General features: G+C 43.2%; 3 protein-coding genes and 3 pseudogenes across 3 annotated transcripts; 1 reads left to right on the top strand and 5 right to left on the bottom strand.

Moving 5' to 3' along the window:
• Window positions 1–20,043: 20,043 nt before the first annotated feature.
• On the bottom strand, window positions 20,044–20,901 carry LOC117020234 (coenzyme Q-binding protein COQ10 homolog B, mitochondrial-like). The gene has a single exon (XM_033102575.1). The coding sequence runs from the start codon at window positions 20,899–20,901 to the stop codon at window positions 20,044–20,046; it is 858 nt and encodes a 285-aa protein (XP_032958466.1).
• Window positions 20,902–27,264: 6,363 nt separating this feature from the next.
• Window positions 27,265–28,255, bottom strand: LOC117020227 (RNA transcription, translation and transport factor protein-like; annotated as a pseudogene).
• A 372-nt stretch (window positions 28,256–28,627) lies between these two features.
• LOC117029949 (ubiquitin-conjugating enzyme E2 C-like) lies at window positions 28,628–29,149 on the bottom strand (annotated as a pseudogene).
• Window positions 29,150–29,397: 248 nt separating this feature from the next.
• On the top strand, window positions 29,398–31,106 carry LOC117020222 (doublesex- and mab-3-related transcription factor A2-like; annotated as a pseudogene).
• Window positions 31,107–37,353: 6,247 nt separating this feature from the next.
• LOC117031841 (RNA polymerase II subunit A C-terminal domain phosphatase SSU72-like) lies at window positions 37,354–37,938 on the bottom strand. The gene has a single exon (XM_033122685.1). The coding sequence runs from the start codon at window positions 37,936–37,938 to the stop codon at window positions 37,354–37,356; it is 585 nt and encodes a 194-aa protein (XP_032978576.1).
• A 6,671-nt stretch (window positions 37,939–44,609) lies between these two features.
• SUPT20HL2 (SUPT20H like 2) lies at window positions 44,610–48,861 on the bottom strand. Its single transcript, XM_033102539.1, is given in 4 exon segments — window positions 44,610–44,663; window positions 46,288–46,503; window positions 46,661–48,072; window positions 48,075–48,861. Coding segments are annotated over 4 exon segments (2,469 nt in total).
• Between the last annotated feature and the right edge of the window lie 23,002 nt (window positions 48,862–71,863).

Genomic DNA, 71,863 nt, shown 5'->3' with positions numbered 1-71,863 from the left:
GACTTAAAGTTTTTAACTGCCCTGTGGAAGTTTTGGTCTCTTGATTGAATCTTATTCACTGTTAGGCATGATGACGGAGGCCATACTGAGATTATGAGAGAAAGATCATGCGAACTGCAAAGACCTCAGCTCTGAAAACTTCGAGCCCCTTAGTCAAGGCCAAAACTGCCCACCTCTGCGCATCTTGGTGAGTGAGAAAAACTGATCCCCTGGTCTGCTGAAGCTACTATTCAGTCAGGGATTCTGTTGTTCGCAGTCCAGGGCAATCCCTAACTGATACAATCCATTATTTCAAGTAAACCTCATCCATCCCTTCAGAGGCAAGTGCTATTACTATTCCTATTTTATGATAACAAAATAAGTGTTTTGTTGTTGAAGATCACACAGCTAGTAAAGAGGCAAAAACCAGGGTTTGAATCATTAGGCCACAAAACCAGAATATTAACCGATATACATTATGGCCTTTAAGGAAACCTTTTTCCTAAATATGTTTATTCTATCTTGCATGGCATTGTTCCAAAAGAACTTAAAATCCTACACCCAAATTGAATCCGTTATTTTTAATTCAAATGTATCAATAGATCTGTTTCTATAGATTCAAGCATCAATATTGGAAGGTAATGCTTCATAAAAAGTGAGCATAAGGATGGAGAAACAGGCTGCTTTATCAGTGCAACATTTAATCAGAAATACATCATCATTTGAACTTGTCATATTAGCAAGAAAGCAAGATTGATCATATAACAAAAGAATCTCTTGGTGGCTGAGTCATTTGGTTTGAAAAAAATGATTCAAAGGCAACAACTTAAAATAATCCATCAAGCTTTCATGTTTCATATGTGCTATTCTTTTCTTAATCCAATTCTCCTCTTAGAAATAATTTGTCATGCTTTGATGCTTAAAATATACTTATTGTTTCCTTGATTTAATTCTTTAATTCTCCTCTTTCTGTGACATAGAAGTACTTCTCTTCTCTTCTTCCTCTCCCGTATGGTGCTGGTTCAATGCCTGGAAGCCTCCAGGAATTAAAAAAATCAGCCCAAAGCCGGGATCCTCCAGAGGTGAACTAGTTGGGAAGAGCAAGTAGAAAAGATAGCCAGGAGGGGGTGTGGATGAGTGTGTCCCACTAGATAATTTGAATTCTCTAGCAGATATATTTTGAGGTGTCTACCTAGCCAAAAAGCCAGTGATTCCCCTTGTCACCAGGAATTGTCCCACTAAACTCCCTCGTCCTTGCCCCCATTTTTCATGGTGACACCCTGTGTGTGGGGGGAGTGTTTGTACAGGAATTCCTGTCTCACTGGCTACAGGTAATTGTCTGGGGTTCAACACCTACTCAAGTTCAGGCAATTAGAATCTCTTTCTCAGGAAATTTGGAGGTTCAATTCTGTGAGGCTCAAACTCCATCTGGGGTCTAGGACAGCAGATGTGTAAAAGGTCAGAAACTGAGTGGCAGGTATGAAGAAAGCTGATCAGCAGAGAAAGAAGAAGGAAAAGCTGTGCAGAGAAAAGCAGGAGAGAGAGGAAGAGAAGGAGAGAGAGAGAGAGAGAGAGAGAGAAAGAGAGAGAGAGAGAGAGAGAGAGAGAGAGAGATTCCCCAGCTTCCCAACAATTTGAGATTGCTGAGTTTAGTCCCTTTCTGAGTCTCTACTGCTTGGGTTCCATAAGGCAGGCCAGAAGCTTTATAATGGATTCTTGTTTTGGTTAAGTTAGCTTAAGTTGGTTTCTGTACTTGTCACCAGAACCCTAATTGATGCACATTACGAGAATGACTTGATTGATAAATGTGTAAATAATAGCTAATGGCCATAGTGCACCCATTAAGTTAAAGCTGCCATTCCTTTTCTCCAAAGCTGCAGTCAGCCCCTAATCATGCAGAGATGCATTGCCTCAGCTATGTATTATCTAGTTCATTCCTCCTTCTGTTCCCAGTCATTCATTAAATGATGCCACAAATATTTGGTGTGTTCCCACTATGTGCCTGTTACGCTATTAGGGGCTGGGGGCACAACTGTGAATGAGGGCAAGTCCTTTTCCTCATGGAGCTTCAGTTCTAGTCGGGAGAGAGAGAAGACAAACAAACAGGTAAATTAAATAATTATCAGAAAGGAAATAAATAAGATGCTATGACAGATAAAATCAGAGAAGTCCTTTTGGAAGAAAGACACTTAAATGGAGACTGGCAGGATAAGGGAGCCAGCCAGGCAAGGCAGCAGAGAAAGTTCCTTAGGGCAGAAACTGTCATGCTCCAGTAACGAGTAGAAACCAGTGTGACTGGACCCTGGCAAGGGAGGGGACAAAGGCAGGGGTCATGGCTGACATACAGCGGCAGCCAGATCCTGTAGGCCATGGTGGAATCTGGATTTTACTCCACTTGAAATGAGCAGCTACTGAAAGTCTTTCAGCAGGAAAGTGGTTTATAAACCACCACATTAAAAGATTACTCTGGCTGCTGGGTGCAGAATGGCCTGAATGGGGCCAAAGCAGGAGAGGGAGCCTAACTCAGTTGGGAGGCAATTGCAGTATCAAGGTGGGAGGTGACGATAGCTTGAAGCAGATTTTGGAGGTTGAAATTACTGAATGTGAGGAAGAGTGCAAGGGACTAGATGTGAGGGATGAGGGAAAAAGAATCAAGGTGGAATCTAAGTTAGTGGCTTAGTAAGAGGGTAGATTTAGCAGCCATTTCCTGAAATGGAGGATATTGGACAAAGACGAGTTTGGCAAATTGGGATATTAAGAGTTTCCTTGTAGGGCTCACATTTTGGTGACATCCTCCTGCGGGAAGATGAGCAGGGAAAGAGAAAACCATAGTTTGCTCAAACGGGATGATGTGTGTATTCTAGAAGCCAGTTTTCTGTCTCTAAAAGATGATGTAGGCTGAAAGTTAGGTTTGCATTTTCCTGAGGGGTGAGAGGGAGGAAGAGAGGGAGGGAGGGAGGGAGGGAGAGAGGGAGGGAGGGAGAGAGGGAGGGAGGGAGGGAAGGAGAGAGAGAGAGAGAGAGAGAGAGAGAGAGAGAGAGAGAGAGAGAGAACACAGGAGTGAGTGTGAGGGTTGCCAAAGATTATTTGTCATGGGCTGAGTTATCTCTCATAGAAGAAGAACAAATTCTACTTAAAAGAGGCAAATATAAAACATAAAACGAGCTGACTTATTGCAATGTGCACAATCACAATGTGTGTACCCATATGCAACGTACAGGTTTTCAAAGGTTGCTTGCAGCTGTGATTTTCAGAAAGCAGTGGCTCTAATCCTAGCTGCACATTAGCATCTCCTGGAGAGCACTTTCAAAAGACCAATGTCCAGATTTCACTCGAGACCAATCAGTCTAAATCTTCGGGGTAGGGTCCAGTTAACAGTATTTTTTTCCCCCCCAAAGCTCTCCTCAGGTTATTCCAATGTACTAAACCTTTAGTAAAAAGCAATTTAAACATGGCTCATAACATTTAAAAATGGCCACTTTGGTAAGCTGTTAGCTTTCAAGCAATGATTCTAAACTAAGCAATATCTTGTACCTAGATGAGGCACAATTGGTTTTGATTTTCCTGAGTGCTTTTTCATATCACAAGGTATTGTGTTCATCATTCAACAGCAGTTTTTCAGAAGGAAGTCATCCTAAAGTAAAAACCTACTAGTCAATTCATGTCCAAACTACCAGTTGACCGACGACTTAATGTACTAATTTTCAGCTGATTGATTTTACTAGAGATGAAACCATCACTAACCACGAAACATTTACAAGCTTTCCTCACCACTGTGTAAAATGGAAGCTTCTGGTCGGCCTCAGTTTGGAACACTCAGAGGCTTGCAGAGCAAGCTGTTTTCATGGTCAATTGTTTCACACAGCTTGGCTTAGGTCAGATCCACGTTCATGGGAACCCTGCCACTGCTGAACTATGAAATTTCCTGATTAAGGAAAAGAGAGGAAATAAGTCATTAACTAGCACCTACGCACAGCAAACCATCTTGGGGAGTTCTTTTTTTCTTTCTTCAGGAGAATTAAAAACAGAAGATGCTGCTGTTACAATTGCCTGAAATAAGATGACAAAACCAAGGATGAACATTTAACAGCTGTTTTGGAACCGGTTCTGGAAATAAACAAAAAGCTGCCTATGGTTTCGCCACAGTTAAAAAGCACAGATTCTCTGTGATTCATACGTGGTGTATAGCATGCAAGCTGAGCCAAAGAAATGATGCCAAGAAAAGACAATGACAAAGGGAGAGGCTTAATCATCACGACAGTTGCAATTATAATTAAATGTAAACTTGAGAAGAGGATTGCTTCATTCTGGTAAGAAGGCCAAGGTTTGGGGTTCGTCTACAGCAAGTGGACCAAAGGCTGTTGTTAAATTTCTCTCCCTGCTTAAAGAACTTCCAACTTTAACTTAATATTTATAAAGTACAAGAAAAGAAAATATTATTTTAACTGGTGTAAGAATTCCTCTTAGAAAGTCCCAGTTCCTTATAAGTTTCCTGCCATGGTTTCTTTTTTCTTCCTTCCATCTTTCTGTCCTTCCTTTCTCTCTCTACCCCCCTCTCCCTCTCCCCCCTCCCCTTCTCCCTCTCTCCTCCGCTCCCCCTCTCCCCGTCTCCCTTGTCCCCCCCTTCCCCCTCTCCTCCCCCCTCTCCCGCCCCCCCCAATCTCTCCCTGTTCTGCCTGCCTGCCTTAAAAATTTTAAAAGAAGCCTGTTTAGAAGCTGAGATATCAAGCGGCAGAAGTGTGAGCAGAACTGCCTGGCATGAGACAGGAAAGGAATTTATGTTTTGAACCAGAGAGGGGCGGGGGAAAAGAAAAATAATACAAGGAGAAAGCGGAGTGGGCAAGGTGGCTGAAGACTGAGGGATGTACTGTGTAACCCCCAAATCTTTAGTAACGTTCTAAACTTACAAAATGCTTGTGGTGGGAGGTGGTTGGAGATCTCGCACAGCATCTGGTAAAGGGTCTGACCTTTGGCAAGGAAAGGAATCAAGAACACACACAAGAGCAACAAATTAGAACCATGAAGTAGACAGCTGAAAATCTGCAGAAACTGTGGGGAGGGCTGTGGACTCTCATCGTGAAACTTGGGGTTTCAGCCAAGTTTACCTTAATCTCCCAAGGCCAGACAGGCTTCATCTGGGATGTATTTGCAAGAACTGCGAGAAGGTTTTCATTTAAGCTACGTGGCTGTGAAGCCCTGAGTGATTTTTTCATTGAGTTCTGTGCACTGTATTTTTCAAGTCATACCTGGAATGATTATCAGGTCTCTATGGGGTCTGTGAATCCCTACTGCACACTTCCCAGTTCTGACTGCAGCAGGTGTTAATCCAACAGGGTAGCCAATGTTCACTATCCGGCCAACCATCAGTCCTTCCACCTATTAACTCAATATGCATATTGAGCACTCTATGTTTAAGGCACTGTACTAGGTACTTGAGGATAAACAAACGTGAACATGACATAGATCCTGATCTGAAGGAACTTAGTCCAGCAATGACAACTGTAGTGGATTGAATTGTGTCCCCCATTCCATTAGGGTGTGCCTTAAATTCAATGACAGTGTCCTTATAAGAGACAAAAAAGGGGATGACATGGAGAAAAGACAGCCTTGTGAAGACAGAGGTACAGAGAGATTAGACTCGTGATGCTACAAGCCAAGGAATGCCAAGGGTTGTCAGCAGCCACCAGAGGTTAGGAGAGAGGCATGGAATGGATTCTTCCTTAGAGTCTTTAGAGGGAACCAGCCCTCCTGACACCTTGATTTTGGACCTCTGGCCTCCAGAACTATAGACGAATAAATTTCTGTTGTTTTAAGCCACTCAGTTTGTGGTTATTTGTTACAGCAGCCTTAGGAAACTAATACAGCAACTTGTACTGAAATAGTTAGGTACCATCATCAAAAGACCAGAAAATAACAAGTGTTGGCGATGATGCAGAGAAGTTGGAAACTCTTGCACCATTGGTGGGATTGTAAAATGGTGTAGCCATTATGGAAGACAGTATGGAGAGTCCTCAAAAAATTAAAAATAGGACTACCATGTGATCCAGCAATCCCACTTCTAGGTGCATAACCAAAAGAATTCAAAGCAGGGTCTTGAAGAGATTTGCACATCCATGTTCATCACAGCATTATTTACAATAGCAAAGAGGTGGAAGTAATCCACCCAAATGTCCATTGACAGATGAATGGATAAAGAAAATGTAGTAAATACACATAATGGAATATTATGCATCCGTAAAAAGGAAAGGCTGACTTATGCTACAACATGGGTGAACCTCAAGGACATCGTACTACGTGAAAAAAGCCAGTCATAAGAAGACAAATACTGTACGATTGCACTTGTATGAAGTATCTAGAGTAGTCAAAATCGTAGAAACAATGTTTCTGGAGGAATTGGTGTTTAATGATGTAAAGTTTGTCTTTCAAGATGAAAAAGTCCTGGAGCTCTGTTGCACAATATTGTCAATATATTTAACACTGTGGAACTGTACACTTAAACTTAAAATGGTTATGACAGTACATTTAGTATTACGTGTGTTTTATTATTATTTTTTTACCACATACAGACAAATAGCTGAGTGCCAGGCAGAAAGGGGTAAATGCCACAATAAAAGTGTAGTAAGGTGCTTTGAAAATTTGGATGGAGAAGAGCTAACTTAAAGTTGGTAGGAGTGCAGGAGAGGAAGCAGTTCAAAGAAGGTTTTGTAGCAGTGGCAACATGTGTGATGGATCTTCAGGAAAACAAATAGGATTTTGACATTCAGGGATGGTGATAGACGTGGAATAGGGAAAAGCACCTGCATGCAAATGACCAAGCTGAGTACCTGAAACAAGCACAGTGCCAGGACCGCTGCTAGCCGCTATGGTGCTTTGCATAGAGTGGAAAACCATGCTGCTTTCTCCTGAGTGCGTGACTTGGTGAGCAGAGTGTGACTGGGTGTCGGCTGGGGATCCTTTTGCAGTTCACATCTACAGAATAGGCTGTGCTAGATCTACACACTAAGATAAGAAACTCAGTTTGGGAGGGAAGATAATGAGCTCAGTTTGGGGCATAGTGAGTTCCCTGTGACAGCAGAACATCTGGACAGAAATAGGAAACAGAAGACTGAAAATGTGGGACCAGTGTTTGGAGGCAAGTTTAGGATTGGAAGTTTAGGATTAGATTAACACCACGTTCATGGTGTTAAAACTTTCCTATAATAAATTGGTCACAAGATACCACTTAACTCCACATGTACTTCTTATGGAACACTGGCGTCGTGACCAAGGAGGCAGACAGCACCCTCTGGTGGAAATATGAAAACACTCCTTATCTATACCACTTACCCTCACTACATAATTTTGAGCAAATGCAATTCAAGAGCATTCTGTTAGAACAGGTATCATCTGATCCTTGCTTCCTGGAGTGCTGCAGGGATCTGTTTAGCCCTGGCTGTGCCAGACATTAGGGCTCCACTCTCCTCCCTGAAACTGTTCCTGTTGAGTATCTGGGTCATGTACAAGAAATCACGTACACTGTTCACACTTTATTCTACACTGAGGTGCTGAGGGTGGCTGGACCACGCAGAAATCCTAAGAAAGCCCGTTACTCTGCCCCTTGTAGCCTAGAGAACAGCCAAGCTTGGGGGGCAGTGTCCTCACTCCTTTTCCCCTGGGTCTCACGCGGTCCCCCCAAGGAAGAGAGCCCCTCCCAAGAAGCAGCTTCACGTCTGCCCATCCTGCGGGAAGAGGAGGACAAAATCCACTTAGGGGAGGAGGAGGAAGAGAGGAACTTTGATCCTTCCATTCCCTCACCAAATGCTCTTCCACATTCTGTTCCTCACTGCCTTGGGCTAATGGGTGAGTGAGGGCGCCCATTGTGTCAATTTGCCCTGAATCCTGCCAGAGACAGCTCCCCGGACCTGAGGGCAGCTAATAACAGCAGAGGGCTTGAAGACTGTAGGGTGAAAACTGCTTTACATTTAATGTCTAACTTGATCCCCATAAACCATTCTACGACTTAAGTATTACTTCTCCCCACTTTATAGCTGAGGAAGCTGAAGTTTAAAGAAGTTATATACTTTTCAAAAGTCACACCACTAGTAAGAAATGGACCTAAACAGAACTTTTTTTGTAATTCAGATATAATTCACACCCCATAAAATTCAGTGGTTTTTACTATGTTTACAAAGTTGTGCAACCATCATCATTATCTAATTCCAAAACATTTATCACCCTACAATGGAATTCTGTACTCATTAGCTGTCACTCCCCATTTCACCCTTTGCCCAGATCCTGGCAACCACCAATCTTTCTGTCTTTGCCTATTCTGGACATTTTATGCAAATAGAATCATACAATAGGTGGTCCTTTCACTTAGCATAGTATTTTCTGGGGTCATCCATGTTGTAGCATGAATGAATACCTTGTCCTTTTTATGACAGAATAATATTCCATTTTGTGGCTGGACCACATTTTGTTTACCCATTCATCAGTTGATAGATATTTGAGTTGTTTTCTCTTTTGGCTATTATGAATAGTGCTGTTATGAACATTCACATATGAATTTTTGTGTGAACATAGGTTTTCAATTCTCTTGGGTATAAACCTAGAAGTGGGATTGCTGGGTCCTACAGGAACTCTGTTTAACTTTTGAGGGCCTGCCAGGCTGTTTTCCAAAGTGGGTGCACCATTTTATATTCCCACCAGCAATGTGTGAATGGGCCAACTTCTCCACATTCTCACAAGCAAAACTGATTTTCAAACTCATTTTCTTCCTCCTTCCCTTTCCCCCTTACATATATATTTATTGTTTACTGTGTACCAGGAATCAGCACTGGGGATTCAAAGATAAATATGCCACTGCTTCCATATTCTAGGAGTCCTCAGCCCAGGTGAGACACACCATATTTAACATTTATCTTTGCACAGATGTCCCTGCCTTGTGCACTTTGCATGGATGTCACAGCCTCAGTTGTCTCTTCTTACAAAATATAAAGATGAACTGTAAAATTCATGCTAATAATTAAAAAATTTTCTTTACTTAGAATGACATCAAATAGCAAATAAAAAATGCCATGACAAGTTGAGAGAGAGAGAGAGAGAGAGAGAGACTGGAAGAAAGGAAAAAGCTGTGTATTTTAGTAGCTGACATGGCTTTCACTTGCTGCATTTTGAGCAAGGGGTCCTTCATTTTCATTTTGCACTGGGCCCCGCAAATCCAGGCTCTGCATTTGGCTGAGTACTACAGCAGAGGGCACTACAAAATTACGTGGCAAAGGGTGTGAATATGTGGAGAGGTGAAGAATTGGGCCTTCTGTTTGATTTACCACACCATGCATCCGATAGCCTAGGAAACGTTTTATTGTGTGAGGACAGGAGAAAGAGGAGACTCTTGAAATGCTCAGATCTTTAAAGTTTCTTCTCGAGTGATAAAGGATGACATTGGATTCAGTAGGAATCATTGAATATATGTAGATTCTGTTTTAAATTTATAAATGAGATATAATTTGCAGCCGATTGCTACTGTGTTTCCCCGAAAATAAGACCTAGCTGGACAATCAGTTCTAACATGTCTTTTGGAGCAAAAATTAATATAAGACCCAGTGTTATATTATATTATATTATATTATATTATATTATATTATATTATACCTGGTCTTATATAATAAGACCGGGTCTTATATTGATTTTTGCTCCAAAAGACACATTAGAGCTGATTGTCCAGCTAGGTCTTATTTTCAGGGAAACACGGCTAGTCGATCTCTCAACTTCAAACAGAGGAAAGTCTTAGCTGGTCTTGCTCACTGCGGACGTCCTTGAGAGGGTAGTTTTGCTAAGGAGACCATCAATTACCCTGATTAGATAGTCCCTGGAGGGGAGGCTAGATAGAAGCGAGGGTAAACAAAAGCAGCCCGAGAATATGTGACTTCTTTCCTGTCCGACCACATTGATATTCTCTTCTTTACATAAAATTTCTTTGCTATTCTTTGTGTTTCTTTTTTTTTTTAATTTATTGGGGTGACAATTGTTAGTAAAATTACATAGATTTCAGGTGTACAATTCTGTATTACATCATCTATAAATCACATTGTGTGTTCACCACCCAGAGTCAGTTCTCCTTCCATCACCACATGTTTGATCCCCTTTACCCTCATCTCCCACCCCCCCACCCCCTTACCCTCTGGTAACCACTAAACTATTGTCTGTGTCTATGAGTTTTTGTTTCTCATTTGTTTGTCTTGTTCTCTTGTTTTTGGTTTATATACCACATATCAGTGAAATCATATGGTTCTCTGCTTTTTCTGTCTGACTTATTTCGCTTAGCATCATACTCTCAAGATCCATCCATGTTGTCACAAATGTTCCTATATCATCTTTTCTTACCGCCGAATAGTATTCCACTGTGCATATATAGCAGAACTTCTTTATCCATTCATCTATTGAAGGACATTTTGGTTGTTTCCATGTCTTGGCCACCGTAAATAAAGCTGCAATGAACATTGGAGCACACGTGTCTTTATGGATAAATGTTTTCAGATTTTTTGGGTAGATACCCAGGAGAGGGATTGCTGGGTCATATGGTAATTCTATTCGTAATTTTTTGAGGAACCTCCACACTGCCTTCCATAGCGGCTGCACCAGTCTGCATTCCCACCAACAGTGTATGAGGGTTCCTTTTTCTCCACAGCCTCTCCAACACTTGTTCCTATTTGTCTTGTTGATGATAGCCATTCTGACTGGGGTGAGGTGATATCTCATTGTGGTTTTTATTTGCATTTCTCTGATGATTAGTGATGTTGAGCATTTTTTTGTATATCTATTTGCCATTTGTATGTCCTCTTTGGAGAAATGTCTCTTCAGGTCCTCTGCCCATTTTTCAATTGGGTTGTTTGTTTTTTTGTTGTTGAGTTTCATGAGTTCCTTGTATATTTTGGATATTAGCCCCTTATCGGAGGCACTGTTTGCAAAAATCTTCTCCCATTCAGTTGGTTGCCTCTTTATTTTGTTGATGGTTTCTTTTGCTGTGCAGAAGCTTTTAAGTTTCACATAGTCCCATTCGTTTATTTTAGCTTTTACTTCCATTGCCTTTGGAGTAAAATTCATAAAATGCTCTTTGAACCCAAGGTCCATAAGTTTAGTACCTATGTTTTCTTCTATGCAGTTTATTGTGTCAGGTCTTATGCTTAAGTTTTTGATCCATTTTGAATTAATTTTGGTACATGGTGACAGATAGCAGTCCAGTTTCATTCTTTGGCATGTGGCTGTCCAATTCTCCCAGCGCCATTTATTGAAGAGGCTGTCTTTCCTCCACTGTATGTTTTTAGCTTGTCAAAAATTATCTGTCCATATTTATGTGGTTTTATTTCTGGGTTCTCAATTCTATTCCATTGGTCTATGTGTCTGTTTTTCTGCCAATACCATGCTGTTTTGATTATTGTAGCCCTGTAGTACAAGCTAAAGTCAGGGAGTGTGATACCTCCAGTATCGTTCTTTTTTCTTAAGATTGCTTTGGCTATTTGGGGTCTTTTGTGGTTCCAAACAAATCTGATGATTTTTTTGTTCTATTTCTTTAAAAAATGCCATTGAGATTTTGATGGGGATTGCATTAAATTTGTATACTGCTTTGGGTAATACGGCCATTTTAACTATGTTGATTCTTCCAATCCATGAGCACGGAATGTCTTTCCATTTCTTTGTGTCTTCTTCAATTTCTTTCAAAAATGTCTTATAGTTTTCAGCATGTAGGTCCTTCACATCCTGGTTAAGTTTATTCCTAGGTATTTTATTCTTTTTGCTGCAATTGCAAAAGGAATTGTTTTTTGTATTTCTTTTTCTGAGATTTCATTGTTAGTATATAGGAATGCAATGGACTTTTGTACGTTGATTTTGTAGCCAGCAACTTTACTGTATTCGTTGATTGTTTCTCGTAGCTTTTTGGTGGAGTCTTTAGGGTTTTCTATATATAGCATCATGTCATCTGCAAAGAGTGATAATTTAACTTCTTCATTCCCAATGTGGATGCCTTTTATTTCTTTCTCTTGCCTGATTGCTCTGGCAAGGACTTCCAACTCTATGTTGAAAAGCAGAGGTGATAGAGGACAGCCCTGTCGTGTTCCTGAACGTAGAGCAAAGGGCTTCAGTTTTTCACCATTAATTAATTATGAAATTAGCTGAGGGCTTGTCATATATGGCCTTTATTATGTTAAGGTATTTTCCTTCTATACCTATTTTATTAAGTGTTTTAATCATAAATGGATGTCGTATCTTGTCAAATGCTTTTTCTGCATCAATTGATATATGATTTTTGTCCTTTATTTTGTTTATGTGATGTATCACATTGATGGATTTGCGGATGTTGAACCATCCTTGTGCCCTGGGCCCACTTGAGATAGGCCCACTTGATCGTGATGTATAATCTTTTTAATGCATTGTTGTATTCGAGTTGCTAGAATTTTGTTTAGGATTTTTGCATCTGTATTCATCAGAGATACTGGTCTGTAGTTTTCTTTTTTTGTGTTGTCCTTACCAGGTTTTGTATCAGGGTAATGTTGGCCTCATAAAATGAGTTAGGAGTACTGTCTCTTCTTCAATTTTTTGGAAGAGTTTGAGCAGGATTCGTATTAGATCCTCTTTGAAGGTTTGGTAGAATTCACTAGTGAAGCCATCTGGTCCTGGACTTTTGCTTTTGGGAAGGTTTTAGATGACTGATTCAATTTCGTTACTGGTGATCGGTCTGTTTAGATTTTCCACTTCTTCATGGTTCAGCCTTGGAAGGCTATATGTTTCTAAGAACTTGTCCATTTCTTCTAGGTTATTGAATTTGGTGGCATATAGTCCTTCATAGTATTCTTGGATGATCCTTTGTATTTCTGTGGTGTCCGTGATAACTTCCCCTTTTTCATTTCTGATTTTGTTAATTAGTATCTTCTCTCTTTTTATCTTAGTGAGTCTAGCCAAGGGTTTGTCAATTTTGTTAATCTTTTCAAAGAACCAGCTCTTTGTCACATTAATTTTTTCTATTGTGTTTTTGTTCTCTATTTCATTTAGTTCTGCTCTGATTTTTGTTATTTCCTTTCTTCTACTGACCTTGGGTTTCACTTGTTCTTCTTTTTCTAGTTCTTTAAGGTGTCACATGAGGTTATTTATTTGGGATTTTTCTTGTTTCTTGAGATAGGCCTGTAATGATATAAATTTCCCTCCTAAAACTGCTTTCGCTGCATCCCAAAAATTTTGGTAGGATGTATTTTCATTGTCATTTATTTCTATGTATCTTTTGATCTCTCTTCTAATTTCTTCTTTGACCCAGTCATTCTTTAAAAGTATGTTGTTTAATTTCCATGTATTTGTGTTTTTTCCTGCTTTCTTTTTGCAGTTGATATCCAATTTCAAAGCCTTGTGATCAGAGAATATGCTTGGTATGATTTCATTCTCCTTAAATTTGGTGAGGCTGATTTTATGTCCCAATATATGGTCTATCCTTGAGAATGTTCCATGTACACTAGAAAAGAATGTATAGTCTGATGTTTTAGGATGAAGTGCTCTATAAATGTCAATTATGTCCATTTCATCTAATGTGTCATTTAGGGCTGCTATTTCGTTATTTATTTTCTGTTTGGATGATCTATCCCATAGCTGTCAATGATGTATTTAAGTCCCCTAGTATAATTGTGTTTTGGTCAATTTCTCCCTTTACTTCTGTTAGTAGTTGCTTGGTATATTTCGGTGCTCCCTGATTGGGGGCATAAATGTTGATGACTGTTATGTCTTGTTGTATAGTCCCCTTTACCATTATGAAATGTCCATCTTTGTCTCTTGTTATCTTTTTCACCCTGAAGTCTGTTTCATCTGATATCATTATGGCTACACCTGATATTCTCTGGGTACCATTTGCTTGGAGTGTCAATTTCCACCCTTTCACTTTGAGTCTATGCTTGTCCTTGTAGCTGAGATGTGTCTCTTGGAGACAGCATATGGTTGGGTTTAGTTTTTTGATCCAATCTGCTTCTCTGTGTCTTTTTATTGGTGAGTTCAGTCCATTTACATTTACGGTGATTATTGATATGTGAGGATTTCCTGTCATTCTATCTTTAGTTTTCTGGTAAGGCTGTGTCTCCATTGTTTCTTTGCCTTTTTGTTGTTGTCTATTATTTCTGTGTGGTGGTATTCTATGATGTTCCCCTCTGTTTCTTCTTTCATTACAGTATATATTTCAGTTCTGGATTTTTTTTGAGTGGTTACCCTTAAGTTTATGTAAAAGAAAGTTTGATATTTAGAGTATTCCATTTTCTTCAGCATACTTACTTTCTCCATTCCTATATTCCGGTTCAGGCCTTTACTCTCCTCCTTTTTATGTTTTGCTTGCCACAAATTGTCCCTGTTGATGGTGGTCGAATAGCCTCCTTTAGTATTTCTTGTAGTGCAGGTCATGTATTAGAAAATTCCCTCAGTTTCTGTATGTCTGGAAAGGTCTTTATTCCTCCTTCATATCTAAAGGATATCTTTGCTGGATATATTATTCTTGGCTCATAATTTCTCTCTTTCAATAGTTTGAATATTTGATTCCGCTCCCTCCTGGCTTGTAGAGTTCCTGCTGAAAAATCTGATGATAATCTAATGGGCTTTCCTTTGTAGGTTACCGTCTTCTTTTCCCTGGCTGCCTTGAGGATTCTTTCTTTGTCCTTGATTTTAGACAGCTTCAATACAATGTGCCTTGGAGAAGGCCTGCTGGGATTGAGGTAATTAGGTGTTCTCTTTGCTTCTTGGATTCGAGGATCCAGTTTTGTCCACAAGTTTGGGAAGTTCTCATCAACAATTTGTTTGAATATATTCTCTGTTCCCTTCTCTCTTTCTTCTCCTTCTGGTATGCCCATTATTCTTATATTGTTCTCTCTGATGGAGTCAGAAAGTTCTTGTAGAGTTCTTTCATTTCTTTTAAGTCTCAATTCTCTTTCTTTTTCCATCTGTATAATTTCCAGGTTTCTATATTCGATGTCACTGATTCTTTCCTCCATTTGGTCAACTCTACTATCTAAGCTGGTTATTTCATTCTTAATTTCTTCTATTGAGTTCTTAATCTCCAGAAATTCTATTTGGTTCTTTTTTAAAATTTCAATCTCTTTTGTTAAATGCTCATGTTGTTCTTTGATTGTGTTTCTGAGTTCATTAAACTGCCTTTCTGTGTTTTCTTGCATCTCGTTGAGTTTTTTCAGAACTGCAATCTTGAATTCTCTGTCATTTAAGTCACATATTTCCATATCTTTAAGTTCCTTTTCTGGAGACTTTTCACTCTTTCTGAGCTGTCTTGTTGCCTTGGTTATTCATGGCAATTACTGAGTTATTATTTTCTTCCTAGACATCTACAGGAGTGGCTTCTGAAGAGGTCTTTCTTTTGTTTTCCAGTATTTGTTGGTAGAATGTTTTATTTTCTCTCCGACTGCAGCCTTCTTTTCTCTCTCACATGGTAGTGCTATGTTTTCTCTGCACTATTCCAGCTTCTCACACAATGGGGGGATTCCCTGGGAGACGGACTTCTCCTCTGTTAATAGTTCACCTGGGTCGCAGGGCGCAGTGTCCGTGTGGATATGTGGAGAGCTTTTGAAGTTCCAAAGCTCTTCCTGCACCAGATTCAGAGCCTGTATGTTTCAGCAGTTCTGTTTACTCCTCCAGGGATCTGCCCAGATAGGTGGGGCCGGGGCGGGGTGAGTTGTGAGAGATGGCCCAGAGCAATGGTGGCGACCACCACCACAGCCAGTCCTGCTTCCACAGCTCCCTCCCCTCTGCCAGAACTAGTTGGGCTGCGAATCTGTGTCTGCGGTCCACAGTTCTCAGAACAGCAAATATTCTGTTCTTTTGATCTGACACTGCTACTGTTCCGCTTCCAGCACCAGGCAGGTGGGGGCGGGGCGAGCTCTGGGAGGGTGGGAGGGGGCGGCCAGTCTTGGTGCCTAAGGCTTCTGTTCTCTGCTCGGCAGGGAGGGCTTAAACCACCGTTTTCAGCCTTCTTCCCTCAGTCTTTTCTCGGAGGTCTCTGCCGTGAGCGTTGGGTTCAGCCGTGTTACATGCTGCCCCCTCAGCCCTGTGGGCCATAAGCGGAGCCCTAGCAGTCCGAGTGCTTCCCTGTCCCGCAGCTGCGGTAGCTCCGGGATGCAGCGAGCTCGGAGCACTGAGCCAGGTCTGCGTCCTGCGCCCGCCCGCGGCTCCGTCTCCGCACTTCTCCCTTCCCTCCTCCCCTGCTCGCGGGATTCACCCACCTTTCGGTGAATTCAGTAGTGGGCCTCTTCATCTTGCCTGTCTGCTGTGCAGGGAGGCCTTTGTGGAGTTATTGTTGTTCGATTAGTTGTAAATTCCAGGGGAGCTTTACAGAGGCTCACCTCACGCCGCCGTTTTGATGATGTCAATCTTCTTTGTGTTTCTTGATCTGATTTCTATCATTTTTGTTATAAATGGACTCATAAGTTTGGTGGGAGTTGTAGACACGTGCCCAAGGTCACTTAACTAGTAACCAGGAGACCCAAGGCTAGAATGCAGATCTCTATGGCTTTCCTTTTATTTGGAAAGAGAGTTGTGCTCTATTTTTATAGACTATTAAGGCATTTTTGTAAATACAATTTTGGGGCAACATATTTTTATTATTTGGTCTTTTTTTTTACTTTAATTACTGAGATATAAACCTCTATCTGGCCCCCAAAACTTTAGTTTGCAGAAAAACATTATCATGGATCACTTTTAAGACTTTGAAAAAGTTTTTCAAGTTGGCAATTCTATTAACCATTAGATAAGAAATTAGAGCAACAAACCCACTGTCTGCTTAATTCAGCTCTTCAGAAGAATTTCACTTAGGAATATGTGTTTCCATCCCAGAAATGATTAGTGGAGGGTTAAATTACAAGAAGAGGGAGAATTAACATTTTAAATGAAATGGTATGTAATAAGAGAGTTTCAAGTGGAAGAAAATTGCCTACAAATAGAATAGGATTTTGAACAAGAGACAAACTGGTTCGGCTATTTATGTACATTACCATGTTTCCCCGAAAATAAGACCTAATCAGAAAATAAGCCCTAACATGATTTTTCAGGATGACATCCCCTGAACATAAGCCCTAATGCGTCTTTTAGAGCAAAATTAATATAAGACCCGGTCTTATTTTCGGGGAAACACGGTACTAGTTTCAGTCATTCTGGGCTCCTTTTCAGTTCTGGCAAGTCTTTCTTAACTTGCTACATGCTTAAACTTGACTATTCAGAGTTTTACTGCGGGAATTGTATCCCTAAAAGTAGAAGTACATTGTCGAGTTGGAGCTCCCTGAGAAGGTGTGCAGCCAATTCGATGGCATAGGAGCAGGATACAGCTAGTCTATTTTCCTTCTTGTTACTCCTCTTCTTGTTACTGAGCCCAAAGTGGGTCTGGTCATTGGGGGAAGGCACTTGCTGAGGACCTTCACCCACAAGGACAGAAAGAACCCTCCCTCTGTGGCCAGGGAGAGCCAGATAGAACTCTGGTTGATTACTTATAGAAGCTCTACCAGACCTGGGATATCTAGATAAAGCCAGATCAGGTGTAAGGTTTTCCAACTTCTTTGGGACTTGATTCTACTAACATGGTGGTCACAGAAATCATTGGAAACTCTCAGGGTTCAAACATTTTTTTCGTTTACCCATTCATTTCTCACATATTGAGGACATGTTTAACATCTGCCAGGCAGGGGACACCTATGGGGGCTGATCAGTCATTCTGGCAAATCCACATGAGAATGGCTGATGGGTCTCATTTGGACCATTCTGAGGTGGATCTTCTGCAGGGCTTCAGGTGGGCCCCTGAGCCACCCTGGTTAAAAGGGCAAACTTTCTACAGTGAATTACCTGTGCACAAGCTGTGGCCTTGGGATCTGCATCTGAAAGGAAGTGAAGCTAAGACCCCACATTTACATCTGTTCAGAGAAACGGGATGAGAACATAATGAAATACAGGTGCTATCAACCAACGCTGGCAGACACAAAGCAGAAACAGCCCACCCCAAACCTATGGCAATAGGCTCCCAGGACCTCCTGGTGCATCTGTGAACAACCAAAATTATTCTCTTGATGACTGATCCAGTGGTTCAAGGGCAGAATGCCCTGACTGCTGTGCACCAGGACCCCACAGATTAACATCCTGCGGGCTGACCTTGTCAGGAGGGACTGAGGAAGTGAAAAACAGCCCTGCTGGCAGCTAGGTCATGATGTTCCCAGCTGAAGATAAATAGCACTCATGGAAAATAAATAATGTCCAGAGAAGGCCAGTCTGTGACCATGTTTGGAACTAGACAGAAGCAAGGCCACTTCTCAACAAGGAAAATGATTAACAGTCCCCCACCTTTGACTAACAAGACTCACTGCTGCTCCTTTACCAATCACAATTCTAGTCTCTTCTTAATCTTCCCATCTCTCTCTCTCTCTCAAAAAAAAAAGCCCAATTATTGTATTGCTGCTGCCTCTTGACAACATCGAATTCAGAACATGTCCCTGCCTCCTAAAACTCTCCTTAGAATCCCTCAACACCTGTCTAAACCTTGTAATTACCCCCATCTCTGGTCCCTCTTACTGAAGTGCCCCAGGTTCCCCTGGAGTGAATTCTTGCTAGCTGCAGCCAGTGAAAAGAAGCTAATTTGGTTTGACTACAGGTGTGTCCCTGGTGGTCTTTCATTGGTTGGCATCAGCAGTGGCCTCTTTGCTTGCTACCAGCTGTTTAGCATCAGAAAAGACACTAAGGGGGACAGCCAGTTGGCTCAGTTGGTTAGATGGCAGTACTCATAGCACCAATGTCGCCGGTTTGATTCCCACATGGGCCAGTGAGCTGTGCCCTCCACAACTAGATTGAAGACAACAACTGGACTTGGAGTTGATGGGTCCTGGAAAAACACACGGTTCCCCTATATTCCCCAATAAAATTTATATATAAAAAAGAAAAGACACTAAGGAAAAGAAAACAAATGTCACCATTTTCAAATGTCTGCCATTTCTTCTTCTCTCCTCTTCCTCCCACGTAAATCCTGTCTTTGCCTTTGTTAGATGGAATTGATCTGTTAGTGGCTTCTTCGGTACACATGTGAAATAGCACGCTAATAGCTGCCTATATATGTCTCTGAGTCAGTCTGCACTGTGGTAGATGGTTGCTGAAGATGTGTAAGTAACAGTCGGGGTCCCCACTGTGGCTCCGCATAGTTGATACCTTAAGTTCAGTATCAGACATCTCTCTCTTTAAAATGTCTCTCCACTATGTCTTCCAACTTGGGTTCCAGCTTTCCAACAAGTTACTTAATTTTTTTTTTTGGTGCAAAAAATAAACAAATTAACTTTATTAAGTTACCACTTCTGTCCTTACATTGATTTGTTTACAAAAATATCAGTTTGAAATACATTATTGAAAGTGAGTACACACAATAAATAGAAAATAGGGATGCGTGGTGCTGGAGGCATATTAACCAACTTAACTTCATCTGTTGCCCATTGTTGTAGACACAATTTGACGCACAATCAGCATTATTGAAAGAACAAAGTACCTAGGAGAAGGTTGCAAACTATGAGAACAGTAGCTTACAGCTCTGGACCACTCACCAAAAAAATGAACAAGTATTCACTGTTTACCAGGCAGCTAAGTTCACTATAGCATTGAATTACCTACCACTTCCCATAAGAACAATTTGAAAATTAGAAAAGTGCCAGGGAACTTTCATTATAGTATTTTTAAGTCAAAGTTTTTACTGTAAGTATCTGATGATTACTCAAATATCCTAACCCATGAGGCCGGCCTATGACAATAAGTTATAAATAGTCTGAATTTAATAACTTAAACGTGATATGGTTAACATAATATATACTGGGTGAGTATCTCAACTAACCTCTTTCAGGTAATGAAACTAAAAGGTTTATATTTACAGTTTCAGTTTTTGCTCAGAAGAGTGATGTCGGTATTCTAACAATAGTGATGACGTCCATTATTGTAAATATGCTACTGTACACATTAGTTTGAATTATACTTGATTGAATTCTATGTACACGTAGTTCCATATTCCCAGTGCAAATTTTCAATGGTGTAGGTTAATCATCAAAGCTGGGTTGAACAAGTGCTTTCTGACTTCTGAAAACAAATGATAAAACCATGTTCTAAAAGTGAATAAACTAAAATTACAAGTAGGTGACCAGTTCCAGTTATTTTTTCTCTGTACGTATGATGAACTTCATGAAGCATTAATTCCCGAGGTATACTTGTTTCTGGACAATACAGCTTACATGCTCTTCTTTCAAAGGCAGCTACCATCTGCTTTACAACTTCATCGAAAAATAATGTGGCAAGCTGAGAGTGCAGAAGTGAGCGAAATTCAAAAGAAATTGCAAAATCCAAGATACAAGTTCTCGGGTAGCCAGGAAGACCTGGGCTAAAACGCCAAACAGTCTCCAAATGATTGAAAAGCTTCTCATCGGTATAGGATGCCTTTACCAAGTGTGGTTTCACCAAGGTTACTACTGATGTATAGCGCTCCAACACAGGTGGAAACCCAATTTCTAATCGTGTTTTGTAGCATCCAGATCTCTTTGATATTATATCTGATTTTTTGCACCACGGAACAAAATGCTTGTAATCCTCCATTCCTGATACGACATCATACATTTCCTGCATAGAGTATCCTATAATTCTCCTCTCTGAATATTCTTTTATTTTGTTTATTAATGGTGCAGCTACTTTGAAGAAAGTTCTTGCATCTATCTCCTTAGGCAACACTGAAGTATTTGGTGGAAGAGTTCTGCTCATCAGTATACCACAGGAAGCTAAATATCTGACGTTCCGCACAGGCCCCTGTGCCGGATTGGGGGCTTCAGCTGCTGTCATCGACTTTGGACGACAACCCGAGATTGAGACCACCTTTCTCAGGGCCCTCTGACCAGTCCGAGCTGCCATGATCATCTCACTGAAGCCAGTCACCAACTCCAGGACCAAGCCCACAGCACCGTCCTACTTAATTCTTTCTCTTCTCTGCAGCCCACCAGAAAACAAACAAAAAAATCCCCAAACACCCAAACTCCAAAATGACATAAAAAAAGCCTCCCACTTTATTAGGCAGAGCAATTTATCTCACTTAGGCCTCTACCTCCTGAACACTGAGCAACTTTGCAGACCTAAAAACTCATTAATGAATGAGAAATGGAAACTAACCTGAATATCCAATAATAGAATAGTTACTCGTAAGTATAGTGTATCAGCCAAGTGAACTCTCTTGTAGCTGTTAAAAGATGCAATTAAGGCACCTAGAAACAAGGAAAATTGTTTATGAAAACTAAACATAATTTAAAAAATGGTGAATAGCATGATTACAACAAGGTAGCAATCCTATGTGTAGCTCAGGGCCTAACCTGGGTACTGGGAGGGATTTACTAGGTATGACTTGATGTCATGAGCAGTAGGACCATTAAAGTTCTATTTGAATGACGGACAAAGGAACCTGATGGAAAGAACCGGGGTTTGGGAATAGGGTGAGGTGAATGAGGCACTTGCACCAAGTTGAGTGCCAAACAAACAAAAAGACTTCAGTAAGCAAGATAAAAATATTTTAATATGATAGTTTTAAAAATAAGAATTAAGGCCAAAAAAATAATCCATGATGAACACGGTATCTAAATTTTAAGGGAAGGTTCGACCCTGCACTTTCACAACTCTGAGAGCGAGCACCTCACTTGCCTCACCCTAATCCTGGCTCTAATAAGGACAGTGGTTAGCCATGTAGGGCCACTAGACTGAGCCCCATTGAGAATAATGGCTACCCTTACTAACACCCAAAAGAGGGAAAGTCCAAATGCACACACTTAGGGAATGGTTGATTAGGGGGGTTCCTGTGTATATACAGCAATCCCCCCTTATCTGTGGTTTTGCTTTCCAAGATTTCAGTTAACCACAGTCAACCACAGTCTGAAAAATTAAATGGAAAATTCCAAAAATAATTTAATGTTTTAAATTGTGCACTAATCTGAGTAGCATGATGAAAACTCATGCTGTCCAGCCCAGGACATGAATCATCCCTTTTGCCCCCATCTCCACAATGCAGATGCTACCACCCATCAGTCACATACCGTGTTTCCCCAAAAATAAGACCTAGCCGGACAATGAGCTCTAATGCGCTTTTGGAGCAAAAATTAATATAATATAAAATAATATAGTAAAATAAGACTGGGTCTTATATTAATTTCTGCTCCAAAAGACGCATTAGAGCTGATTGTCCGGTTAGGTCTTATTTTCGGGAAAACACAGTAATATATAGGGGGTTTAGTACTATCAGCGGTTTTAGGCATCCACTGAGGGTGGTGGACAGTATTACTGTAGTCCAATGTCAAGTACATCTTTCCAGGGCTCTTGCTGGAACAAGGAGCTATAGCAAAAAGGGCTCTACCGTGAAGAGCCACTCTATGAATGTAACCTAGTTGAGTGACTGTTGGAGATTCTTAAGTGTGAAATGGAGGCATGGCTATGAGTCAGAAGAAGCAAAGGACACCACTGTAGTAACCTGGGTCCCTGGGGCACCACTGTCCTTGTAGGAGCAAAAGCTGAAGGAGGTGCGATATCTTTGCATAACAATATATGTGGGACAAGCCAGAATCTCCCAAGCATCTAGAAAGCAGGCATTTGGAGATGATATTTCTGTATATTCTGTAGGTTGGGGGTGGGGGGACTGATGAAGAGAGATCCAGTTTTATAGTTGTAAACCTATTGAACAACCAGGCTGGGGGTGGCCTGTGAAAACTCCAATTCTCTATGCAAGGACTAGAGGGTAAAGACCCTGAACAAAAATGACTGTACCAGGGAAATAACATAATAGTTGTGTAAAATCTTTTAAAGTTTTTCTTACTGTTCCAATGTCATCTTTTCAACTAATGAAAGGAAAAATGAAGCAAGTGTTGCATTGACAAAGTTACCTATGTAGAACCTGGCCCCATAGCCTGGAGTTCAGCAAACTTCAATGACAACATCTCACATGATTATCTGAGCATGAAATGTGTGAGGTTTTATTGAGATCAAAATCTTCATTTGCCTAGTGTTTTTCTTACTAGAAAACGCTAGGTCAAGTTTCTATGAAGATAAAATGCCTGTAGGATGAGGCCTAAAATCAGCAGTGTGTATTAAAATTGAAAACAAATTAACAAAAAAACTATGGCCAATGATTCTAATATGTAGCCAAGATTGAGAATGAACCAGTCCGCTGCTGTCCAACAGAACTTTCTGCAATGATGGAAATGTTATACCTGCGTCGTCCAACAGACTGGCCACTAGCCACATGTGGCTCTCATTTGAGCCCTGAAATGTGGCTAGCATGACTGAATTTTTAATCTTGTTCAATTATTTTTTTAATTTTTGTTGGGGAATGTTGGGGAACAGTGCGTTTCTCCAGGGCCCATCAGCTCCAAGTCATTGTTCTTCAATCTAGTTGTGGAGGGCGCAGCTCAGCTCCAAGTCCAGTTGCCATTTTCAATCTTTAGTTGCAGGGGACGCAGCCCACCATCCCATGTGGGAATTGAACCGGCAACCTTGTTGTTGAGAGCTTACGCTCTAACCAACTGAGCCATCCGGCCGCCCCACAATCTTGTTCAATTTTAAGTAATTTAAGTTTAAATGTAAATAGCCATATGTGGCTAATGGCTACTGTATTGAACAGCACAGCTCTCGTGCAGTGGTGCTCAAATTTTGGCTGGCATCAGAGTCACCTGAGGAACTTGTTAAAAATACAGAGGTCAAGCTTGCCTGAGCAAGCCTGGGACTCTGCTCTTTGTTAGTTCTCCAGGTTTTCCATAGCGGCACTTCACAAACTTACTGGGGGCCTTGGCAAAATGCAGATTCTGACTTAGCAGGTCTGGGATGAAGTCTGAGAGTCTGCATTTCTAACAGGAGCCCTTGGCCTGCCAATGCTGCTGGTTAGGAAACCACGCTTTGGGTAGCAGGGCTGTAGATTTTGATTATATTTGTTTCAAGGTAAATTCCAAGTGGATGCTATTAGCCATTTTCAAATGTTCTCAGTGAAAGTTTTTTTAAAACTTTGTTTTAAAAATTGAGATAAAATTGACATAATGTGTAAGTTTAAGATGTATGTGTTTATTTGATGCATTTATATATTGCAATATGATTGCCACAGTAGCTTTGGCTAATACCTCCATCACATCACATAATTATCATTTATTTTTTGTGGTGAAAACATTTAAGATCTAGTCTCTTAGCAATTTTGAAGTCTACAATACAGGGCTATTGACTATAATCATGATGCTGTGTATGAGATCTCCAGAACTTCTTCATCTTCTAGTTGTAAGTTTGTAACCTTTCATAACATCTCCCCAGTGCTCCCAAACAGGGCAAGAGGTGTTTGGGACATCAACTGCCCTTTCACTTCCTGCCTCCTGTTCAAACCTGGTCAGCTACATTTTATCCTCCTGCCCCAATTCCCTAACATATTGGAAATGCCAGCAACAGCTTGAAGACTAGGAAGAGGTAGAAATCCAAGGTAAATGGTATCTTGATCAGATCTGTAGTGTGTGCAGTGCATTATTTTTCTTTCATAATTTACTGCCTGTTCCAGAAAAAAGAGCCTCTCTCTCTCTCTCCTCTCTCTCTCTCTCTCTCCTCTCTCTCTCTCTCTCTCTCTCTCTCTCTGTGTGTGTGTGTGTGTGTGTGTGTGTGTGTGTGTGAAGAGGGGCGGAATGAGAGTGTTGTTTAGAGAATTTACTAGTTGCCACAGATCACTGTAACTGAAAAATGCAAGTTCTGCACAGCTTATGGCACAGAAATGGGATTTAACCTGTATTTGCCAATATCAAACAGTTATATTTCCTATAGATATTAGAAAAACATTCCCTAAAATTATTGCTAAAATTTGATAATAAGTATAGATCTCTGATTAGTCAATAGAAAAGGGGATCTTTAGTGGGTCAGAAATATTACATTGTCTTAACATGGGCTGACTTTTTAAGTATCAGGAAGTTAAATGCCTCTTTTAATGGGAAATAATGGGCACCCTCTTTTTATTTCTACATACTGGTGTGTTCCACAGTGTCACCCATACATTGGGGCAGCCGCTCCTTTCTTAACAACACTTCAAGCCTACAAAACTCACAGTTAGATAAAAGAACTTAATTGTGCACTGTGCATCTCAATTACAATCTGTTACAAATTGCAGATACAGGAGAAAGGTGGGCTTTGTGAAATGGCTGCCTGTGGGAAAGGGAGTATGGTCAGCCAGGTTCTGTCTTTTCTGATCCTGGAGCTGGCCCTGAGTGGAGAGTCTGTCTGACCACTGTTGTTGGGGTCACCTTTACTTGTATTTTGGTTGGGACTTCCAGAAATTATCATCACACACCTTCCTGCTCTCTCTCTTCTTCCTTGACCACTCCTTCTCAAAAGCCCATTCCAGCTTATTTTCTTCCCAATCCATAAATTCTGGCATCTTTCAAGATTCAATCCTAGGCTTTCATTTTATGAGGTATGATCAAAAAATATGGTGAATGTTTAAATTTAAAAAGAATTATTACAGTAAAAGACACATTGCCATTAATCCCCCTCAAAATATTCCCCCTTGTTTCAAACACACTTATCCCATTGCTCTTGCCACTTTCTGTGGCAGTTCTGGAAGTCTTCTTTTGTGAGTATCTTTATTTTATCCTCCATCAGGACAACACCCCGTGTTACACATCACTTCTGGTATGGCAATTTCTGTCAAATAAAAACATTATGGTGTGTCCTCATTCACCTTAGTCACTGGATCTGGCACCGTGCGACTTCTGCCTCTTCCCCAAAGTCAAAATGATTCAGGACAGTGAGGCAGCCACGACAGCACAACTAAAGACATGAAAGAGGACTTTCAGATCTGCTTCAGAAAGTGGCAAAAACAATGGGATAAGTGTGAGGGAGTATTTTGAGGGGGATTAATGGCAATGTGTCTTTTACTGTAATAATTTTTTTACATTTAAACATTCACTGTATTTTTTGATCACACCTCTTATAGTTAGCTGCTATATTGTGGAGACATAATCAGTTTTTGACACTTGCTTTTTAAATTGTACCTTCTGTTATTGCACAGCATCCCTCTTCAGTCTCTTGTAGGTTCTTTCATCTTCAATTCCTCCTTTCCTGATAATAATAGTGCCATTTCTGTTTTTCATGATATCAACCTGCTAGCTCTTTGTTTCTTATAAATTATCATGTAAGACTGATATATAGACATGCATTGCTTAATGACAGGGAAATGTAGGGAAATGTGTCATTAGGCGATTTCCTCGTGCGAACATTATAGAATGTACTTACACAACCTAAGTGGTATAATCTACTACACACCTAGGCTATACAGTATAATCTGATGGGACTACCATTGTGTATGTGGTCCATCATTGACAGAAACATCGTTATACAGTGCATAACTGTACTTGATTTTATTCCTTCTATATTTTATTTATGCTGTATCATTTTACTTTTATGGTTCTTCTTTTACCTTATTTATTTATTTATTTATTTATTTATTTATTTATTTGGGGGAATATTGGGGAACAGTATTTTTCCAGGACCCATCAGCTCCAAGTCAAGTTGTTGTTTTCAATCTCATTGTGGAGGGCGCAGCTCAGCTCCAAGTCAAATCATTGTTTTCACTCTAGTTGTGGAAGGTGCAGCTCACTGGTCCATGTGGGACTTGAACCGGCAACCTTGGTGTTATGAGCACCGCATTCTAACCACTGAGCAAACCGGCCACCCACTTTTTCCTTATTTTTGCTACTTTTATTAAGTCGCTATCCTATTTTTTTTGTTCTTACTAATATGGACATTCCATTGTACTTTTCCATTCTTTTAATGGCAACTTACTATTCTCTGGTATTCTTTTTTTTTTCACTTTCCCAAAATTTATTAAAGAAAAAGCAATGATATGTGGTGATGGAAGGAGAACTGACTCTGGGTGGTGAACACAAAATGTAATTTATAGATGATGTGATACAGAATTGCACACCTGAAATCTATGTAATTTTACTAACAATTGTCACCCCAATAAATTTAAAAAAAACAAAAATAAATAAAAAAATAAAATAAAATAAAATAAAATAAAAAATAAAAAATGGCGATTTTATGTGGTTCAATCTAAAAAAAAAAAAAAAAGAAAAAAGAAAAAGCAATGATGATAAATCTCTAGAACATAGTAAATTTTCTGGGACTCTTCCCCCGAAAATGTGACATTTGATTTCCAAACACATGCCAGAGTGTACATGGTTCCCAATTGTACTAAGTAGGTGAGAGGCTAAAATCCTAAAGTGTTCATCTTCCAGCTTTCCCCAGTCTGTGGTCTGTCTTTGGATCGGCAATAATTGCCTGAACAGCTACTATGGCTTCATTAACTTTTGCCTGTAGCTCTCTGAGCTCTTCTCTATGCAGCAATCGCAGAATTTGAGCAGCTTCATTAAGAACTGCATCTCCTGTGCCAAAACCAAGAATATGCTTGTCTAACGCAATAGGCAAGCCCTCTTTTGTTTGATTTGCTTTTGCAAAATGTGAATTGCCTTCAGCATTACCAGGTAATCATCCTGAGGCTGAATCTGAAGGTTAGCCAAAGCCATTAACACCAGCCTTAAAATCAGAATTATTTACATCCAAATTGATCAATGGCTCTGCATTTTTAGCTGCATTGTCAGCATTTCTTGTATTATCAGGTACGAAGTCCTTGTATTTTTCAGCATTATCTCCATACTCAAGTCTAACGGCTAAACCAAGAAACCAATCAATTGTGTCTTGTTGATCTTGAATCTTGAAAGGACAATGAACATCTCTGAGATACTTTTCAAAGAACTGGGGCCAGTCACTGTTGTGGATGTTTCTTAAATTAACCTCTGCCTTCAATCTTGTAGTGTCTGATTTTCTGGTCTTCAAGCCAAACAATAAAGTTTCATCTTTGTAGTTGAAGCCAGCAGGGTTGTGGTAGTCGAGGGCTGTCAGCGTGCCTCAGAACACAGTCACTGCTTCTGGCTCTAGTCCCCTGGGTTTAGGGCTTTGGCTGGGAGAGAACTGAGGAGGTGCGAACTGCCCAGGCACCAGCGACGTGGCGAGAGCTATTCTCTGGTATTCTTAATCAATTGCATATTTTGTTATCGTTATTTGAAAATAAGCCACCTCAACTATTTTCTCCCAAGACAGTCTTTTTCTTTGTGTCCCCTACCCCAATAAGATGAGATGATTAGACTGTTCGCATTTCCCTTCCCCTTCTCGCCCTAGTTGAGAAGTTTCAAATGCTCTTTCCCTACTCCACCTCCATGCTCACCACATCCAATGCCTAGGTTTTTCAACTAATTTAGTTCTAGATTAGTATTAAAATTGCCTTTGCAACAACCTCATTTATTTTAAGAATCCTTATCTAGTGCTCATATTACATATTCCAAGACATTCATTTATGATTGTTTTAGATGAAACTACATAAGTATATATTTTTGTAAAAAAAACAACAAAAAAACCCAAGATGTATTTAATATATTCAGTACAGGGGCTTAACTAGAGACTTAATTTAAAAACAGAAACTAAACAAATATGACACCACAGCTGAAGATACAGAGTCCTATACAGAAATCAAGGACAGACCATCTAAGGAAAAAAAAAAGATAGCACAATGAGAGAGGCTGGACAGCCCGGGTCAGGGCTCTTGGCTGGAGACCTGCTTTGCGAAGGTTTCTTCTTAAAGGCTGTGGGGTTTTTCCAGAGCTTGGCAATGGTCTATCAATGTTGGGTTCTCTTAGCAAGCTCTGGATGGAGAGCAGGATGGTCCTGACTTCATACAGGGCAGACCACTTGTCATTCAGGATATCCAGGCAGATGTTACCCTGGGTGTCCACGTTGGGGTGATAGCAGGGCATGAGAAACTTCACTGTGGGCACATTGTAAGGGTAGTCACTGTGGAACTCTAGGGAGATCTTCTACCTCAGGTCTTCATATACTGTGACCAGCTGCTCCATGGATGCCCCCTCCACCCCCATTTTAAAAGGTTATCTGATTCAGGGAAGGCAGAAATTCCTTTGTCGCCAGACATTATGAGGGTCATTGGCTCTTGCTGTAACCTCTTGCCCATGAGGCTCCGGGCGGTGCCTCTGCTAGGCTTGGCTCCTTCACTGGCTGTGGCAACACTGGCGGCGGTTGGGTTGCAGTCCTGGGAGGACATCCGGGAGGCGCTGGCAGGGATATAGGAACTCAGAGAACACAACTGTAACTCCATATTACATATTTTTTAAAATACAAGCATTATCTGCTTAATTTAAACTTCCGTACTTGAGGCCTCTGTTTTTATTCATTTGTTACTTGGTAAGAATGATTTCTTGAGTATTTTTCTCACAATAGGTCATGTGGTTGTTAAAATTTTTTCAATTCTTAAAAAATAAAAAATATTTTCTTTTTCACGCTGATAGATGAATGAAATACTGGCTGGGTATGGGATTCTTGGGTCACAGTCCTTTACGTTCAGTATCGTCTTCTAGCTTCTAGGACTTCTAGTTTTGTATAAAAGAAGTCCAATACTCATGTTACTTTTCATTTGTAGATAACTTATTCTTTCTGATTGGAAACTTGAGATTTATTTTTCATTCGAGATTGAGAATTTGACCAAGGTTTGCCTAAGTATGTATATCAGCTGTTGTCACAATAATGCTATGTAACAAACTACCACAATTATCTCATTGGCATTAAACAGTAAGCATCTGGGAGGCGGCTGCTTCACTACCCGTGAGTGTGGTGGGGGGCTGGCTACCAGCGGGCGCCGCCACTGTTGTTGCCAGCCACAGATAGGTACCCGCGGACCCCCAAGTGTGTGTGCTACCGCAACCACTGCGTGAGGCAACAGGCGCAGGAAGAGAAGGAGGCGTGGGAGCTACAGCTGCTGTACGGTACTCCGGAGGGTCTGGCACTGGCCACCACCAACTGCATCCTCCCTCCACAACCTGCCTCCAGGGTCTTCGACTCTGTGTGTGCCACCCAATGGCTGGGTGGGGGTGGGGTGGCTCGGAGCCGCAGCGCCAGCGGGGACCAGAGGCCGCGCAGTGGACACCGGGAGCTCAGAGGTCAAGTTACAGAAGTTTTACCTGTTAACCAAGATGCTGCTTCAGGCAGTCCTCCCGGGCAGCCCACTACCGTCACTAGGGAAGCCCTTATCACCGGACAGTGCAGATTACTCGGTCCAGGGATATGGTCTCTGGAGGTGCGGCTGGGCTCGGGCTCTGAGAATGGCAACGGCAAGTCCTTTTCAGGGTCACACCTGTGCTGGGCCTCCAAGGAGGCAGGTAGCACCTACCCGGGCAGCGCTGGCCCCGGAGGTGGTGGTGAGGACAACAGCACAGGTCCGGCCAGCCCTCTGGGCTCAGAATCCAGTTTGGAATCGGACAAGATGGTGAGGCCGTGCCCGCACCAGGGCTGGGAGGAGGCCCGGGTCCACGGCAGCGGACACCGCTGGACATCTTGATGCGCGTCTTCCCGGGCCACTGGTGGGGCATCCTGGAGCTGGTGTTGCAGGGCTGCAGTGGTGACATAGTGCAGGCCATCGAGCAAGTGCTGAACCACTACTTTGGGGTCCTGGCAGCTGGCCTCAACCTCAGACCTGCCGCACTCCCTGATAAGGCCGCGGTGGGTGCAGTAGCAGCTGCAGAGGACTGGTGCCCAGGCTGTGTCGACACCCCAGTACGCGGGGGATGGGGTAGGAGTGAGGGGCGGGGAAGGGGGTGGCAGCCTGCCTGCGTGCTGCAGGTTGGCCCGCTGCATCCCTGCACCACAGACCTTTGCTGGCCAGTGCCATGGCTCTTGGGGCGCTGGGCTCGCTGAGCAGCCGCTCGGCCTTCTCACCGCAGCCCAACGCCAGTCACTTCGGCGCTGACGCGGGTGCCTACCCGCCGGATGCGCCTCTCGGCCTCAGCCCCCTGTGCCTCACCTCCTCCGCAGCGTCTTGGTCTTCATGGCTCCCTACTCCACCGCCGGCCAGGTGCCCACATTCGATTTCCACCCGCCCGTGGCCTGAGCCTTCAGCGATCTCGTGTGTGACTGCTCCGCAGCCGCCACTGCTGTATTACAAGGAGCTGACCTACGGTGGCGGCCTGTACGGACTTATGGTCAATGGAGCCCCTGAAAAGCAGTAGGGCAAGGGAGCCCGGCAGGGACCTGTGGGACAGAGTCCCAGAGAGCAGTCTCTCGGCCTGGTTTGGGGAGGTACTGGCTTGGGGAGGTACTGGCTCAGGTAGTGAATGAATATCAACTGTGATTGGTTGGCCGTCAGCTGTAACTGTTAGCCAATTGGCTACTGATGTAACTGCCTGGGCTGTGTTGATTGGTTGGTTGGTTGGCAGGCAGAAAAAAGTGAATGGCGCACTACGATCCAGTGGATCCTACTGCATGTGTCTCACCCCCAGCAGCCAGCGAGAATATAGTGGTATGACTCCCCTATCTATGGCTCCATGGGTGTTCCTTTTTGGCCTCACCATATCCTATGTTTTTATGCAGGGAGTGGGACCAGAGACCCCGCATGACACCCTGCATGACAGACCCCAGCCTTGTTCCCGAGGATTGCCAGCCCCTCTTCGCCAGGTGCTCTCTCTGCGCCCTTCCTGGGGCTCTCCCTCTCGAAGGCGCGTTTTCAGTTTTGTTTTGAAGGGTGAGTGGGGAGAGCTGAGCAAAGAGAAGCAGCCACAGATGCAGATGTTCTCGGAGGAGCTGTGCAGCGGGGATCTGCATCCTAATGTTCTCCTCCGGTGTCCAGGTTCTTGGCGTCTGGAGCAAAGAATTGAACGAGATACTGAGATAAAGTGGTGAAAAAGCAGTTTATTAGAAGAAAAGGTACACTTTAAAGAAATAGAAGTGGCCCGAGCAGAAAGCAGTGGCTCAAGGGCCACTATTAAAAGGGATAGTACACTACAAAATGTGTGGAGCGGGCTGAGCAAAAGGAGGCTCAAAAAAAAAAAAAGGGGGGGGGCCAAAGGGCCAAGGGCCCAGGCTCAAAAAAGGGCCTGACTGGGGAGAACTTGGAGTTTTTACCCCTTTTTCTCTAGAATGGGCTGTTCCTTTCCGGGTGTGAGACCACTTGATTGACACCTGTGATTGACAAGAGGCTATTACCTCATCTTTTTAGACTCCGCATGTTCTTTCCTAGAATTCAGTGTGTTATAATGAACTTCCTGGCATATGTATGATATTATAATGATGGTATAATGAGGCGCAAGTGAAACAAAGGCCATTGTGGCCTTTACTGCACAGGTGTGAGTGACTGGTCTAATCTAGTTGGGTATTTTGTACCCATTTGTTTCCTCACAGGGGTAGATAATTACAGTGAGAAGGGGAAGTTTTGGACAGAGAGGGGAGGTCTTTTGGGTGGTAATGCAGAGACCCGATGTCTATCTCTAACTGCCTGCCTTGTTTTCCCCTTGAGAGATGTGATCCCTATAAAATCTCTATGGGAAGTTGAGGGACAGAAGGTCTTCTCTGTATCTGCTTCCTGCTGGGCAGGGGAGTAGAGCTGTCCTTACCTACTGGGGGATTCACGGAACTCTCACCCTATCTGATCTCAGATGAGAGGAAAGGATCTCGAGATCCACCTGGAAGACCACATTGGCTTCTTTGGTTGCCACTGGCAATCTTGCTGGGGTATCCTCTGTATCCCCAAGGCCCCTGAATGAGGAAAAATTGATTTTAATGACTAAATCTGTTAGCTCTATAGAGCCTGTGGCAATTCAGTCATTTAGGTGGCCTCAGTTGTCTAGGAGCTGGGCCCAAAATGGGTTGGAAAGAACATTAGGCTTCAATGATTACAATCAAAAAGAATACTGGCCTGGGTGGGGGAGGTGTCTGGAATGGCTTGGGGGATGTTGGGAAGTCACAGGCTTTTAAGTAGTTGTCTGAAGCAGGGATGAGAGACATTCTGAGGAGCAATCTTTAGTCTTGGATTCAGAAACTGATTAGAAGAGTAATCAACAGGGGCTAAAGAGCTAAGAAACTAGGGAAAAGGAGACTTAAAATTTCTATAGTGAGGGGCTCCCATATTACCAAGGCTCCCCAACTTTTCAGAAGGTGTAAATCTTGCGAATTCAGAGGCTATAGCCACCACACACGCTCCTGCCTCTCATTTAGGTATGCCCATCCCACTGGCACATGTGAGCTCAAATGGATAGGAGAGTCCGAGAGTTTGTCTTCTTTGTCTCCCCTTTCCTTTAAATAATTTTAAATATTCACTCTGACAAATATAAATTTAGGATGTATTAAAAAAAAACAATAAGCATCTATTGATCACTCACACATCTACAAATCTAGGCTGGGTTTGACTCTGAGATTTAGGTTGGGTGCAGATCTTGGTATATTTTTTCATCCTCCTCAGATCAGGAGCCTCCCAAAGCATGCTCTCCTCATGGCAGAAAGCAGAAGCACAGGACAGGGAGCACACCATGCACACCATAATTCAAACTTCTGCTTTTATCATATGCACTAACAGTCCATTGGCCAAAGTGAGTCACACTGACAACTTAAAGCCAAGGGTTAAGGAAGTACAATCTGCTCATTCATGTTAGATAAAGAGGAGGGAATCAATATTTGTTGAACAGTAATTTAATCTACTGTTATGTATAAATTACCTACTGTAAGTATCATGGAACCTACTGGGAACTTGGTGCACTTTTTTAATCTGTAAACTTAGCTCTTTGTTTTGTTCAAGGAAATTTTCGTTTATTACTTTCTTAATTATGCTTCTCCATCAGTTTTTTTTTCCTCCTTGATCTTCTATTGTTGCTTGTTATGTCTCTTAGAGCTATCCTCCAACATTCTTTTTTCCTATGAGTTCTGTATTTTTGAGATATTATGCTTTGAGATATTTCTTCCCCTTCACCCAGAATACTAACTCCGGCTGCAACAGTAGCCATCCTTTCCTTTAATTCATCTAACTGTATTTTTAAGTTTGAAATCATGGCATCTAGTTACAGAAATTGTATGTATGGGAAGAGGTGTGCATATATAGGGTAACCAACTTCTCCTGGTTTACCTAGGACTTCCCTGGTTTTAGCATTGGAAGTCCTATGTCCCTGAAACTCCCTCAGCCCCAGGCAAATCGGGACAGTTGGTCACCCTAATGCTTTATTTGAATCTCTGTAAATCCTAGTTTTATTGTTTTTTAAAGTTGTGATCTGTCTCCTCTAGTAATTCTGTTTTGCTGGGTGCCTGTCCTATTTAATTTCCTCCTTCTGGCTGCTGAGAGCTCTTAGATGTTTTGTTATTTTTCTTTATCTACTGTACTGAGACCATTTGGGTCTCATCTGTCATGCACCAGAGCCTCAAATGAATTCAGTCATCAGTTTTATTGGGGGAAAGGAAAACTTAGAAGGCCAGGGTAGCAAGAGAAGGGAAAGCATGGGTCACCTTCTTTTCGTCATCCATTAGAGAAGAGTGCCGGTGCCACTGCACCCTCCTGGATACATATGTGGGTCCATGTTCCCGTAGAGGAACTTGCACCTTATTGCTCTCCTTTTGTAGAATGAGCCTGAGAAAAGGACCTTATCAATGAGGGGATCTTATCAATACGAACTGCTTGGGTGCCAGGCAGTCTGGAGTTGGACTGTAGCTATTTAAAGGAGTTGTCTGGGAATTCCAGCTGCGGGCACTGGAAGGTTGTTCAGAGACACGTCTCCGTGGGTTTCTCTTGTTTCTGCATGTCTTGTGAGCAAAGACACTGACAGCTTTTATTTTAGGCTAACTTTCCCAGGAAGTTCATATAGTGAGCAGCCTTAGGAGATAGAGTTTCCCTATGGAGCCAAAGACAAATTTATTTATGGGTATAATAAAGATAGTGTCTCCCTCTAGAGTAGAATTTTGACAGGTTTACTTGCAGCCCCCTTTAAAATATTGGTATTTCCTAAGTGTGGGTTCCTCCCCTGTGACACACATTCACTGCATATGCAGCATCCACTTGGGCCCACCTCTGTGTTGACACCATGGGACTTAGGAGTAGAGGGAACCAATGCAAACATGAAGCTCATGCTGCCTGTTGTGCTATGAGTAATACAGTCCTTTGTCTCTGACCCAATATTCCTATATCTTCTGCTGGCATCCATGAAACTGAGACAAACCAACTTGTTAGCTTTCAAGCAGGGAAAGTCTTATACCCTTCACAGTTCTCAACGGAGCCCATTAGAAGTCACGTGCCCTCCTGTCAAATACCTGAGTTAAGTGGAAGACTCCCTCCATACTCTGCTCTGCACAGCAAGCCAGAATGAGGTCACATTGGATAATTCTGCTTATTTTAACACAGTGGGTAACTGGCAATTACAGGGTGTTTAATAATCCCTGATCTCTATGGAGAAAGTCCCAATTTATGGAAGGGTTGCCTTCTAAGGATTTTTTAATATGTATTTTCCTATGGAAATAACTTGTTTTTTGGTATTTGTTTTCTTTGATAATCCTTTTTTTTTTTTCTTTAAGATTTTATTGGGGAAGGGGAACAAGACTTTATTGGGGAACAGTGTGTACTTCCAGGATTTTTTTCCAAGTCAAGTTGATGTCCTTTCAATCTTAGTTGTGGAGGGCACAGTTCAGCTCCAGGTCCAGTTGCCCTTGTTAGTTGCAGGGGGCACAGCCCACCATCCCTTGCGGGAGTTGAGGAGTCGAACCCACAACCTTGTGATTGAGAGGGCGCGCTCCAACCAACTGAGCCATCCGGGAGCTCAGCAGCAGCTCAGCTCAAGGTGCCGTGTTCAATCTTAGTTGCAGGGGGCAGAGCCCACCAGCCCTTGCGGGACTCGAGGAGTCGAACCAGCAACCTTGTGGTTGAGAGCCCACTGGCCCATGTGGGAATCAAACCCCGCAGCCTTCGGCATTAGGAGCGTGGAGCTCCAACTGCCTGAGCCACCAGGCCAGCCGGGACATAACCTTGTAAACAGCAGTTAGAACTAGCCCTAGTTATTCCTAGGCTAGCCCTCTAAATGTATTAAGCAGTTTTAGTTTACTGGTTAAGACCTTGGGTTCTAGAGCCAGACTATCTAGATTCATATCGTGGACCCTCTATAAAATGGAAGTGTGTGATCTTTGACAAGTTACATAAACCTGTGTTGAAAATTGAGTTAACAACACTAACTACGAATAGGGCCATTTGAAAAACTGAATGAATAATGCATGCATTGTAAGCAACTCCTTTCCAAGCTGCTGTGATAACCATTCAATATTCTGGCCACTTATGTACAATTTCAGCAAACTTGATCCTCACCTGTCGTCTCGCTCATATAATATATACTGTTGGAGATGATGCTTATTACCTACTTCTATTTGCAGGAAAGGGGCTTCCATTAGACCAAGTATTCCTAACCTGAGGTCCATGGACTTTTTTTTTTTAACAGAGCTTTAGTCAAGTATTTCTACATTCTAGACAGGTAGGGGAGAAAGGAAGGGAATACACAATGAAAGACAGAGATATATTGGGGGAAATATACCATAAAGATTTTTTTATTTTTTGCTTAAAATAAAACCCTTCATAATATCACACTCTTAAATAAAAGTTGGATAAAAAAAACTTCATTGTTCTTAACCTGGCATTTATGTATATCTACTCATTTATGTGTAGAGTTTATTTTGGTACTACAACACTATAAAATAATAAATTGAATTGTACACTTCACAATATTAGCTTCTTATGTAAATTACAACTCCATAAAAAGAAAGGGAGAGAGAAAACAGAAAAGTTCAGGGATCTGTTGAGTCCCACTGAAACAGGACAGAAGGAGAAAAGAGCTGAGGGAGCAGGGACTGCTGGACAGTTGATCACTAAGCCAGGGGAGGGAAAAGAAAGAAAGAGGGGGGTGGGGTGAATTCCACTTCAGAATATAACAAGGTCCCAAACACCTGAAAGGCAAACAAATTCAACTCATTTCCAAATGCTTAGCTATTTACTTTCCTGCAAAGAAGCTAGAGTGCTAAAAAATGTAAACGCTTTTAAAGAGAGACAGACTGAGACTTCCCGAAGTGCCTTTCTAAGGCCAGTGATTGCAGCCTGGGAAAGGAGACCTGGGCTCCGCAGGGGGCCCTAAGTGCAAGGGAGCTTTTGAAAGGGCTGGGGATTAGCAACTGTGCCTTAATCCTTCCGCCCATTTGGGGGTCTCCCCTGTCCTCTATATAGGGCTGACAAGCATCATGTTTAGCTAGTTTTAACTTTTTTTCCCCCAAACAAACTTGTAAAAATTGCATCTCACACACTGTGCACCAATCATTTCAACTTAAAACACACACACACACACACCCCAAAGTTCATTTCACCATTAGAAGCCTTAAACCTAAAAACAAATATCTGGAAGGAAAAATTATTAACCAAAGGAAGCTCAAAATGACGGCTTCAGGAGGGGCCCCACCAGGCCCCAGGCCGCATCAGTAGAAGCAGACAGTGTGCAGGAAGGTCCTGTTGCTCTTCTCCTCCAACTTCAGCAGCAGCTCATCGATCTCATTCTCCATGTCATCCGAAAGCTGAATGTACTGGCAGAGCTTACAGATGAGGAACGCTCCCAGGGTGGCGTCCTCCTCGTTGTCCTCGATGTCGACGTTAACCACGTGCACTGGCTGGCAGGTCTCCTGCTCCCTGGAATACAGATCTTCCACTACCTGGTCATACACGTTCTCTTCACAGGTGAGGATGAGGTCGAACTGGTCTTGACAGTTCTGGAACCTTTCCGGCATAGGCTTGATTCGCTTGTTTCTGTCCAACATATGCAAAATGCCATTCTGCCTGTAGAAGTCTTCGTCTCTCTTAACCAGATCATTGTACATCTGCTCATAGGTGGTTCTGAAATCATAAATGTTTGGCTTGTCCGGTGTTCGTCCGGGAAGCTTCACGTGAGTCCCTGTCCCGAAGGACCGGACGTTGAATCCCCGTCTGTTGAGAATGTGGTGAGCCTCCATGCTCCGGTTCTGGTTGCTCATGCACACAACGGCCACCCGCAGCTGCGAGGACGCCATGGTGGTGGCTGCCAAGTAAACACTTTCCCTCACCAATCTCTCTCTGGCCTGCAGCGATCTCGCTCTGTCTTGCACCGGGCGTCGCACTGACGCACCGATCTCGCTCTGTCCTGGACAGGGCCTCGCACTATCCCGCACCGGGATTTGCACTGTCCCGCCCCGGGACTGCCTGGTACCGATTTCGCTGCGTCCTGGACAGGGCCTCGAACTGTCCCGTACTGGGATTTGCACTGTCCCGCACCAAGACTGCCCGGTACCGATCTCGCTCTGTCCTGGACAGGGCCTCGCACTGTCCCGCACTGGGAATTGGACAGTCCGGTACCGATCTCACTCTGTCCTGGACAGGGCCTCGCACTGTCCCGCACTGGGAATTGGACAGTCCGGTACCGATCTCACTCTGTCCTGGACAGGGCCTCGCACTGTCCCGCACCGGGAATTGGACTGTCTGGTACCGATCTCGCTCTGTCCTGGACAGGGCCTCGCACTGTCCCGCACCGGGAATTGGACTGTCTGGTACCGATCTCGCTCTGTCCTAGACAGGGCCTCGCACTATCCCGCACCGGGATTTGCACTGTCCCGCCCCGGGACTGCCCGGTACCGATTTCGCTGCGTCCTGGACAGGGCCTCGAACTGTCCCGAACCGGGCCTCGCTCTGTCGCGTGCCGATCTCACTCTGTCCTGGACAGGGCCTCGCACTGTCCCGAACCGGGCCTCGCTCTGTCGCGTGCCGATCTCACTCTGTCCTGGACAGGGCCTCGCACTGTCCCGCACCGGGAATTGGACAGTCCGGTACCGATCTCACTCTGTCCTGGACAGGGCCTCGCACTGTCCCGCACCGGGAATTGGACAGTCCGGTACCGATCTCACTCTGTCCTGGACAGGGCCTCGCACTGTCCCATACCGGGATTTGCACTGTCCCGTGCCGATCTCACTCTGTCCTGGACAGGGCCTCGCACTGTCCCGCACCGGGAATTGGACAGTCCGGTACCGATCTCACTCTGTCCTGGACAGGGCCTCGCACTGTCCCGTACCGGGATTTGCACTGTCCCGTGCTGATCTCACTCTGTCCTGGACAGGGCCTCGAACTGTCCCGAACTGGGCCTCGCTCTGTCCCGTGCCGATCTCACTCTGTCCTGGACAGGGCCTCGCACTGTCCCGCACCGGGACTCAGTGTCCCACACTGACAGTCACACTGTGCCACACCGAGAGACACACTGCTGCGCACCGATCTCTGTCCAGCACCGACCTCGCTGGGACTCTCACCCAGGTGCGTCACCTCCTCGCGCAAGATGGCGCGAGGAGTGACCGGAAGTCGCGGGACAGAAGCAGAGGCGCACGTGAGGTATCCGACGCAGCACGCGGCCTCGTGCACACACAGGCACGTAACGGTCGTCAGGCCAGTGAGCGCGCGACTGCTGGGGGCATGCGCGGCCCAGGCCCACTATCCTCACAGGGATGCTCACAGGGCGCCGGTTCGAGCCGACATCCTCCGTGGACACTTTTAGGATATCCATGAACTTAATGAGAAAAACTAATAAACTTCTATCTTTATTTTATCTGACTTCTAACTGAAATGGCACATTTCCTCTGCATATGAATATAGGTAAAAAACCACACTAGTATTTAAATTTATCGACTAGAAATCACAGATGTTTGCATGTGACATTTCACTGGTTGTAGATATCTCAAAACGTCATGTGTCATCACTGCTTTGAAAGTACAGTAGTTATTAGTCACGCCACTAAACCTGATCGTTTAGTGCATTTAAAAAACATATTATTTACCATAAATTTATACTTTCAGGGTTGTATTTTAGTGATTGGCTTCCTTTGTAATGGCATATATTTTATTTTATGCACATGAAAAGATTATTCTGAGAAAGGATCCGTATGCTTCACCAAATGCCAAAGAGGTCTACTGCCCAGGGGTTAAGAACCTCTTCATTAGAGTAAGATTGGACTTGTTCTTCCCACTCTATTCTCCGCAGTGAGAGGGCCAGCCCCGTGCTTGGGGAGGGGTCTGCGGTTCTCCAGCCCTGCCTGTGAGTGAGTGGAGGAATCTCTCTAATATGCGGGTGCAGTGTTAGGAAACCTACTTGGTCCAGATCTAACTTACGTCCTCAAAGGTACGTGCATCACATGTAAAGCAATTATGTTGATGTCCAGCTGTCTGACTCCCGATGATCTCTCTTCCAAATGTTCCAAACTATGGCAGAGATGTCAGTGATTAGCTCCCCTCAAACAGCAACATATAGTGAAGTGACAAAGTGTAATCTGTCATTTCAACCATATATCTTGGGGTCTCTCCAACCGTATGGTGGGCCCACTGGGGACAGGTGTATGTCTTGCCCTCCCAGAGGCACTGGAGAGGGCAGTGCGCTAAAGGGTCTCTGACCCCAGTGGGATCTGATACTGTTAGGACAGGGGATTTTAATGGTGGCGCTAAATCTTCTATTTTTGAGATTTGGATCTCTGGTATAATTCAAATTAATAAGTGTAATTTAGCTTGGGACTTTTTGAAAACTTTCTTTGGCTCTGCTTGCTGTACATTTACTGTGCAGACCAGTTTCAGTGTTTCTATTTATTTCAGCCCAGTGCTAGCCCTGTGAGTTGGGAGAGGTTTTCCATCTGTATGACATCCACTCTCCTGGCTCCAACTTAAATCTACGGAAAACATGCAAAGGTTAAGATAACCAGTATAACCGCACCTTCCCCCACCTCCAACTACAGGCCACAGAAACTTACATCCTGATTAGAAAAGACAAAGAATGGATGCAGTACTTTGCAGGAGTTTCCAGCAGACTCTGCCCAGCCGACCCTCCTCTTACTTTAAGAAATCTTCCTTCTCTATTTCTACCTGACTTGTGAATCTTTCACAGCCCACGCCACAACAATGCCTCATAGCTAGATGACCTTGAGCAAATCACTTAAGCTCCCAATGCCTTGTTTCCTCATGCATAATTACACCTCCCTTACATGGTCCTGGGGAGTACTGAGTGAGTTAAAACATGTGAAACAGAACACTGCCTGTCACATAATGAGAACAGAGGGGGGAAATCCCGTACTCTATAGCCTAGGTGTTTTTCGAAGCGCAATTAAAACAGCTAAGGATATTTCCCCTGCAGTTAAATACTGAAGTCCTGAAGACAAAGGATGACATTATTAGCTTTTAGGGGGAAAAAAAGATACTTAACTACCTGAAACACTACTAAGCCTCTGTCCAGGTTGTCCTCTCCCTTAGCAGTAAGAATAAACTCAGCTCTCACTAATAGACCAGGCGGTCATGGTGCTTTCAGGAGGCAGCGCACAACACACACCAAAGACAATACGGGTATCACCTGGAAGATGGGAGAATGCCAATGGGACCCTGGAGACAGTGTGTCTTTTTCATCTCTGCATCCCTACCAATACACATATTACCAGCACCCACACCTGGCAGTATTCTGAAGAACTGGCATGAGATAACCAAGACACAGGGTTTCTGACCACCAGACAGATGCCTCTACTGAGGCCCTTTGATGAAGACAGCTGTACCTTGGCTGTGGCTGGTTAGTTTACTTTCCTACCACATATCACTTTTAGGAGTATTTCATCTAAATGAATTTATACCAGTTCTGTGGCCTAGAAGCTCTTTCTTGGGGTTCGAAAAGCACATTATATACCATTCCTCTCACTACCCACACCCAACAAAAAAACATAAAAAATCTTTAGATCTTAAAATGAGACAATCGCCCTGAATGTCAGTACTGTGATTTTTATTTTTTCCAAGAGGTCTTTTCAATGATTAGCTTACTGTATTCTCAAATAGTCCTAAAAAGCTGGAGAAGCATAGCGTGACACAACAAGGAATCTAACATGTTTCTGTTACTTTTAAGAAATAAACAGAAGTCTCTTAGGAAAGTTGGGTGTTTCCTTCCAATGTTCTCAAAACAGAAATCTAGAATGGAATAAAGGACTTTAAAACCTACCATTTATAAGTAAGTACGAATTCTCTATGCAGATACACATACCTGGACTTCACGGGCAGGGCAACACTTTTCTCTCTGGAATCATCTTTCCACCATCTCCTTGGTCTGTGTTCTGACCTCTGACTTGTGGCATGGGGATAAGGCACTACAATCGTGAGCCTTGTGTTGGTTCCCATTCTCTCTATTGTGTAGTGATCTTTATATGTGTAACATTCATTATTCCATGGAGACTTTGTTATAGTGGCAATCTAGCTTCAATTGCTGAAGTGTAAAATTACATAACTTTTGAATAAGATCTAGATTCGAAAGAGGCACCGTACTTTTCTTTGGTCTCTGTATTCTCCCCATCCCACCTGGGCCTAACACAGTACCAGGAACTTGGGAAATCCTCCCTAAACAACCTACAGAGTTGTCTGAATAAACATATACTCTGGCATTTTATTTAAGGGTTATATTCATTCCTCTTCATTAGTGTGCCAGTTGCATCATATTACCAACCTTGGTGGGGATCATTAGAAGGATATATACAAAAACCACAAAATGGCCCTCTCAAACAACACTGAACTTATTTGCATGCCTGGGCAGGGAGTGCCACATTGCTCAAGTGCAAGTTCAACTGATGTCTGTCTCCGAGTAGTGCTTAAAAGAAACAGATAGAGTGCAAAAGTGAGGAAGTACATCCAATCTGCTGAGATTGTGGGTTCAGGCCTTTGGTGGATTCCCAAGGCGGAGCATGAACTCATCCGTGCAATTATTGCATATGTTCAGCTCTCGATAGTGCAGGCCCCATTTCCAAAGATGTCCAGGATGTGTTAGAGGAAGTTCAAATGGGCTCAGCATCACCCAAATGGCATACTAGACATATCCTTAGAAGTCAACCGAAAATCTTTCTTTTACAGGATCGACAACCCATTATTAGTACAGCTCGGTTCAGAGAGTGAGAATCACCAGTTACCTGTCTCTTCACACAACTCTGCAACTGCCAGACCAAATTTCCTTTCCTTGTTAGGGCAAATGGCCCAGAAACATACATGTATACTTAGAAAAACAAATTTTGTGCAGACAGGCTGCCCTTCAAAGTTGTGACTAAGTAAAACACAAGAGGCACACAAACAAATAGCTGTACACAAACGTTCATAGCGACATTATTCACAGGAGCGAAAAGGTGGAAGCAACCTGAATGCACATCAGTGGAGAATGCATAAAGAAAATGCGGTGCATGCAAACCATGGGATCTTCTTCAGTCATTTAAAAAATGAAGAAACCCTGACGCGTGTTACAGCGTGGATGAACCTCAAACACATTATGCCAAGGGAGAGAGGCCAGACACAAAAGACCACATACTATATGGTTCCATTAGTAGGGAATATCTAGAGGGGCAAGTCCATGTAGACAGAAAGCAAACTGGTGGTTTCCGGGGCTGGGGAAGGGGAGAATGGGAACCGAGTGCTCAGTGACTACAGAGATTTCTTTTGGGTGATAAAATGCTTCAGAAATAGATACAGGTGGTGGCACCACAACACTGTAAAATAGGAAATGCCACTGAATTGTACGCTTCACAATAGTAGCTTCTTATGTAAATTACAACTCCACAAAAAGAAAGGGAGAGAGAAAACAGAAAAGCTCAGGGATCTGTTGAGTCCCACTGAAACAGGACAGAAGGAGGAAAGAGCTGAGGGAGCAGGGACTGCTGGACAGTTGATGATCACTAAGCCAGGGGAGGGAAAAGAAAGAAAGAGGGGGGTGGGGTGAATTCCACTTCAGAATATAACAAGGTCCCAAACACCTGAAAGGCAAACAAATTCAACTCATTTCCAAATGCTTAGCTATTTACTTTCCTGCAAAGAAGCTAGAGTGCTAAAAAATGTAAACGCTTTTAAAGAGAGACAGACTAAGACTTCCCAAAGTGCCTTTCTAAGGCCAGTGATTGCAGCCTGGGAAAGGAGACCTGCGCTCTGCAGGGGGCCCTAAGTGCAAGGGAGCTTTTGAAAGGGCTGGGGATTAACAACTGTGCCCTAATCCTTCCGCCCATTTGGGGGTCTCCCCTGTAGTCTATACAGGGGTGACAAGCATCATGTTTAGGTAGTTTTAACATTTTTTTCCCAAAGAAACTTGTAAAAATTGCATCTCATATATTGTGCACCAATCTTTTCAACTAAATAAAACGATACAAAGTACACACTTATGAACGTTTTTATACTTCATAGGTCGCTTTACTTTATGTGGTGTATAGTGAAACCATTTTCGCAAAGCTATGACCTTCCTGTTGCATGCTACAACATGGATGAATCTTGAGGACATCATGCTAAGTGAAAGAAGCCAGTCACAAAATGACCAATACTGTATGACCCCACTCATAGGAAGTATCTCATTCAGTCTGACTCAGAGAAGCAGAAACTAGAAAGCTGGTTGCCAGGGGCTGGGGGAGAGGGAAAGGAGCAGTTGGTGCTCAGTGGGGATGGAGGTTCACCTTTGCAAGATGAAAACAATTCTAGAGACCTGTTGCAGAACATGCAACTTTAAATTGGTTAAGATGCTACAGTTTACGTGATGCGCTTCTAACTCATTGAAAAGTTTTAAAACCCGTTCATCCTGTTAAAATAACATGATTTCAACTTTATTGGTATTGTAGTTTTATTGTTTTAGAGAAATCATAAACTGAGCCTACTCTGGATTTGTTACATTTAGAACATTACAATAGAAATCACTCTGGGGGGCGGCGGTCTACAGGCTGGACTGGGCTGGACCTGGACCGGACCTGTGGGAGAACAAGCACGACCTGGAGAGGTTCAGTAAGTGTCCAAACGCAGGAGCTGGTGGCCTGAAAATGCCCCCGCCCCAGGAGTTTCTTTTCCAGAGTAGCCTGCCCAGATCTGGGGGAGAGAGCACTGGAGAATAGAGAAATGCTTCTTGATTTAGTGTTGCCAGTTGTGGATGTGAGACTGGGTGACATTCGAGGACATAAGCTTCAGCCCCGTACACCTGGATCCACCCTGCTTGTCAGTGTTCTACAACTACATGTTAAGTTCTACAACTACATTCTAAGTTCAGCACCACTTCTATAAAACCACATAGGTTAAGTATATTACACGTACCTGGCAAATACAGGTTAAACATTTTGGCGTAAGATGTTGTGCTAAGGATTCTTTGCAAACAAACAAGTGCGAGATTCAGTTTTTGCTATCACAGTCTTAGAATCCAGGTGGAAGATGCGACAGAAACTCTAAATGGCAATATAAATCACGAGAGCTGGAAAGTAACAGAAACAAAGCATTGCTCTAAGTTTTCAAATAATCCAGTGAGGAGACCATGAAGCCAAATCGCGAGAGACTTCAGGAACGGCAGAGGACACTGACTTAAAAAAACAAGAATGACTGTTGGAAGGTCAGAGAACATAACCGATGGTTCAAAAAAAAAAAGTTAAAGGATTAAAGGATAAAAATTATAATAATAGTGTAAGAATAGTGTTAGAACTGGGCCAAATTGAGATGAGGCTTGCAAAAACTTTAATTAGAGAAAAGGGGCAAATTTTTTACATTTAAAGGAAAAAGTTCTCCTTTCGGGGGGAAATAATTAACATAGTAAAATAAAATAAATTGACTAAATTTTTATTAAATGCATAATGTGTAGAAGAAACAGCTGCTGAAATAGAGTATTGGTAAATAGGTCCCAGTGAAACACTGAGATACTTATCTGGTACTTAGTAAATAATAGCACTTAATGTGGGCCTTTTTGAAGTTATTCAGTCCCACAAGATAAGATCTATAGCATCTAAGATAATCAGGGGATTCACAGCTGCAATTTTCCTCATCACCACTAGTCACCTTTGAGAACCGATGGGATTCAGGCACGGGGCCCAAAAGTTAGCGATAGGTAAATATTCTTTTTTAAAAATAATGGGCAAAAAGGAAGTTCTGGAAGTTATAGGCCAGTAAGCAGGCTTAATTTCAATCTCCACAGAGCTACAGAACTATTTAGTATTTTGTTTATAAACACTATAAAAAGAAAGAGGTCATCACGTTTTCTAAGAATGATGGAAAACTAAGATTGTTTTTATGGTAAATCAGAACCATAACAAGGAACACGTTTATTTGAAAAGGAAATCACTATGTCAACGACCAGCACCACCACCCACGCAATGACATAAGCAAAACAATCCCTGTTTCTTAAATCACCTCCTTGCTTCCATGTCAAAGTCATGAGGCTGTGTTTCTGTACAAAGTTTGCACACCTAACAATGTGGAAAATACTGCCACATTAAATAACCAAAAATGAAGTGAAAACTGGACTTAATTGGAGTCCATGCTCTTGAGTTTTTCAAGAGAGAACACAATGCAAGACTCAGGAGTTGGGAGTGCTGGGCGGGCCTCTATTCATATTACCTTGAGACTGGCTTGCTGTCTGCTGGCCCCCACCTGGCTGAGCTGTTGCCACAGCCCTTGGGTGCCTAATGATTCGCAACTGCACCACCAAGGGCGGCCTTGGATGCTGCTGCTGCTGCTGCTGCGGCTGCTGCGGTTGCTGCTGTTGCTGCTGCTGTGGCTGCTGTTGCTGCTGCTGCGGCTGCTGCGGTTGCTGCTGTTGCGGCTGCTGCGGCTGCTGCTGCGGCTGCTGCTGTTGCTGCGGCTGCTGCTGCTGCTGCTGCAGCTGCTGCAGCTGCTGCTGCTGCTGCAGCTGCAGATGCTGCTGCTGCTGCTGCAGCTGCAGATGCTGCTGCTGCTGCTCTTGTTGCTGCTGCTGCTGCTGCTGCTGCTGCAGCTGCTGCTGCTGCTGCTGCTGGACGGCAGAGAGCAGGACCGTCTGCTGGGGAAGGTTTTGCCCAGGTCTTCTCTGGGCAGAGCCAAGCTGACACAACACGGTGGCCCGGGCCTGCAGAATGCGGCCTCGGCCTCTTCCCATTTCACTGAGGTTGACGACAACAGCGTGCTGAGCAGATGAGGCTGGGTTTTGACGGGTTGAATCTTGTGCACTTGAACCCTGCGACACTGGCTGCTGACAATGAGAAGTGGAGGGCCACTGATGTTGTTGCCCTGGAATCACCTGACATAGCCACTGCTGTGGCTGCCGGGCCTGCTGCTGGGTGTTCAAAATGACTGAACCTGGTGGGACCTGGAGTAGAGTTAAGGGCCTGAGATCTGAAGCGGGTTTTAAAATATACTGTGCACCCGTTGGAGAAGGAGCCTGCGGTGCAGCGGACTGTGCATTTGGTGGCTGGCCTCCTGAGGACAGCCTGCTGGCGTTCACGCCTGAAGGATCCCTGGCCCCAACGGTAGAGCGCTGCACTGGGTTGGAACGTCTCACCACAGTCTGGGTTCCAACAACAGGACTCACCACTTTGATGACTTTGAGGCCAGCATAGTTGGCCTTGACCTGGGTGACCAGGGCTCTTAGTGATGAGCTGGCAGGGAACAGCGTGGCTGCAGGGAGTGTGCTGACTGGGTTCACTTCCACAGACGATTTCTGGGCAAGACCTGGTGCCTCGGACGCAGGAGCAGGAAATGGAGGTTTAGGAAAGGGGCTTGCCTGCTGTGGAGTGAAACTGTTACCTGAGGAACTCTTTCCGGAGCTCCAGGGAAGTCTGGTGGCTGGAGGTATGTGTTTCACTCCCTTCCCCAGTACTGATGATGTGGCCTGAGGCTGTTCTGCTTCTTTCCCTGGAGAAAGTTGGCTGAGACTGGCTGAGCCACTGGAGCTGAGTGACGTCTGGACTGGACGTTCAGTGTTCTTCTGTAGCAATTCCTCGGACCCACCGACTACCTTGCCAGCATCAGTCTTTAATGCAGGCATCAAACTATTTGAATGGTCATCTGGGGAAGAGTGTGGGTGAGACAGCGGTGTCTCACATGTGGCTTCTTGACGTGACTTGCTTTGTCCATAGAAAAGTGAATCACTGAGCGGCTGCACGAAGGTCAGCTTGGTCGTCTGGGACCGATCGCCAGCTTCACATCCAAATAGAGAAGCATCGTCGGACTCCTGGGCTGGCCAGACTGTCGGTTCTGTGTCATCATATTTGACAGACCTCCCCCCTTTAGCATATTTCTCCACGTCCACTTCAGAAGGGACCTCCAAGTCACAGGGTCGCTGTTTCCACGTATCTACACAATTTCCTGCTTCGGAAATCCTGAGGCCTGCTTTACTTTCTTTGCTTTTTTGCAAGAAGTCAATACTCTTAGCTCAGGAGGTGATGGCTGAGGAGGCAGCTTTTGCTGCCGACTCAGGGAGGCTGCAGAATACCGCTTCAAGCTCTTTCTCATTGGGTAAGTGTTCATCTTTTGCTTGTTATACAGCAGCCTGTTTGCAGTGCAGGCCACCGATACAGAAGGCTCAAGACACAGTGGTTCAGCTGTCGCTAAGATCAGCTGGCTCTCAAGCAACAGTTTGTCTTCCTGGGTCCATTTCTGGTTATCGCTGGTAATGGACTCTACGTCGCAGGCTAACGTCTGCATCGTGGGACGTAAGAGAATATGCCTGCTTTGGTAACCCGGGCCTTCCGTATTACTGGACTGCCTATAGTCCCGTATTTCTGCTATGACACACCCACTGTGAAACATGTTAACCGGACATTTTTCCAGGAGATCCAACAAAACAGGAGGTAATTCTTCTGCATCCAAGTATTCAAGCAGTTCCCCTTCTTCGTAAGGCAAGCGAATGGTCTCTGAATAAGAGCCATCTAATCCCTTGAGCATCAGCGAATAGCCCTCCTTTCCTGGGTACAGGTTGACCACTAAACACGACAATGACTCCCTCATCAGAAGCTTCTCTAACAAGTTCACATTGCTTATTAATTCCTCCGTAACCTCGGGCTCTTTTCCACATTCTTCAACATATATGTCATACAGTTTTTCATGGAGAGATCTTCCCCCACTAGAGGAGTCTTTCCGTGGAGGAGGTCTCTGTCGGGCACTTTCAATGACATACTCCGCACGATCCAAAGCTCCTTCTAAAGCTTTTCGCATCGTGGGATGAAATAGGGCCCCTACAAGAAGAGAAAATGTAAGTGCGTTGATGCACGGCGTGAACATCCCGTCTTGAATATCCACGCAGACCTAGTAGTTCTGCAAACGCCGCAACTCCACAGTGGGGCGTCCAACCTTCCTTCTAAACAGACACCAAGCAACCCGCCCCCCAAGAGGCACTACACAAAATACTTACGATTCGGGGAACGGCCTATACGTGCAGGAGCCTTCACCTCGCAGCTGCTCCTGGCTGCAGGCTGAGCGGGAAGTGGATGTGATCCCCAGCAGCCCGCAGCAGCCGCCTCCGCCGCCACCGCCACCTTCACCGTCCCGTTTCTCCCAGTCCCGGCCCGGGCTCATTGGTGCGCATGCGCGCTCGCTGTCCCCGCCTCCTTTTCCTCCTTCCCGCCTCCACCTCCACCCCTCCCCCACCCTTACTCCACACCCCTGCGAAGGTAGGCCTCGGGCTTGGCCTCCGGGGCTGGAGGCCCAAGTGCCCACACTTTCGCTGGAGGCTGTGCCAGGCAGCACCTTTAATTTGCGTTTACCGTTAAAGGCATGCACGCCGAAGCAGAAACCACCAACCACAGAAATCCCTCATTTTTCGGTATGGTTTTAATACCCACCAATGTTCCCAGGAATTCAATTGCTGGGAAAGTCACGGATGGTGGTCATTTGCTTTCTCGGTGAGCACGTCCTCAAGGGCTGTTTACTGGTTTTGAAATCTTTTGTCATCGGTGGCAGGCCTGCTCTTGGTATCCGCCACCGGTTTAACACGCCCCAAAGAGCCCATATTCGTACCTCTTGCGTGCCTGGAGGCTGTGGTGAGAGCATCGGAATTCTTCCCTCAGTCTGGCAGCGCTCTCCTTCCTGCCTACTGGTTTTCCTCTAGATGTGCCCGTAACATGGAATTCGCATGCATAGTACTTACCTTTTATCTGCCTATGTATTACAGTAAGGGCTTTATTGTTTGTTTTTTAAGTAGGTAAGTTTGTGGTAGGTAAGTTATATTGTCTACGAATTGCAGTCCAGGATTAAACTACTTCTTTTAGAAGGTGGTTCACATCTGATAGAGTTGAGAACTATCCTTCCAGGAGATGGCGGTAGATTTGAATGATTGCTGTAACTCTAGACTGTGGCTACAGTCCTAAGGATGGGTTTGGAGAGATATGGGGTCTTAGGTCATTTGTGGGACATTGTTTGCCATCACCTTGACATCTGCCAGTCTTTTTGAACAGGTTTTTAAAAGAATATCTTGTTGTTTAGATGTAGACATAATGATAATGTGATATCGTGTTAAAGTCTCACAAATGAGAAGAAAACAAGTCGAATTGGTGGATCTCCTGAATTACAGACTACTCGAAAAGGAATGTGTGTTTTTTAACACCAATAGCAATTGTGATAATTACATATATAGTAGATATACAGTCTATTGCAATAGATTTAAAAACCTCTTGACTAAGAATTCCTTAAAGATGACCCTCACTCAGGAATAGACAAGAATAATTGCCTCCTAGCATGTCAGTTGTCTTTGGGCACACCTGCGGAGTGCCTCAAGGCTGCTTGAAATGTGTTGAGTGTCTTAACTCTTTTAAACATCCTTCCCTGTCTCCCTCTCTTCTCCACATGCCCAAATTTAGGCAAAGCGTAAGACTGGATAGCTAAATCATGTTTTGCCATCCAAGAATCCAAATAGCCAATTTTAATAAAGCCCGCCCGAATTAGTGAGGTCAACGTGAGCTCTGACCCTCATTCAAAGCACTGCCTCGCTCTTCCAACTCGAATGGATGAACGTGGCTGCCGGGCAGACCCTCGCAGGCTTCTCACCAGTCATGGTCCCGTTCGGCTTCTGTCCTCAGGAATCTGCTGTGTGTTGGGTCTGAAAAGGGCTCATTCTGTCACAGTATTCCATGTCGGTGGGAAAGCTCATTAGAAAGGGAAAGCTCTGCTCTCTTGTTCATCTGAGCTAGAGAATTTGTTGGATGAGAAGTGGCCCCAGGAATTGTGTTGGAGTCAGGTTATCCTCCTCAAAATTAAAGAGGTCCAAGGCTTCTGCTGGCTGCTCCTGGCCTGCGGACTGCGTTGCCTAGCTTCTCAGCCTGGTAAAGGAGGAGGGCCCGGACTAGGGTGAGGCAAGTGGGGGGCCTGGGCCACCGGTGGGAAGGAGACACCTACTCTCCGGGTCATGAAGTCCCGTCAGGGTCAGTGCCTTAGATGCGTCACTTGCCTCGCCGGGTCACAGCCCTGCACATAGGCCCCTGGCCACCTGGGGCCTGCCGCCTCCCCAGCCTCATCTCGCTCCTCTCTTTCCCACGTTTCTGTGCTCTGAGCACAGCCACCCTGCTGCAGGCAGGCCACCCCGCTCAGGGCTCTGTGCCCTTGCAAAGGGCTGTTTCCTCTGCTGAAGGGCCCTCTCTGCCTAGGCCCCTGCCGATCCCCACCTGTCACCTCCAATATCCCCTCTTGGCTTCCAGGAAGCACGTCCCCTTGTCGCTGCTCTTCTGCCAAAGCGCTCTTTCCATATGCCTTATTCGAGCCATGTACCTTATTCGAGCCAGGCTTCACCGTGCAGAGGAATGGAGTGTTTGAACTCTCGCTCCACACCCAGCCTAGGGAGTCTCTGAGGGCAGAGATGATGTCTTTTTTAGCTTTGTTCGGTCACCAACTTGGCCATTGCTTGGCATAGGATTGGCACTATTGAATAAAGGAATGGTTGACTCCACGTTCTAATTCCCTCAACACAAGGCTCATAAAAACCTTGTGAAGTAAATATTTCATCCCTCCTTATAGATGAGGAAAACACCCAGAGCCGGGTCTGTGACACTGGAGCTATGCTGTGCCACGGTTTCTGAACCTTGGCACTGTTGGCACTTATTGTGGGGCGATGTTGAGCAGCACTAGATGGCAGCAACACTCATCCCAGCTGTGATGAGCAAAATGGCTCCTGTTGTGGCCAAATATCCCCTGGGGGTAAATCGTACCCTGGTTGAGAAGCACTCAGCTACCCTGCTCTGCCCACCGTGAGTGTGATCCAAATGCAGCCTCTTTGCTGACGTCCCAGGGTACCTCTCACTTTGTAGAGAGGGGTATCTGCCCACTGTGGTATGGTTCGGACTGGATCTTCAGTTGTTGCATCGACGGTGTGTGAGGTTGGGTTTCCCCAGAAGCATACCCTGACAAGAGGATGTGAATGCCAGTCGTTTATTTGGGAGTCATCCGGTGAAGCCCTGCCGAGGGAAAGGGGAGCTGAGCCAGGGATGGATGGGAAACTAGACCACAGAAGGCACATTCATGAGCAGAAGCCTGCTGTGAATAACTGGTCCCTGCTGGGAACCGCTGGGAGACAGTACAGAGCAAGCCTCAGGTTGTTCCACCCCAGAGGGAAGGAAGCGGGGGTACGTATCCATCCACTCCTCTCTCTCACTGACTGAGGACAGTCCTGGGGAACAGACATTATTCCCTGTCATTCTGGGTTACCACATAGGAAAAACACTCATGTGGTGTGATGTGGCCGGAGAATGCCTTCATACAGAGGGTCACAGGTACTTGTGACTTGTGACTGTGCACGTGTATAGAATGGCGAGTACACGGGGAGGTGGGCAGGGCACCGGCAGCTTCTGCTCCACCTACGACCAAAGGTAAGTGGGAGAACTCGGACATTCATTTTTTTTTTTAATTTGAAATTTTTTTTATTGGGGAATATTGGGGAACAGTGTGTTTCTCCAGGGCCCATCAGCTCCAAGTCGTTGTCTTCAATCTAGTTGTGGAGGGCGCAGCTCAACTCCAAGTCCAGTCACCGTGTTCAATCTTTGGTTGCAGGGGGTGCAGCCCACCATCCCATGTGGGAATTGAGCCGGCGACCTTGTGTTGAGAGCTGGCGCTCTAACCGACTGAGCCATCCGGCCGCCCCCTTGGACATTCATTCTTAACCTTGTGGAGAAATGTGCCATGTGATGTATCTGGGCACATGGAGAAGTGAAATTGTACTCCATCCAAGTGAGATGGGTAAGTGGATGTGATTTTTTTTTCAGTCAGCTATTAAAGCCCATGGCCCCAAAGGGAGGCTGTGACCCACTCCTTGCTTCCCGCCGAGAGGACCCCAAGGCCACCTGAGCTTATGGGTGCACTGGATGAGACTCTGAACCTGGTTGTGCGTGTGTTCCAGTGTGCATTAGTTGGCCTGGCGGTGCTCATCATGGCTCCGCCATGCCCTTCACCTGAGCTCACTAATTGCCTGGTCTTCCCACAAGATGAGCTTTTTACAATGACTCTGTGCACACTGTCCTTGGAGCCTTCCGAGCCTGTTAATGAGCATGCTGGCTCATTATAAGGACTCTGACTCCTGCCCTCCCCTACAGCAGCTCCGGGGAGATGCACATGCTGAGAAAAGTCATGTCCAGACTGAGGTATACTAGAGGAAGAAGAGAATTGTATTAATTGCAAGATAGTTTGCTTAATTTGCAAATGTTAACTTTTTGTTCTATATTAATTGAGTTCAAGGTAAAGTTTTTTTATTAAGTATAATATACAGAGTATAATTTTCCTTTTTAGTGTATATTTCTGTGAGTTTTGAAACATGTTGTCAGTTGTGTGACCCCCACTACAATCAAGATATAGAAATTTTTCAACGTGCAAAAAATGCCCTCATACATATTTGGAGTCAATTTGTCCTCTACCCAGAGTCCCTGGAAACCATTTATCTGTTTTCTGTTCCTGTAGGTTTCCTTTTCCAGAATGTCATATAAGTGGCATTGTAAATCACATAGCTCTTGGGACTGGATTCTGTCACATCACTACATGTAAGCTTTATCCTTTTTTCACATAAAATTAGTTTGTTCCATTTCATTGCTGCATAATATTCCATTGTATTGATGTACCAGAATTGTTTACCCATTTAATAGTTGGAAGATATACGTGTTGTGTCCAGTTTTTGGTGATGATAAACAAAGTTGATGTAAACATTTGCAAACAAGATTTTCTGTGAACATAGTTTTCATTTTCACTTGGGTAAATACTCAGGTGGGACAATGTTGTCATGTGGTAGGTATATGTTTAACTTTATAAGAAACTACCAAACTATTTTTTTAAAGTGTCTATACCCTTTTGTATTTCCAACAGCTATACTTAGAGTCCCAGTTGCTCCAAACCCTTGTTAGCACTTGATATTGTCAGGTTTGTTTTGTTTTGAGCCATTCTAGTGTCCAGTGTACCTCATTGTGGTTTTAATTTACATTTTCCTAATTATTAATGATGTTGAGTATCTTTTTATGAGCTTATTTTCTATCCACATATGTTTGTTGATATATCTCTTCAAATATTTTGCCTATTTTTCATTGGGTTGTTTTCTTATCAATGAGGTTTGAAACATTGATATGGTCTGGATACAAGTCATTTAGGAATATGTGTCTGGCAAACATTTTCTCCCAGGCTTTAGTTAATCTTTTCATTCTCCTAACAGTGCATTTTTGAAGAGCAGAATTTCTTAATATTGATGAAGTCCAATTTATCACTTTTTTCTTTTCTAAATCGTGCTTTTAGAGTCAGATCTAAGAAATTGTTGCCAAATCCAAGGTCACAAAGATATTCTGCTATGTTTTCTTCTGGAAGTTTTATAGTTTTAAGTTTCATATTTAAGTTTATTGTCCATTTTGAGTTCATTTTTGTATGAGGTGTGAGGTATAAGTCAAGGTTATGGATGTCCAAGTGTTCCAGCATCGTTTGTTGAAAAGACTGTCGTTTCTCCATTGAATTGACTTTTCAACTTTGTGGAAAATCAATTGACCATAGATGTGAAGCCCTTTTTCTGGACTCTCAATTCTGGGCTACTGATCTATCTGTTTATTTTTGTGCCAGTACCACTCTGTCTTAATTACTGTAGCTTTATAATAAATTTTGAAATCAGTTAGTGATAAAGCTTGAACTTTATTCTTATTTTGCAAAATAATTTTGGCTATCCTAGTCCTTTCATCTTTCCATATACATTTTAGAATCACCTTGTCAATTTCTACATATTTCTGGGTCTAAACCCTAGTTCCATTAATTATCTGTGCACCCTTGAGCAAGTTACTTGACTCTTGTGCTCCTGTTTCTTTATTTATAAATTGGGGTGGTGGTGGTGGTGATGATGATGCCTATTTCATTTAGATGTTGTGAAGTCTAAGTAACACACGAGGTGTGATCAAAAAATACAGTGAATGTTTCAATTTAAAAAAATTATTACAGTAAAAGACACATTGCCATTAATCCCCCTCAAAATACTCCCCCTTTCTTCAAACACACTTATCCCATCGTTCTTGCCACTTTCTGAAGCAGTTCTGGAAGTCCTGTTTTGTGAGTGTCTTTAGTTATGCTGTCATGGCTGCCTCGACACATTCACCGTATTGTTTGATCACACCTCGTAGTCCATATAAACTATGTCCATAAAATAATGCCTTGCACATAGTGGGAACTCATTAAAGGTCAGCCATGCTTTCCTTCACCACCACCCTTCTGATTGCTTCAGAATCTTTATATTTTATTTTTTTGGCGATAGTAGGGAACTAATGAATGGTTTGAAGAGAAATAGTCACTTCTTTTAGCATGTTAACTAGAGCCATGGTGAGGACAATGGATTGGAGTGGGGCGAGACTGGTGGCAAGAAACAGGTTAGGAAGTGATTGCCATACCCAGTGGCAACTCATGGGGTCAATATTAGGGAAGATGTGAAAGAAATACTTGAGTCATTTCTCAGGTAGATTGAGCAGGGCTTGATAAGTAATTGGTTATAAGAGTTGAAAACAAGGAAAGAGTTGAATTTGACTCAGAGTTGCTAGCTTTAAGAGATGAGTGGCTTCTGGTGATTTATATGGTGTAACATATAATTCATAACCTCACAACCTTTTTTGTTTTTTTTTGTTTTTTTGGTCAAGACTGTAGGAACTTGGGGAATGGCAACATTCTTTAGACTGTAAATGGCCATAAGAGCAGGGACTGCTACCTTTTTGCTCGCTACTGCTTACCCAGGACATAGCACAATGCCTCGCATATAACTAGGTACTTGTAGACAGAATTATGTCCGCCCCCAAGATGTCCACCTCCTAATCTTTGGAACCAATGAATATGTTACCTTCCAGTGCAGAGGGGACTTTGTAGGTATGATTAAGATGTGGAACTTGAGATAGGCTATTATCCTTGATTTTCTGGGTGGGCTCAATATAATCACTAGGGTCCTCATAAGGGAAAGAGGGAGGCAGGAGAGTCAGAGAGAGAGATTGGAAGATTCTACACTTCTGGCCTTGAAGATGGAGGAAAGGGCCATGAGCCAAGGAATGCAGGCAGCCTCTAGAAGCTGGAAAAGGCTAGAAAACAGATCCTCCCTGGAGTCTCCAAAAAGGAATGCAGCCTTGTCAACACCTTAATTTTGGGGTAGCAAGATCCATTTCAGACTTCTGACTTCCAGCACTGTAAGATTATAACTTTATGTTGTTTTAAGCCACCACATTAGTGGTAATTTGTTATAGCAGCACTAGAAAATGAATACTTATTTTACGTGATAGATGGTGCTGAGAATTAGGGAAGACCTGTATTCTGCTGCCTACAGTTCTCTGAATCTAAATTTGCAGAACTCCACGAATTCTCTAACAAAAGAATACTACCTGGTTGTGTAATATCTGATTGAAATTAAGGGGAAAAAATGATGCACACAAACGATGCATGCAGCCTTTCCCAGGACATCTAATGTCATCCTTCTTTAATTTAATTTTATAGCATGTTTTGTTTCCAAGATTTCAAATTTCAGAAACAAGTAAGCAAGAAGTTTAGGGTCTTTGGGGAATGCAAAACAAAGCTAACGAGAACAATATAGTTGGGTAGAACTCAGGCTCTGAAACCAGATAGGCCTCTTTCATATTCCTGGGTTTGCTCCAGTTATGTGAGCGCTGACGAGTTTTAAAACCTTTCTGAGTCTATTTTCTCCTCTGTACAATTGAGACTTTGAGAGAGTAAGGTAAGCAAACACTCTGTAGATGATGAATGCTCCATAAATGTTAGGCATGGTCATTCTATAAAGGTAAATGGAACTCTCGAGCAGGTAATCTCAGTTTGCGTCATGGGGTTATCCCTGTCTCTGGTTACACTCAGGGCAGGGAGATGGAGGTGATGAGTATAAACTGTGAGCTGAGAGCAGAGAGGAGTTGGCAGTGTATGTGCTGGGAAAGTGACCAGGCCAAAAGTCCTGCAGAAATGGAACATTCCCCCCACAGGCCTCTGAGGGGAAATAGGGAGCTGATATCCTCCTCCTCCTCCTCCTCTTGCTTCTCCTCCTCCTCCTCCTCCATCCATCCATCAGCAGTGGCTTGGGAGAAGCACACAGAAACAACCCCACTAGCAAAATATACCTCTTGGTTTTGGTGTTTTTCTGGAAGACAAGTTTTATCTTTTCCCTGAAATTAAAATGTTCTGCCTAGAAGCCTGTGGGCTTCCTAACATTTACATTAAAAATGGCAGATATTCTAGCAAGGACTTTAGGAATCCCAGCTTCTGCTTCCCCCACCCCCACCCCCCCCCCCCCACCCTATTTCTAATTCTTCCCAAGGTGAAGCACTTATTCAGGTGAGGCTTACATTCCACAGAACCTTAATTAGCAGACCCTCAAAATGCTAGAAGGAAGAAAATCACAAGAAAATGAACAGGTCCAAAAGGTATTCGTATCCAGGAGACTTATCATGCAGACAACATTCAGGATCACGATCTGGAAGCAAAGCAAGATGGGTGTCATCATTCAAAGACTCAGTTACATCCACTATGCCATACCTGTCGAGGTCCAAAAGTGGACTCATGCTACCACTTAGAAAGTTTTCCAAGGACAAGGGCTAAAACTAAAGACCTTTTTCGTTATCCACAACACTCTAATACCTAAACCAGCCCATAGATTGCATGGTTTTGCAAGAATTACCAAATGTAGCTCCAAAAGTGAAAAGTATGCTTGGTGCTGAGAAAAATAAAGTTATATTTGTATATATTGGTATGTATGTATTATAATTTTATATATAAATGCTAAAATTTTATACATAAACATTGTCTAAATATTATATATGGTAAATATAAAGATATCAAGTACAACGGTAGGCTTTGGTATATAGAATTTTTATATTTATATAATTTTTATATTTATACGTTGAATTATATGTACATGCAAGCTCACTGTTTTTTTACCTTACCCAAAGAAGTTTCTGTAGACAAAGTACCTCCTATTTAGTCATCTACATTTTGAAAAGAGTAAAAACTTAAAATATTTTTACAAGAAAAAAATTGTGTCAGCAGATTCGTTTTAATAAGGCTGACTAATGTTACTAAGTATATAACACTGTCTAATACCAAATTACAGTTGGAATGCATTACTAAGAAAAGATGATAACCTCAACTATAATTTTACTTTTGTCAGATATAAAAGCTAGATATGACTCCTGGACGACATTTTTCTAGAAATAGCATTCATTATCTGTTCATCTGTCTCAGAGAGTCAATGCCTTGTGCCATTGTCATTTTGATAACAATCTGGCCCTTACAAGGCCAAGGTATGAAGGTGTCATCTCTTGTAAGAACCTCTCACATCTGGTGTGACACTTAAACTCTAAATGTAACCCAAGCATTAGCTTCTCCCTACTCTCTTCAAAGGTGTCTTTTTTTTCTGTTATATTTGGAGAAAAGGGGGTTTGTCATCTCTCTTCTCCAGAGTCATCCACTTGGCACCTCCTTTCCTGCTTTGTGAGCTCCTGCTCTGGGCCACGCCCTGTGGCCATGTCTTCCTCCTTGTGACAATGCTATCCTGGGGCAGTAGGGTGATAAGGGTGGGCCACATTCTCTGCAGTAGCCTACCTTCCATTTCCCCAGAATAGCAGGTGAGAATGTATTTAAGACTTTACTGACCTATTGGGGAAAATTTAATGGCATTGCAAGGTAGAAAATACTTTTAACTGGATGTCAAATATGACTCCTCTCATAATCCAAAAGAAAACAACTAAGGACATTAAACACTTCACTGAGGAGAGTGGAGTCCTTTTAAAGGCACATCCCAGTTCGCAACCTCACTTACAGGCCCACTCTCCTCTGTCGCTTCCAGAGAGAAAGAGAGAGCCCTCTTCTTTCAATTTGTTCTGTATAGTTTTCACTCCACTGTCAAAAAACTCCATCCCTTACCTTCCGGGGGTTAGCGTCTCCAGGGCATATCACCTTCTGAGGTGGACACTCTTCAGGCCCCACCCAGGTCCCCTTGGATCCCGTTTACAATTTCTACATGCCCCTCACCTGCCTTCTGTGTGCTTTTGCTTTTAATGGTCTGTATCTGCAACTCTTCTTGGGAAATTACTCTTAGGCTATTGGAACCGCTTTGAAGAGCCAGAAAGAGCCAGGGACAGACAGGGACAGGAGTGGGAAAACCCAGCTCGCTGTTGACTGTAGTCATCATGTTGTATATTACATCCCAAGTACTTATTTCTGCTATAACTGGAAGTTTATACCTTTGACCACCTTCCTTCAATCCCCTCTCCTCCCACCCCTTGCCTCTGGTAACCACAAATCTGATCTCTTTTTCTATGAGTTTCTGGGTTTTTTTGTGGGTTTCTTTTTTTTGGGGGAAAAGGGGCTTAAAATCCCCGTGTCAGTGCGATTATAAGGTATTTGTTTTTCTCTGTCTAACTTATTTCACTTAACATAATGCCCCAAGGTCCATCCATGTTGTCGCAAATGGTAGAATTTTCTCCTTGTTTCAGGAGACCAACTGTCCATGGACATCAAAATTTTGCCCAGGAAGCTGAGGGTTGAAAGTGCAGTAATCATTTCCAACTGCTCTGGGACGTGCAGAGGCAGGAACCTGTAGAGGTGTCATTCCAACTCTTAAAGCAGCAGTCAAGTGGTAGTGCCCTTGTGTCTCCTTCATGTGGAAGGACAAGATGAGGCCCAGGAATTCTCTATCTGCATCGAGGCCCAGGGTCTAGACACAGAAGCAAATCTTTCTTCAACATGGAGCTGCTGCCAAATAGATAACAGGGTGCCACGACCACAGGTGGTAGGTAGGAGTGAGTGAGAGGAGGTGGCCATAATCAAGATGGACAAAAGGAATATGCAGAACCTTTTGACACATTTCTAGCAACCTAGGCAAAAACACTGAATTGTAGGAGCAGATTTATCTGATATTCATTCATTCATTTGTTACTAATTCGCTCAGGAAATATTTATTGATCATCTGGCATGTGCTAGATGCTAGGTGTTGGGTAAAAATTGAGCTTACAATATAGTGGAGGAGACAGACATTAAATAAATAGCTATGAGGAGCAGTATAGCATAATTATTAATAGAGTAGACTCAAACTATTTGGGGTCACATTTCAGCTCTGCCACTTACTAATGTCAAGTTAGCTTAACCTCTCTCTGACTCAGTTTTCTAATCTATTAGGTAGGGTTAATAATAATATCTACCTTCTTTGAGATTAACCAACTGAACTACACACAACATAGATGAATGTTGGATGAAAGAAGCCAAACACAAGAGTACACACTGTATGACTCCATTTATATAAAGTTCAAAAACAGGCAAAATGAAATATCTATGGCGTCAGAAGTCAGGATAGTGGTTACCATTGGTGGTGGTGGGGAGTGTGATGGTGTGATTACGGGAAGGAGAAATGAGGGGTACTTTAGGGTGCAGGTAATACTTTATTTCTTGATTTGGGTGTTGGTTACATGAATGTGCTCAGTTTGTGAAAATTCATTGAGCTGAACATTCACGTGAATTTTTCTATATGTATGTAACATTTCCATATAAAGTTAGGGGGAAAAAATTCAGGAACAAAGTTAAAAGGTTTAGATAAATATAATTTTTACTCGTATACACAGATACGTTCTTTATAGTTTTATTTATGCCTATGGAAAGAGACAGGCTGAAAGTCTGACAACTTTTTAAAAGATAATCATGGTGACAATAACATGGAAAAATTCTCGGAGTCTATTACTAATTGATCAAAGGAGAACATACATTTTGAACATAAACTACAACTTTATTTCTATAATAATTAAAATCTATCATTAAAAATAAAGGGTGGCCAGTTAGCTCAGTTGGTTAGAACGTGGTGCTAATAACACCAAGGTTGCTGGTTCGATCCCTGCATGGGCCACTGTGAGCTGCGCCCTCTTTAAAAAAATAAAAATAAAAAAGTTATAAAAAAATAAAAATAATGACATTGTTGGGTTGTTGGGAAGATTAAGTGGGATATTATACTTAAAGGGCATAGAAAAGTACTTAGCAGGTAGTAAATGCTCAAAATGTTAACTGTTATTATTTTTATACAAATATGTAATTCCAGAAGGTGAGATTAAATATAAAGAAAAATGTGGTGTTACAAGAGTGGATCCAGGATCCAGGTTATGTTCTCAAAACAAAGGATTCCTGCCATCTAGGATGCCATGATGCTGACACCGAGCTTTAAGCACTACTAGGCCTTCCAATCAGAGTTCTGAGCCACCGACCACAGAACAGGCCACAAGTGAACACCCAGATAGAAAAGGCTGCAGACATTCACTGATAACAGCAATAATACAGTACCTGGACATAGTTCGTTGCAGTTTAAGAAGTAGTTTCACCCAAAAAGACTCATGTAGTCATAACAATCAACTGGTGAGGTAGATGATGTTCCCATTCTTCAGATGAAATGACTGAGGTGTAGTGACTTCTTTAACGTAACATAGAAAAGGGAAGGGGTGACATTTGAGCTTCAGTTGATTGAGTCATTTATCTGTATGTCTAACTTCAAAACCCACATTTTCCCCAGTGCCCCAGAGGTTCCACAAACAGACAAAGAAGGCACTCAACCTCCTATCTTGCCCTTGGAATCCAGAAAGGAAAGAGTCAATAGAAGAGTGCAATCCAGTGTCTCTTTCTGCTGAAGGACTCCCTGGGAAGGAAGGACAAGAGAGCCAGTCAAACCTCCTTATACACATGCTAATGACAGACCTCCAGGCTAACACACTAAAAGTGGGAGAGTCTTTATTGAATGGTTTTCCGAGGATATACTTGGTTTGTCCGGCATTGTGTGTGGTGAACAAACCTGGAATACATGTATTTATGAGGCATGGCTCCCTGGAAAATGTAAGCTATGTAATAATCAAAGTATAAAACGGAGACATGCCGTCACCAAAGTAGCCCTCTTTTCTGTAAGTGATGACTGTGTGCATTGCTTAAAGACCTCAGTGTTAAATCTGGGCTGGTGTGCATCTTAATGTGGCAAGAAGGGACCAGGAGAGCTGCATTGGCAGTCCTTGATTTTTCCCTGCTTTGCCTGTGCGCATGATTACTCGTACCCTTGAAATTATTAGTAAAGCTTGATACTGGGTAAGATTTCTGATTCTTAAAAGTCTGATTTGCCTGTTTTGTCCATTGTATTGTCTCAGAAATGATGGGTGCAGAGCATTAAGTGTAGCTGTAGTTGTTGGGTGTCCAAAGAGCACACTCAATGGGAAAACATCTCCAGACCAATTCTCTAGGGCTTCAGCCACATCAGGGGGCATCCCAGGACCTCCAAAGATGTGAGTAGCCCAAACTAGGGTAGAGTCACTCCAGATGGGGTTTTGTTTCCCAAAGGGGACAGGATGGTTCCACTGAGAAGATAGACAAGTCTTTGTAGACGGTCACAGTTTCTTGAATTAGAACCTTAGCTCTAAGAAACACTCAAACTCCATTTTTCTCCACTCCTCAGATCTAAACCCTGGTTTTCACATTCCAAGTTTGCTGGCAATACTTTATTTTAACTAAAGATGATTTGATAAAAAAAAAAAAAAAGAAGAAGAAAAAGAAGAAGAAATTCTTCTACACAAGGCTTGCCTGTTCATAACACACCTCTTCTACATGTCCCTCACTGGCCTACTTGATTTTAATCGCTTTAATCGTTTTAACTGGTCCTTAGGGAGGCCTCCAGGCTCTCCTTGCATTCTTTCCTTTTGCCTTAAGTAAGCCCAAGTACTGCCCACAAGCTCAGACCTAGGATTACCTTGTGAATATTTCAAATACCAAGCTAATGCAGAATTTTCCATTACTCATCCAGAAGCTTATCTTGCTGAAGCAGGGCAAGGAAATCCTTGTCATAGCCAATAAGTTGGTGGCTCACAATGAGGGAAAACTGCAATATCCCTCTCTCCAAACCTACAAATAAAAGTTGTTGTTCTTCAATTACTATGTAGAGCAGAGTCTTCTGTAGAAGCATCTGTTATTATAAATGTAAACACTTCATCTGCTATGTGAGGTCTCACAATTAAGTTTGCGAACTTGTTGCAACGATGTTGCTGACCTTTTTTGGTATCAGAGGGATTATTCATTATGAATTTGTACCAACTGGACAAACAGTTAACCAAGTTTACTATTTGGAAGTGCTGAAATGGCTGCATGAAAAAATTAGACGACCTGAACTTTTCACCAACAATTCATGGCTCTTGCATCGCAACAATGCACCAGCTCACATGGCACTGTCTGTGAGGGAGTTTTTAGCCAGCAAACAAATAACTGTTGGAACACTCTCCCTACTCACCTGATCTGGTCCCCAATGACTTCTTTCTTTACCTGAAGATAAAGGAAATATTGAAAGGAACACATGTTGATGACATTCAGGACATCAAGGGTAATACGATGACAGCTCTGGTGGCCATTCCAGAAAAAGAGTTCCAGAATTGCTTTGAAGGGTAGACTAGGTGCTGGCGTCAGTGCATAGCTTCCTAAGGGGAGTACTTCAAAGGTGACTGTAGTGATATTCAGCAGTGAGGTATGTAGCACTTTTTCTAGGATGAGTTCGTGAACTTAATTGTTCTACTTCATATGTAATCTATTTCCAGAAAGAATTCTTCTGCTCTGCTTGGAAATTAGGCCACAACTTTCAACTCTGGGGTGTGGTGTATAAAAGCTAGATCTTCTGTCTTTGTCATTTAAGGCTGTATCATAATGGAGTAGGGCTGGCCATGGCTGACCAGGCGAAATGGATTGGAGAACAAAGTTGTCTAAGTGGTTTCTGGTGGTTATATCTCAGTCCCTGAGCCCTAATATAATACTTACCTGGTCAATACGTACTGTAGAGCATACTGTGTTCTGTCTTACTTGTGGGAATAGATTCTGTCTACTTGGCTAATGGGTACAAAAACCTGGATGCATGACAGTTAGATAGAGTTTACTAGCTTTTATAATTTTTTATAAAAAATTTCCACAGACACACATAAGGCTGGCCCTAGAGAAAGATGAAGGAGTCAAGAAGCAGGGTTAATCTTGGATAAAAATGGTTGAAGTCTATATTCCTCTTACCCTGTTGTGTGCTTCCTCTCTCTGTCCCCAGATGAAAACTGAGAAAGGTGAAGTGTACCTTTGAATCTACCATTATTTTCTTTCTCTCCCTAAAATGGCCATTCCTCTTATACAAAAGTATCCATTCTCTAAATGTGATACAGTCCCGAACACACACACACACACATACACACACACACATATACACACACACCTTGCTGTGTCCCAAAGTTCTCTATCAGGTAACAGAAACTCTGAAAATGTAAACATCCACTTCATTCACTCATTAATTAATTCATTAATTTACTAAATATTATTGGGACTGTTTTGTGTCAGGCATGTTAAGTTGTTGGGGACACAAAGATGTGTAAGAAAGATCCTTCTTTTCCTTCTTCCCTGCCCACTCATCTGATCATCACAAAATTCTGTTGCTTTGGCCTCTTAAAAATCTCTTGTGTTCTCTCTTCCCTTTCCACATCCCCACCACCATCATTTTGACTGAGTTCTCATGAACTAATATTGGATCTATGGGTTTTAACTACCCATCCTCTTTCCATCCCTTTCCCTCAAACTCAGTCTCCATATATGGATTAATATTCCTAAAATGTTCTTGTTGCTCCTCGCTGCCTTCAGTTCTCCATGATCTGACCTCTAGGCTTATCCATTCCCATTCTGTAATAGTTATGCCAAGCTGCTTATGTTTTTGGAATATACTGTGCTTCTGTTCTTCCATGCCTTGCTGGCCCTATGGAACTTTTTTTCAAACAGTTTTACTAAGATATAATTCACATACCATATTCACCCAGTAAAAGTATGTAATTCAATGGTTTTAGTATATCCACAAAGTTGTGCAACCATCACCACAATCAATTTTAGAATATTTTCATCACACTCAAGAAATGCTCATTCTGTCACTCCGTATTTCTCCTCAGTCCACCCCCTCAGTCCTAGGCAATCGCCAGTATATTTTCTGTCTCTCTGACTTTGCCTATTTTGGACATTTCATATGAATGGAATCATATAATAGTTGGCCTTTTGTGTCTTGCTTCTTTCCTTTGCATAATGATATAGCATGGAGTAATACTTCATTTCTTGTTATTGACAAACAATATTCTGTTGTACGAATATACCACGTTTTATTTATCCATTCTTCAATTGATGGACATTTGGATGGTATCCACATTTTAGCTATTATTAATAATACAACTATGAACTTTTCGTGTACAAATATCTGTGTGAACATATGTCTTCACTTCTCTTGGGTATCGTATATCTTGGAGTGGAATTGCTGGATCATATGGTAACTCCATGTTTAACTTTTTGAGAAATTGGCAGGCTGTTTTCCAAAGAAGCTACACCATTTTACATTCCCACCAACAGGGTATGAAATGCCAATATCTCCACAACCTCACCAACTCTTATTATTAGCTATCTTTTTGATTATAGATATCCTAGTAGAGGATATGGTGGAATCTCATTGTGGTTTGATTAGCATTTCTCTGGTGATTAATGACATTGACCATCTTTCCATGTGATTATAGAGATCTTCTGTGGAGAACATCTAGCTTTCTGCTCTATGCTCTTCTTTTGGCTTGAGTGCCCTCTCTTCCACCTTGTCCCCATACCTGGTTTGCTGGGAACTTCTACGAATCCTTCAAGATCTAGCTTAATCATATTCTCTCTGAGATCTTTCCTGACTCTGCTGGGTAGGATTAATCACTGTCTCCTTTGGGCCACCCTCATATGCTCTGTAGCACTTGTCACCTTGTGTTCTCCAACATGTAGGAATTAAATCCCCACATCACTGACTTTGGGCTTCCACACACAACTTGCTGTGGCCAATGGAACAAATGTATACAATACACCATTCAAAGGATTCAAAAGAATAGAGTGAAAAGTAAACCTTTGCTGATAAGGGATTATTATTCAAAAAATATAAAGAACTTTAAAAATTCAACAATAAGAAAACAACCCAATTAAAAAATGGGCGAAAGACCCGAATCAAAAAATAAAAATAATAAGAGTCAGATTCTTGAAAAAAAAAAAAAATAAGCCTTTGTTCTTCTCCCCACCTCACTACTCCATCTCTTAGGTGATCAGTCCCCAACATTCAGTAGGACATTTTAAATCCAGAGACATTTCAAAGGCTTCATCTGGAAATCTTACTGATTAAGCCACCAAATTGGTATTTACTACTGACAAGTTGAAACTTGAATGGCTTCTATTTCCTCTTATTTTGCATGGCAATGCTCTGAGGGGCTGGTGAGCAGTGAAATGGCTAAAAGGTGGGATTGGGGGGTATGAGAGTCAAAGAGCATGAATAATTTACTACTGAGGGACCTCCCTGTGATAACTGAGAAGATACCCCTGAGAATTACACCCACATCTGAGAGGTCTAAAGAAGAAATGCGTAGGTGTCAAGAAGAGGGTTAATCTTGGATAAAAATGGTTCAAGTCTATATTCCTCCTACCCTGTTGTGTGCTTCCTCTCTCTGTCCCCAAAAACAACCCTTAAAATGAACTTCATAGGACATTTTTATTTTCATCTGTCCATTTATTCAACAAATATTTGTTGAACACCTAATATGTGCCAGACACTGTTCTGGACACTAAATGGGTTGGGGAATCCCTGTGCATGAGGACTTGACCTTGTGAAGCTTACATTTAAGGGGGGGAGCAGACAATAAATGAAATAAGTAACTAAATTAGAATGTATTAAGAGCCAGGGAGAGAAAATAGAGCAACAAAGGGAGATAGAGTGCTAGGAGGAGGTGGTCAGGGAAAGCATCACTAAGAAGGTAACATTTGAGCAAAGACTAAAGGAGGTGAAGGAGCAAACCTTGTAGATATCTAAGGGAAGAGTACTACAGGCAGAGGGAACAGCAACTGCAAAGGCTGTAGGGTGCTCGGTTTGTGAACAGTAAGAAGGACTATGATCAGAGTGGACTGAGTATGGAGATAAGTAATGGGAGATAAGGATGGAGAGGGAAGAAGAAAGGGAACTAGATAATGTGGATTGTGTAGACCACTGGAAAGAGTATAAAATGGGAGACCATTGGAGAATTTTAAGCAGAGAGATGGCATGACCAGACATGTCATAACAGGCTTCCTCTAGGTGCTGTGTTGAGCATAAAATGTAGGAGGGCAAGGGTAGAAGCAGGGAGACTAATTAGAAGGCTAGTGAAGCAGTCTAGGCAACATGATGGTGTCTTCACCCAGGGTGGTAGCCGTGGATGTAGCTGGATTCTGAAGCTATTTTGAAGATAGAGCCTATACGATGCACTAATAAGAGGTAGGAAGGAAAACAGAAAGAGAATAATTTAGGATGATTCCAAGGTTTCTGGCCTGAGCAACTAGAAAGATGGAATTGTCATCAATTGAGATGGGGAAGACTGCTCTGGAAGACTGTTCAACTTAGCTAAACTGGGACTATATTTCCTAGGATTCTCTTCCCTTTGTGGTTCTTGGTTAAGGCTAACCAAAAAAGAAATTTTCATGAGATATGTAAGACAGAAGTGAAGCAGCAGCCATTATACTCTGAAGGTCGGTGCAGGCAGCCAGGCATCACCGCAGCTCACACACATTGTTGCTGATCATCTGGCTTCCCTTGTTGGGTGGTGGGGAGCGTAGGCAGCAGCTGGGCCCACAGCCTCTCCAGCTCCCACTGGATCTCTTCCTTCAGTTTCTCTGAGTCCTGGGCCAAATGCTTGAGCAGCTCCATGACAGAAAGCACCAGGTCACCTACATCATCAAAGTTAGTGACAGTGAAAGACAAACATGGGTTTGTCCTCACTAGATGTGGAAGCTAGTCCGCATGGGTTCCAGTTGGTCCATGCTCTCTCTTGCTTCATGCCCAACTTTTCTTCCTGACTACCTGCTCTACTGACCTCTAGTGGTATCAGGCTCACCTCCAGATGCAGAAGCAACAGCCTTCCATAGACTTCTTCACCTGATTAGTGACTTTATCTGGTCTTCTAGCTGTCCTCTTCCATATCTTTACTTCCCTAGCTTCTCCCACAATTGTGTGAGGTCTGATCCCTATAAATAAATATGTTATTCCATATCACTCATAGTGATTCCGGTTTCCTGATCGAACCCCACTGATACACTGCCAAAGGGACAAGTTTGGATAGAAGATCAGGAGTTGGATTTGGACACGCTAAATTTAAAATTCCCATTAGGCATCCAGGTGGAGATTTTGAATAGGAAGTTTGACATTCTGAGTTTATAGTTCAGGAGAGAGGTCCAGGCTTGAGACATAAATTTGGAAACCATCTGTGTATTGATGGTACTTAAACCCAAGAGACTAGCTGAAGTCATCAAAGGACTGGCTGTAAATAGCAAAAAAAAAAAAAAAAAAAAAAAAAAAGTGGTGGAAGGACTGAGTCCAGGGACTCTCCGACATTAAAAAAACAAAACAGAGTACAGAGAACACTCAATGAATGAGCAATGTTGAATGAAGACCAAAGAAAAACTCATTGAAATGAACAAAGTGTCTCAGTAGTTGAATAAACCTTGAAATTTTGGAAATGGTTAGTGATGGTTCATAACGCAGATGAATAAAAATAAAATCTGCTTGTTTATTTTTTAAAATCTACCTTTTAAAGATTCAACGATGTTTTTGTTTGCATCTCTCCCACAGGCCAGGGACTCTATTTATTAATCAAGTCCAATGGCAAATTTCAAGCATTAGCAAGATAATTCAAGGCCAACCATAACAGTAATTTAAGCAAAAAGAAAAATTAAATTAAAAATCACATCTATAATTTGAACTGTCCTAGAAATTGAGGTGTAAAGTGTTTCATGGTTTGGGGATTGCTGCTTCATTTCTCCCGACCCAGTTTTGTGCTACCATGGGGCAGTGGTTCTCAGCTGCTCATAGTTTTGCCCCTCAGGGGACATTTAGTTATATCTGGAGACATTTTGGTGTCTTAACTGGGAGGGGCCCGCTACTGGCATCTAGTGGATAGAATCCAGGAATGCTGCTAAACATCCCACAGTGCACAGGACAGTCCCCCCGCTCCCCCCTGCCCCCCAGCCACGACAATGTGATCAATGCAGAGGTTGAGAAACTCTGACTTATGATGTGGCTATTTCTCTCAGGGAGTAGAATGAAAGTCTTCACCGAGCAACAAAATCAAATTTTATTTTTCACTAAAATGGTAAAAAGATGCACAGGTGGATAAAAGGGAAGGGGGATCATTTGGGAAAAGGTAAAGGAGGAAAGAGGGGAAGGGGAAAATATGCTGTGCAACACTTAGAGGCTCTGAAAAGTTCTTAGATCCAATAAACAATTAGCAGATGTGGAAGCACTGAATGACATAACAGGCTGTGGGAGTGATTGTCACTCATATAATCTCACAGAGCTACAATGTTCACTGGGATTTGCTGTGCTGTATGGGGCCTGATCACAGGAAAAGCACATTAAGTCTCAAGGCGAGTGATGGAAGGTTAAGCCCAGATAAGACCAACAAGCACTGTATCTTCACCTTCCCCAATCTTTGCTCCCTGGAGTTCCAGGAACTGTGGCTGGTCCCTCTAATTAGCTATAGCAGAGAGAGGTGGCAAAGACCTACACCTCAATAGCTATGGTACAAACCAGTTTGCTAATTGCAAATTAGGCAAACTATCTTGCAATTAATACAATTCTCTTCTTCCTCTAGTATACCTCAGTCTGGACATGACTTTTCTCAGCATGTGCATCTCCCCGGAGCTGCTGTAGGGGAGGGCAGGAGTCAGAGTCCTTATAATGAGCCAGCATGCTCATTAACAGGCTCGGAAGGCTCCAAGGACAGTGTGCACAGAGTCATTGTAAAAAGCTCATCTTGTGGGAAGACCAGGCAATTAGTGAGCTCAGGTGAAGGGCATGGCGGAGCCATGATGAGCACCGCCAGGCCAACTAATGCACACTGGAACACACGCACAACCAGGTTCAGAGTCTCATCCAGTGCACCCATAAGCTCAGGTGGCCTTGGGGTCCTCTCGGCGGGAAGCAAGGAGTGGGTCACAGCCTCCCTTTGGGGCCATGGGCTTTAATAGCTGACTGAAAAAAAAATCACATCCACTTACCCATCTCACTTGGATGGAGTACAATTTCACTTCTCCATGTGCCCAGATACATCACATGGCACATTTCTCCACAAGGTTAAGAATGAATGTCCAAGGGGGCGGCCGGATGGCTCAGTCGGTTAGAGCGCCAGCTCTCAACACAAGGTCGCCGGCTCAATTCCCACATGGGATGGTGGGCTGCACTCCCTGCAACCAAAGATTGAACACGGTGACTGGACTTGGAGTTGAGCTGCGCCCTCCACAACTAGATTGAAGACAACGACTTGGAGCTGATGGGCCCTGGAGAAACACACTGTTCCCCAATATTCCCCAATAAAAAAAATTTCAAATTAAAAAAAAAATGAATGTCCGAGTTCTCCCACTTACCTTTGGTCGTAGGTGGAGCAGAAGCTGCCGGTGCCCTGCCCACCTCCCCGTGTACTCGCCATTCTATACACGTGCACAGTCACAAGTCACAAGTACCTGTGACCCTCTGTATGAAGGCATTCTCCGGCCACATCACACCACATGAGTGTTTTTCCTATGTGGTAACCCAGAATGACAGGGAATAATGTCTGTTCCCCAGGACTGTCCTCAGTCAGTGAGAGAGAGGAGTGGATGGATACGTACCCCCCGCTTCCTTCCCTCTGGGGTGGAACAACCTGAGGCTTGCTCTGTACTGTCTCCCAGCGGTTCCCAGCAGGGACCAGTTATTCACAGCAGGCTTCTGCTCATGAATGTGCCTTCTGTGGTCTAGTTTCCCATCCATCCCTGGCTCAGCTCCCCTTTCCCTCGGCAGGGCTTCACCGGATGACTCCCAAATAAACGACTGGCATTCACATCCTCTTGTCAGGGTATGCTTCTGGGGAAATCCAACCTCACACACCGTCGATGCAACAACTGAAGATCCAGTCCGAACCATACCACAGTGGGCAGATACCCCTCTCTACAAAGTGAGAGGTACCCTGGGACGTCAGCAAAGAGGCTGCATTTGGATCACACTCACGGTGGGCAGAGCAGGGTAGCTGAGTGCTTCTCAACCAGGGTACGATTTACCCCCAGGGGATATTTGGCCACAACAGGAGCCATTTTGCTCATCACAGCTGGGATGAGTGTTGCTGCCATCTAGTGCTGCTCAACATCGCCCCACAATAAGTGCCAACAGTGCCAAGGTTCAGAAACCGTGGCACAGCATAGCTCCAGTGTCACAGACCCGGCTCTGGGTGTTTTCCTCATCTATAAGGAGGGATGAAATATTTACTTCACAAGGTTTTTATGAGCCTTGTGTTGAGGGAATTAGAACGTGGAGTCAACCATTCCTTTATTCAATAGTGCCAATCCTGTGCCAAGCAATGGCCAAGTTGGTGACCGAACAAAGCTAAAAAAGACATCATCTCTGCCCTCAGAGACTCCCTAGGCTGGGTGTGGAGCGAGAGTTCAAACACTCCATTCCTCTGCACGGTGAAGCCTGGCTCGAATAAGGTACATGGCTCGAATAAGGCATATGGAAAGAGCGCTTTGGCAGAAGAGCAGCGACAAGGGGACGTGCTTCCTGGAAGCCAAGAGGGGATATTGGAGGTGACAGGTGGGGATCGGCAGGGGCCTAGGCAGAGAGGGCCCTTCAGCAAAGGAAACAGCCCTTTGCAAGGGCACAGAACCCTGA

Source organism: Rhinolophus ferrumequinum, chromosome X (genome assembly GCF_004115265.2).
Source record: "Rhinolophus ferrumequinum isolate MPI-CBG mRhiFer1 chromosome X, mRhiFer1_v1.p, whole genome shotgun sequence".
Classification (NCBI taxonomy): domain Eukaryota; kingdom Metazoa; phylum Chordata; class Mammalia; order Chiroptera; family Rhinolophidae; genus Rhinolophus; species Rhinolophus ferrumequinum.
The sequence above is the reverse complement of the archived record's forward strand: the minus strand, read 5'-3'. Positions and strand labels throughout refer to the sequence as shown.

What these genes read in the sequence shown, in the direction of transcription:
- LOC117020234 (XM_033102575.1), bottom strand. Translation starts at nt 20,901, where the DNA reads ATGATCATGGCAGCTCGGACTGGTCAGAGGGCCCTGAGAAAGGTGGTC.
- LOC117031841 (XM_033122685.1), bottom strand. Translation starts at nt 37,938, where the DNA reads ATGGCGTCCTCGCAGCTGCGGGTGGCCGTTGTGTGCATGAGCAACCAG.